This window comes from Lutra lutra, chromosome 6, assembly GCF_902655055.1.
Source record: "Lutra lutra chromosome 6, mLutLut1.2, whole genome shotgun sequence".
In the NCBI taxonomy this organism is placed as follows: domain Eukaryota; kingdom Metazoa; phylum Chordata; class Mammalia; order Carnivora; family Mustelidae; genus Lutra; species Lutra lutra.
The window spans coordinates 31,922,563-31,994,257 of record NC_062283.1 but is presented as its reverse complement, the minus strand read 5'-3'; the positions used below and the strand labels follow the sequence as shown (position 1 = coordinate 31,994,257).

The 71,695-nt window shown below is 40.1% G+C and overlaps 2 protein-coding genes across 4 annotated transcripts; one reads left to right on the top strand and one right to left on the bottom strand.

The window, feature by feature from the left end:
- The first annotated feature begins 21,454 nt into the window (after positions 1-21,454).
- On the top strand, positions 21,455-27,334 carry LOC125101705 (HLA class II histocompatibility antigen, DQ beta 1 chain-like). Of its 2 annotated transcripts, none has more exons than XM_047732040.1 (6): positions 21,455-21,656; positions 23,146-23,415; positions 25,107-25,388; positions 25,868-25,978; positions 26,374-26,459; positions 26,969-27,334. In XM_047732040.1, the coding sequence occupies exons 1-5, from the start codon at positions 21,548-21,550 to the stop codon at positions 26,439-26,441; spliced, it is 840 nt and encodes a 279-aa protein (XP_047587996.1). In that variant the 5' UTR covers positions 21,455-21,547; the 3' UTR covers positions 26,442-26,459; positions 26,969-27,334. The 2 variants fall into 2 exon arrangements, with proteins under 2 accessions (XP_047587996.1, XP_047587997.1); XM_047732041.1 differs by having other exon boundaries at positions 21,456-21,656; positions 26,374-26,397.
- Positions 27,335-44,825: 17,491 nt separating this feature from the next.
- Positions 44,826-51,069, bottom strand: LOC125101704 (HLA class II histocompatibility antigen, DQ alpha 2 chain-like). Of its 2 annotated transcripts, none has more exons than XM_047732038.1 (5): positions 50,896-51,069; positions 46,454-46,702; positions 45,725-46,006; positions 45,306-45,480; positions 44,826-44,929 (listed from the first exon to the last, which is right to left on the bottom strand). In XM_047732038.1, the coding sequence occupies exons 1-4, from the start codon at positions 50,975-50,977 to the stop codon at positions 45,326-45,328; spliced, it is 768 nt and encodes a 255-aa protein (XP_047587994.1). In that variant the 5' UTR covers positions 50,978-51,069; the 3' UTR covers positions 44,826-44,929; positions 45,306-45,325. The 2 variants fall into 2 exon arrangements, with proteins under 2 accessions (XP_047587994.1, XP_047587993.1); XM_047732037.1 differs by lacking the exon at positions 50,896-51,069 and adding an exon at positions 47,170-47,755.
- Between the last annotated feature and the right edge of the window lie 20,626 nt (positions 51,070-71,695).

Below are 71,695 nucleotides of genomic sequence, written 5' to 3'. Positions count from 1 at the left end.
CTTTGGGTATTTACCCCAAAGATACAGATGTAGTGAAATGAAGGGCCATATGCACTCCAATATTCATAGCAGCAATGTCCACAATAGCAATACTGTGGAAAAGAGCCAAGATGCCCTTCAACAGACAAATGGATAAAGAAGATGTGGTCCAATGATTCAATGGAATATTACTCAGCCATCAAAAGCGATGAATACCCAACTTTTGGATCAATGTGGATGGGTCTGGAAGAGATTATGCTAAGTGAAATAAGTGAAGCAGACAAAGTAAATTATTATATGGTTTTACTTACTTGTGGAACATAGGGAATAGCATTGAGGACATTAGGAGAAGGAAGGGAAAAATGAAGGGGGAAAATCTGAGTGGGAGATGAACCATGAGAAGCTGTGGACTCCTAGAAAGAAATTGAGAATTTTAGAGGGGAAGGGGGTGGGGGATGGGTTAGCCCAGTGTTGGGTATTAAGGAGGGCATGTATTGCATGGTGCACTGGGTGTTATACTTAAACAATGATTCTTGGAACTCTACATCAAAAACTAATGATGTACTGTATGGTGACAAACATAACATCATCATCATCATCATCATCATCATCATCATAATAAAATACCCCAAAGGAAAAGAAAAGAATGCTTAGTAGAATTCCCCTGAGAGACATCCAGCCCTCTCTGGGCTCTTGTTTGTTGAAGACTTTTGATTACTGCTTCAATTTTCTTGCTGGTTATGGGTCTGTTCAGGTTTTCTATTTCTTCCTCTTTCAGTTTTGTTAATTTATATATTTCTGGGAATGCATCTATTTCTTCCAGTTTGCCTAATTTGTTGGCATATCTTTGCTTATAATATGTTCTTATAAGTATTTATATTTGCTTGGTTTTTGTTGTTACCTCCCCTCTTTCATTCATAATTTTATTTGCACCCTTTATTCTTTTTGATATGTCTTTCTAGGGTTTATCAATCTTATTAATTCTTTTAAAATAATTCCTTTTAAAAGAAATGTCTTTAAAAGACATTTAAAGAAATGTCTCCTAGTTTCATTGATCTGTGTTAATGTTCTTTTGGTTTCTATTTCATTGCTTTCCACTATAATCTTTATTAATTATCATTTCCTAGTTGGTTTAGGCTTTATTTGCTGGTCTTTCTCCAACTCCTTTAGGTGTATAATCATACATTGTGTATCTGAGACTTTTCTTGTTTCTTGAGAAAGGCTTGTATTGCTATATACTTCTCTCTTAGTACTGCCTTTGCTGCATTCCAAAGGTTCTTTTTTTTTTTTAAAGATTTTTTATTTATTTATTTGACAGAGAGAGAGCACAAGCAGGCAGAGAGGCAGGCAGAGAGAGAGGAGGAAGCAGGCTCCCTGCTGAGCAGAGAGCCCGATGCGGGGCTCGATCCCAGGACCCTGAGATCATGACCTGAGCCGAAGGCAGCGGCTTAACCCACTGAGCCACCCAGGCGCCCCATGCATTCCAAAGGTTCTAAACAATTGTGCTTTCAATTTCATTTGTTTCTATGAATTTTTAAAATTCTTCTTTAATTTCCTGGTTGACTCATTCATTCTGTATTAGGATGCTCTTTAACCTCCAACTGTTTGAATTCTTCCCAAATTTCCTCTTGTGACTGAGTTCAAGCTTCAAAGCACTGGGATCTGAAAATATGTAGGCAAGTATCCCCACCCCCCCCTTTTTTTGTACTGGTTGAGACATTATTTGTGACCTAGTATGTGCTATTCTGGAGAATGTTCCATGTGTACTTGAGAAGAATGTGTATTCTGTTGCTTTAGGATGGAGTTCTCCGTATACATCTTTAGAGTCTATCTTGTCCAGTGTGTCATTCAAAGGCCTTGCTTCCTTGCTCTTCTGCTTAGGTTGATCTGTCCATTTCAGTGAGTTGCATGTTCAAGTCTCCTACTATTATTATATTATTATCAATGTGTTTATTTAATTTTGTTATTAATTGTTTTATAAAATTGGCTGCTCCCAAGTTATGGGCATAAATATAATTGTTAGATGTTGTTGGGTAGTCCATTTTATTCTTATATATTGTCTTTCTTCAACTCTTATTATGGTCTTTGGTAAAATCTAGTTTTTCTGATATAAGGATTGCTACACTAACTTTCTTTTGATGACCATTAGCATGGTAAATTGTTTTCCACCTCCTAACTTTAGATTTGGAGGTTTTTTTGGGTCTAAAATGAATCTCTTGTAAACAGCATATCAATGGGTCTTGCTTTTTTATCCAATCTGATTCCCCATGTCTTTTGTTAGTGCATTCAGCTCATTTACATCAGAGTAACTATTGATAGATATGAATTCAGTGCCATTTGTATTACCTGTGAAGTCACTCTCTGTAGATTGTCTCAGTTCCTTTCTGGTCTATATGACTATTGGGCTCTCTCTTTGCTTAACGGATCCCCTTTCATTTTTGTTGCAGGACTGGTTTAGTGACCACAGATTCTTTTAGTTTCTGTTTGTCCTGGGAGCTCTTTATCTCTCCTTCCATTTTGAATGACAGCCTTGCTGGATAAAATATTCTTGGCTGCATATTTTTCTCATTTAGCACCTGAGTATATCCTGACAGTTCTTTCTGACCTGCCAAGTCTCTGTGGACAGGTCTGCTACCAGCCTTATGTTTTTACCTCTGTGGGTTAAGGGCCTCTTTTCCTGAGCTGCTTTCAAGATTTTTCTTTTTGTCTCTAAAATTTGCAAGCTTCCCTATTATATTTTGAGGCGTTGACCTATTTTTATTGATTTTGAGGTGGGTTCTCTCTGACTCTGGGACTTGAATACCCATTTCTTCCCCAGATTAGAGATGATCTCTGGTATAATTTGCTCAAATATACCTTCTCCCCTCTCTTCCTCTTCCTCTGGGATTCCAATTATTCTAATATTCTTTTACTTTATGGTATTGCTGATATCTTGAATCCTCCTTTCACGATCCAGTAGTTGTTCATCTCCCTTTTCCTTTATTTTTTATTCTCCATCATTTTATCTTCTATGTCACTGACTCTCTCTTCTCATTTATCCTAGGAGTTAGAACTTCCATTATTTATTGCATCTCAGTAATAGAATTTTTTATTTCAACCTTATTAATTTCAGTTTTTTGTATCTCTAGAAAGGGATTTTTCTAGTGTCTTCTGTGCTATTTTCAAGCTCAGCAAGTTCTTCTGAATTCTAGCTCTGACATTTTACTAATATCCATATTTATTAAGTTTCTGGCCATTAGTACTGCCTCTTGTTCTTTCTTCTGGAGTGAATTTTTCCAACTTGTCATTTTGTCCAGAAAAGAATAGATGAAGGATAGAACAAAATACAAAAATATAAACCATGACCCCAGAAAATAAACAGTAAATAAGTCAGAAGATATCAGAAAATAAAAAGGAAAAACATGTAGAAGAAAGAGAATATAACCAATCAGGTTGACAGAACAGGGCAATACACTAGGTCACTGGTGTATTTTGGTCTTTTGTTCAAGAAACCTGATCCCAAAACTGTAAAGAAAGAAAAACTATATATAAAGATAAAATCGAATACAGTGAAAGGAAGCAAAAAATGAAGACTATAAATGGAAATTGTTAATGTAAAAATGAAAATTAAAAAAGACTTAAAAAAAAGAGTTGGTAAATAAGATAGTTGAAAAGTTCAGAAAGAAAAAAGAAAAAAAGAAATTTTAAATGGAAAGGCTAAGGAATCATGACAAAAATCTTCAAATTCTATATACGATTTTCCCCTAGTGCTGGAGTTTTTCAGTTCTGTGTGATCAGTAAACTTGGTATTAGATGGATGCTCCTGCTGGTCTTCTGGGGGAGTGGTCTGTTGCACTGATTATCAGGCATATTTTCCTAGTTGGAGTTGCACTGCCATTGCCAGGGGCCAGGCTCAGTGTAGTGGCTGTTGATTGTTCTGTGTGGCTTTTGCTCCCTGAAGGCTGTCTGTGCCACTTTAAGAGAATGAGAATGAAATGGAGTCCTCCCAATCTCCAGCCCTGGAGCTGAAAGTTCAGGATGCCTTCAGAGTTTGTAGTCAATCATTCCTGTCTCCTTGGTCTCTGAAAGCACTCCATGCTCTCCCAGCCTGTGACCCAGCATTTCTCTCTCAGGCAAACAACACAGCTTCAAGTCTCCAAACTTGGCAGACTCTGTGGTACAAATCTGCACCACTGCTCCCAGAGGAAGGAACAGTGTCTCACTAGGGTTTTGCCACTTTTTGGGCCCCTGGTTGGAGAGTTATTGCCTAGTTGTGCTGTGATTCACGGCTTATGGAAACACCAAGCTGAAAGTCCACTCGTAGGCTTGCTGGTTGTAGCCAGCTTCCTTGCTCTGACAGGAACTGTGCTGAACATAGGCACACCCATTCTTTTTGTGACGCTGGGGATCCTAAAACCACACTGTCCCACCTAGGATTCTGTCCTACATCACCACCTGAACCACTTTCAAGAAGGGATATCCCTCATCACAGCAGAGTTCTGCAAGTTCTGGTTTTGTGCTCTACTGCTGTATCACTTTCTGATAGCTCTCTCCCCCTGAGTTCATCTTCTGATATATTCCCTCATATTCGCTTCTCCGCACTTCCTACCTTGGAGTAAGTGGTCACTTTTCTATTGTAGAATTGCAGCAGTCTTTTCTTAGATTTCAGGTTGAGTTCACAGGTGTTCAGAATGGCTTGATAGCTACCTAGTAGAATTCCAGGGATCAGATGAAGCTAGGGTCCCCTATTCTCTACCATCTTCCTCCAGTCCCCCTCCAGTAAGATATTTTTGTTTAAAGTCTCTTTTGTCTGTTAGTATAACCATTCCAGCTTTCCTATGGTTACTGCTTCCATAATATACATTTTTTTCATTGTCTATCTTTGCTCTATTTGTTTTTGAATACAAAATGTGTCCCTTATAGATAGCACATACTTAGATAATAGTTCTGCCCAGTCAGCTAAACTCTACCTTTTGAGAGATTATTGAATCCCTTCACATTTCATGTTTTTTTTAATATCATTGAATTTACATTTTCCATTTTACCTTTTTGTTTTCTTTGTGATATCTTTTTGTTCCTCTTCTGTACCTCTATTATTCTTTTAAATTGAGTAAACATTTCCTAATGTAGCATTTTAATTTTGTTGATTATATCTATATTATACCTATTCAGTATTATGCTGGCTTAATTTGAATAATATATATATGTAAATGTTCCTCTACAAAGCTCTATTCCCCTTTGCCCTTTATGTGGAATTAGTATATGTATTACATGTATTAATGTTGCAAAAACAACAGTATATTGTTATAATTCTTTATCATCTATTATCATTTCCTTACCCATTAGAGTTTTGCTCATTTCTATCTCCTCTGTGCTGTTATCGACTTCCAATATTTTATAGTATAATGTGTCTGTGGATCACTTTATATTTATTCTACTTGGAGTTCAGAAAACTTCCTTGATGTATAAGATCATTTTTCAACAAATTTGGGAAGTTGTCAGCCATTATTTTGTTGATAAATTTCTTTTCCTTTCTCTCCTCTATTTCAGATATTTCCATTACATATATGCAGATGCATATTATGTTGTCCCACATTTTTCTGAGGCCTTTTTCCTTTTTGTTCTTTCTTTTTCCTTTCTTTTTTGGATTGCATCATTTCTATTGATATCTCCTCCAGTTTAATGCCTATTATTTCTAACTGTTGACCCCTCCAAAGATTTCTTTATTTCAGTTGTACTTTTCAACTCCAGCAAATTTTTCATTTTTTTAAAAATAATTTTCATCTCAGGGGCGCCTGGGTGGCTCAGTGGGTTAAGCCGCTGCCTTCGGCTCAGGTCATGATCCCAGGTCCTGGGTTCGAGTCCCACATCGGGCTTTCTGCTCAGCAGGGAGCCTGCTTCCTCCTCTCTCTCTGCCTGCCTCTCTGCCTACTTGTGATTTCTCTCTGTCAAATAAATAAATAAAATCTTTAAAAAAAATAATTTTCATCTCTAGTGATAGTCTCTCTTTGACACCACATTTACATCATACCTTCCTTTACTTTTCAAATCATACCTTCAGTTATGTGTATGAACCTAGTTTTAATGGTTGCTTCAAAATCTTTTTCTATTGAATCCAGCATCTGGTTATTTTCATAGGCAGTTTCAGTTGCCTTCTTCCTTTTTTTTCTTCTTTTCTTCTAAGATTATATTTTTAAGTAATCTTTACGCTCAATGTGGAACTCAAACTCATAAAGCTGAATCAAGAGTCACATGCTTTAGAATGCTTGGGTGGTTCAGTCAGTTAAGCATCTGCCTTTGGCTCAGATCATGATCCCAGGGTCCTGAGATCAAGTCCTGCCTTCAGGCTCCATGCTCAGCAAGGAATCTGCTTCTCCCTCTGTCTGCTGCTCCCCCTCCTTGTGCTATCTTTCTCTCTCTGACAAACAAATAAATAAAATCTTAAAAAAAAAAGTCACGTTTCACCAACTAAGCCAACCAATTGCTCTTGCATTCTTTTTTTCTGATGCATTGATCATGCTTTCCTATTTCTTTGCATGTTTCATAATTTTTAAAAAACTGTATATATTAGGAAATATATTAAAGGATCTTTAGAAACTACCCCTGCTTCCCTGGAGCTTGTTATTTGCTTCCTCTTTTTTTTTTTTAAGATTTTATTTATTTATATGACGAGAAAGACACAGAGAGAGTGAGAGGGAACAAAAGCAGAGGGAGTGGGAGAGGGAGAAGCAGGCTTCCTGCCAAATGGGGAGCCCAATGTGGGGCTCTATCCCAGGACACTGGGATCATGACCCAAGCTTCAACTTAAGCTGAAGTCAGACGTTCAACGAATGAGCCACCCAGGTGCCCCAGTGCTTCCTTTTGTTTTAATATGATTGGTTGGATTGTTTCTGTGAAGTCTATATTCCTTCTCTCACCCAAAGAACTAAACCTCAAGGAGATGCAGCTTTAGTATGCCTACAGTTACCCTGGAATGACAGTGGTAGTGGTAGGCCTTTCCCACTTCTTCCCTCACCTTATCCAGTCGTTAAACTCCACTAATTACCTTTACTTTCAGTAGTGCTTGGGAGCATACATTTCTCTACAAAGGAATTAAAAGAGATTGTAACTCTTTGTATTGGTCAGTTTCTGAGGTCAGTTGTTGAATTTTGTTCTGACCCTAGGAGGACTCACCTCAGCGGACTCATTCCCCAGTTCTTACCTGCAAACTAGCCAACCTACAGTCTAAACTGTATCTTCATTAGATCCATAAATCCCCTCTCAATTGCCTTTTACCACAATATCTACTGTTTTGGGGAGTGCCTTTGGTTTAAACTTCTCCATGCTCTGTGCAAGTGAAGTCACTTTCTTAAGGACTGTTATAGGAGGTATCTCTTTTACAGCCTCTCACTCCAGGCAAAATACTTGAGCTAGGCAAAATACTTGAGTAGCTAATTGTGGGGACCATGGTAAGCTTCTCTGAGTGACATCTCCTCTCTAAAGGCAGAGCCTGAGTTGTAGGGAGTGGCCAAGAGCTTGAAGCTCTCTTGGTTTGAATTTCCTGGCATGGAATCATCACATTATTAGTCAAGACAAGGGCTAGGAGGGCCCAGTATTCTCTGCATGCCACACTCAAAGTAGTTCCTCCATTCCACAAGCGGTGGTTGGGCAGAAGATGACACCCCATCTCTAGACTGCACTCATTTGGGACTTTGCCTCAGCAACAGATAGCTGAAGACAGGGTGACTTATGCTGAAGCCCTGCTTCTCCTGGGAAGAAAGCCAATGGCTTGGCTCTTGCGGCAGACAAAGCCCTTTGTTCTTGGCTGGAACAATTTGGAGTAGAATCTCTGCTTTAATAAACTGGAAGTGCAGAGGGATAGAGTCTGTTTGAAATACCACAGACTCTTATCTTTCTTACCAAATTTTATAGATTTTCTTGAACAGATATTTCATTATTTGCTGTTTACCCCTAATCTCTGAGCTGAAGACTTTAATTTAATTCTAAGCAGTAATTTTTTCAGTAAATTTTTGGGGGTCCATGTTAGTAGACTTCTTTATATTTCATAGTGCTGTAAGTGATTGCCTTATAAAAGAAATTAGACATGGAAAAAATTATAAAAATGAACAAGTTTGTATTTTTCAGGGTTAAGATGAGGGTTGGGGTGTGGGTATGGGGGATGGAAAGGTAGTAGGTGTGAGGGTAATATGTGGGATCTTTGTGATTATGGTAATGTTCTCTATCTGGGCTGTATCAATGTTAATATTCTGGTTGTGGTATTATACTATAAGTTTTTAATGTAGTTGCCATTTGACTAAATTCTGTAAATGGTACACAAGATGTCTCTGTGTTTCTTGGTACAACTTCATGTGGGTCTACAATTATTCAAAATAACAAGTTCAATTGATAAAATATGCTTCCTATTTCAGCATTAAATTATGACAGATAGAACTATGGCACAGGTCTTCATGAATAATTATTTAGGCCTTAAAATGAACATTTATAGAAAAAGAATAAATGGGGAAATGGAATAAATATTTAAAACATAGTGTTAAGCAATCTGTGCAAGATAAAAAAAAAATCTGTGTTTTAAACTCACTTAAAAATAGAAATGGTAGGGGTGCCTGGGTGGCTCAGTGGGTTAAAGCTTCTGCCTTTGGCTCAGGTCATGATCCCAGAGTCCTGGGATCAAGCCCCGCATTGGGCTCTCTGCTTGGGGGAGTCTGCTTCCCCCCACTCTCTGCCTGCTTCTCTGCCTACTTGTGATCTCTGTCTATCAAATAAATAAATAAAATCTTAAAAAATTAAACATAAGCTTATAAAAAATAGAAACAGTGCATGTTCTTAAAAAAATATTGAAATATACATTAAAGTGGTTGTAGCGGTTATCTAATGATAGAGCAGAGACAGATTATTTGTTTCTATTGATTATATAGACATTCAAGCTTCTTTATCAAGAAAGCGTTGTTATAAAATATGCAATAGTGTATTGATTTTTATTTTTAAAAACAAGAATGTGAACCACTGTCATTTTCATGGACTTGGATTTTGGTAGTCTTGGAATTCCTCCAACATTCAATAATCCCACTGAGAGGTGGCTATGAATTGGTAACAGTAAAGTCAGTGCTATACTCTTTTGCACATGGTAGATCATCAAAGGCAGGGACCAATTCCCTGCTTACACTGCATGTGTAGGGAGGTTTCCTTCTGGGCCAACTTTTAAGTCATAAAGTAGAACTTCATTACAACTACTGTTGTTTTCTTTCCAATACTGAAATGGCAAGATACTTGGGCATTTTTCTCCTTTCTTGACAGTTCAATATCCTATCTGTAGGAAACTTCAACAAATTCTATTTAAGGATATTCCTGTCTCCAAGAAGTATGATCTTGTGGTTCATATATAAAGGAGGTTTTCCTCTTTCTTACCATTGCCTAGAAACTGGAAAACCTAGAATAATAAAACAATATCCACTTGCTGTAGAAACATAAACATCCATGCCTGGCTTTCAGGGAATGGACTGGAAAGTTAGTGAATACATAGTGATGAAAAATAAGCCAGGGAGTTTTTTGTTTAATTTAGGAGTCATGTATTTTCCACCCAAAGGGTAAAGATCCTGTTCCACAATTCTATTAGGAAGCTGAGTGCTAGCTGAGTACAGGGTACCTCCTGAATTATGATGAGCAGAGTTATCCTAAGAATAGCCTCAACAAATAATGTCCTATTCTTGCCATTAAGAGATATTTGAAAAAGAACACCAAAAGGACAAACATTTTTATCAGTTAATATTTTTTGGTCATATTGGGAAATTATTTTCTTCTGGGATAATTAAAAATTTTATCTCTATGCGGGTAAATGACCACTGGTGGAATTCCTGGATCATATGGTAAGTCTAGTTTTAATTTTTTGAGGATTTTCCATACTGTTTCCACAGTGGTTGCACCAGTTTACTTTCCCACCAATAGTGCAGGAGGATTCCTTGTCCTCCACATCTTGTCAACACCTGTTGTTTTTGTATTGTTGATTTCAGCCATTCTGACAGGTGTGAGTTGATATCTCATTGTAGTTTTGATTTGCATTTCTTTGATGATGAGTTGGTGTTGAGAATTGTTTCATGTGTCTCTTGGTCATCTGCATGTCTTCTTTGGAGAAATGTCTGTTCATATCTTCTGTTCAGATCAGCTTTTAATTGACTTTTTGGGGGCTCTTTGTATGTTGAGTTGTATACATTTTTTTCATATATTTTGGATACTAATCCTTTATCAGATATGTTATTTGCAAATATCTTTTCCCATTCAAGGGGTTTTCTTTCTATTCTGTTGATGGCCTCCTTTGCTGTGCAAAAAGCCTTTTATTTTGGTGTAGTCCCAATAGTTTAATTTTGGTTTTGTTTCTCTTGCCAAAGGAGTCCTGACTAGAAAAATGTTCCTGTGACTGATTTCAAGAGTTTATCACCTGTGTTTTCTTCTAAGAAATTTGTGGTTTCATGTCTCACAGTTAGATCTTGAATCATTTTGAAATGAGTCAGTCACAGAAAGACAAATACCAAAGGATTTCACTTACATGTGGAACTTAAAAAACAAACAAACAAACAAACAAACAAAAAAGAAAAGAAAGAAAAAGAAAAAAAGACAAACATAAAAAAACCAGGCTCTTAGGGGTGCCTGGGTGGCTCAGTGGGTTAAGCCTCTGCCTTCGGCTCAGGTCATGATCCCAGGGTCTTGGAATCGAGTCCCGCATCGGGCTCGCTGCTCAGCAGGAAGCCTGCTTCGCTTCCTCTCTCTCTGCCTGCCTCTCTGCCTACTTGTGATCTCTCTCTGTCAAATAAATAAATAAAATCTTTAAAAAACAAACAAACAAACAAACAAACAAACAAAAAAACCCAGGCTCTTAAACATAGAGAACAAACTGGTGGTTGCTAGAGGGCAGGTGGGTGGGGGATAGGTGACATATGTAAGGGGATTAAGGGTACTTTTTCTGCAATGAGCACCTAGGAATATATAGAATTGTTGAATCACTATGTGGTCGACTTGAAACTAATATAACACCTTTGTTAACTATACTGGAATTAAAATAAAATAAAATAATGAATGAATGAATAAATAAATGAAAGATTGAGAAGTGAGTTTAGCAGTTGAGATTGGAAACTGTAATTGTGTTGCCTTGATGGTAGGTGGTACCACAAGCCTGGCTGAGATGAGCAAAGGGACAAACTATTTGGTTACTCAGTTTCAAGAGTTCTAATATTCTCACTATTAGCTCCACATGTAGATTTCATTTAACTGCTGTGTTTTTAAAGCCAACCACAATAGATTTGTAAGTCAATATTTAAAGCAGAAAGAGGAGAAAAAAGATCACATTTATTGTATTCTCGATCCTTGAGTGACATTTTTTCCAGGCTTTGAAGATACAAATGTACATATAGATATAAATAGAAAGATGTTTAGAGGCTTGAGGAAGATGTGTGAAAACACATCTCAGAGAAGAAGTCAAAAGAGAACCACCTGCCAGGCAACAGCCTGGGACTTGCTACACATGCTAGCATGGATTCCAGACATGAGTGAACAGTGAAAGAAGCCACTGAAATCAGGGAGAGAATGAAATGAAAAACATGAGATGGAATAAAAGTCTAGATATCTCATTAATCTCAGTAAGTGCAAATGGACTAAAGCTTTGATTGAAAGACAGAGATTGATAGATTGATCACAAAATATAAATGTAGGTAATATCATTTTTGAGATATGACTAAAAACATAAAGGCCGTTTCAGAGATTGGTTGCAAAAGATGGAAAGGATCTGTCATGCAAATACTAAGTAAATAAAATTGGTATGTATATATTAAGGTCAAAAACTAAATTTTAGGGAAAGGGGCACCTGGCTGGCTCAGTTGATAGAACACGCAACTCTTGATGTCAGGGTAGTAAGTTCAAGTCCCATGTAGGGTGTAGAGCTACTTTAAAAAAAATTTTTTTTTCAGGGAAAACATTGTAAGGCAGAAGGGCTCATGTAATGATAAGCATTCACCCTATCAAGAAATATATTGCATCTAATACAATATTTAATTAATACAATAACTTAAAAGATAAAAATAAAAATACAATATACAGGTAGAAGATGATAAATCAAAGCATTATGGTAGGATATTTAATATATGGCTCTTAATTCCTCATAGGTCATGCAGGAGAGAGAAAGGATATAGATGTTTTAGACAACACAATCAATAAGCTTGACCTAATGGATTTGGATATATTGTAAAGTAATTGTCAAGGTTTTCATACATCTGCTGGGTATTGGATTTACTACAGCTTATTATATTATTGAAAACAAAAAACAGATGAAAAAATAAGCTTAGATGAACAACAGTGAGTCATGAACCAAAAATTATGATCATTCAAAATCCTTACACCTTGTGTGTGCATGCAGGAGAGAGAGAGAGAGAAATAAGATGGGGATGAATTTGACTCCCTGTAAACAGTCATAAATAACATTTTAATATAAATAGTCCTGAAATCCAGTCAGTATAGGACAAGCTTCCCTCACAAATCACCCTTGTTTTTGATCTTCTAAAAATAGAATATAGAAAATATAGAAAATAGAAAATAACCTATTTGAGTTTGCATCACCTCCAGTCTGTGGCTGTCTTTCTCCAAGATTCCATGGTGTCCTCCTTGCCAGTTCTTCTGTTTACCCTGCATATTTATTCTCCCCCTTCTCTGCCTTGCTCTGTGCTCCCAGCAGCTGATCCAAAAGGAATTACCTACTAGCTCCTTGAGTTCTTTGAGTAATGAAGAGTGTAATGAGGGAGTGGAGGAAGAGAGGAAAGTGGGCTGACCAGTCCCTCTCCCCCTCACCCCAAGTCCAACTCTAAGCAGGTCACAGGAGGCTGCCAGTTTCGCTTAACTAGAAGGTCACATATATCTGGTGTCTCTCTACATAGTACTCTCTGCCTCCAGGGCCCCTTTATCCCATCCTTCCTTCATCCCTTCAGGCTAGAGGAGGTAACAATGCTCCTGCTGTCCCTATGCTAGGATACTTCTCTGTCACTATGGTTTGCTACACTCTGATGATCATAGCTTTGTAAATAGATCCTTCATTAAACTTTATTCAAATTAACCAGTTTGAGTTTCCCATCTTATTCCTGCTGGGAACCTGACTGATATACATTTAAACCCAACTTCCACCTGCTTCTTTCCTCCCAGAATGTCCCTCTTGTTCTATGCTAAAATCTGAGTAGTTGTCCCTTGATAGTGCAGGAAATCTTAGTATCTGTCACCAGTCATGGGGTCAGGTCAGGAAATACCCATAATTTCTATCTGTAGTGTCAGTAATGAAACACTAGGACAAAGGATAAAACATTAATTTACATAGTAGGCAATAAATAAGTGGTAAGGATGTAAGAAATCAGGCTATCGGGGTGCCTGGGTGGCTCAGTGGGTTAAAGCCTCTGCCTTCGGCTCCAGTCATGATCTCAGGGTCCTGGGATCGAGCCCCACATCTGGCTCTCTGCTCCGCGGGGAGCCTGCTTCCTCCTCTCTCCCTCTGCCTGCCTCTCTGCCTACTTGTGATCTCTGTCTGTCAAGTAAATAAATAAAACTTAAAAAAAAAATCAGGCCACCTATCAGTGTTGCAACATGAGGTTTCTTGGGAAATACCTCTACCTACACTAAACATATGAAAGTAGTGGAAGATTACTACAAAAATATACAAAAAGGAGCTAAAAATTAAGAAAAATGATCTACAGATATCAGAAACTAAGTGGGAAATCCCAGCTGCAGTTGAGTAGAAGCTGAAACTTAATATTCTGGGCAGATACTGGTAAAGACACTAGCCAAAGAAGCTCAAATTATTTTATGCATATAATCAGTGTTGCTCTGGAACCAGTTCATACAAGTTTACACGAACAAACTGTTTCATGGATCTATAGGTCAGTTGTTAAACACAGCCATTATTAAAAATTAAATTACGGGCTCTATGCTCAGCGGGGAGCCTGCTTCCCCCCTCCCCCTCTCTGCCTGCCTCTCTGCCTACTTGTGATCTCTGTCTGTCAAATAAAAAAAAGTTAAATTATGTAAATTTGTAATTAATATTAAAAATGAAATAAATACTAAACATTCCACACTTCCTATTCAATTTACTGCATCATTACTCTTGGATATGCTCTTATTTACAACTGTTATGTAGATGTTGAAATGCTATACAAGGGTATTCTACTGAACATCTTTTTCCAACTCTTACTTCATGTCACAATGTGATATCATGTTGGTAATGTGAAATCAGCTATGGTGGGAGTATTTGTATTACAGAAATCAGCAAGTGCCAGAAGTCAGGGTTTTATTTATCGTTTGGTTAATTGTTTAGATTGGAGGTTGGCAGTTTTTTTTCAAGGCTGGATAGAAAATATGTCAGGCTCGTAATCCACACAATTTCTGTCACAACTCCTCAATTCTTCTATTGTGGTGCTAAAGGTGGCCTTTACAATATATAAATAAATGAAGTGGTTGTGTTCCAATTAAGCCTTACTTAGGAAGACAAGTGGCAGGCCCACTGCCTTCAGTTTCAGACCTTGGTTTAGACTTAAGAAAGTGGTGGATGCAGAGTAAACTTAGAGGAATATCACATTTGTAGCCAATCCATTGTGAATAGCACAAAGACAGGAGAAAATATCCTTCCAATATTTGAAAACTATTACATGACTGAGCAAAACAGTTGTTCACATCAATGACAAGTAAGTAAAGTTCTAACATGTCTTTTGGTTTCATTTTCCTTATTCATCAATGTAAATGAAAATATCCATGAGGGTTTCAGGGTAGCTCAGTTGGTTAAGGTTCCAACTCTTGGTTTCAGCTCAGGTAATGATCTCAGGGTCCTCGGTTCAAGCCCTGTGTTGGTCTCCACACTCAACTTGGAGTCTTCTTGAGTTTCTCTCATCCTCCCCCTCTCCCTCTCCCCATGCTCTCTCTCTCCCAAAAAATCAATCTTTTTTTAAAAAAAGAAATTATCTGTCTTATTGACAAAAATTAAACTATAAAACCAAGACCTCTTTCTTCTGTAAAAATGCCAAAGTAAAACATTGACCTAAAACTGGTCCAGGATCATGGAATTTGTAGAACTATACTGTAAGAAATAGAGCCACTTGCCAGGGGCATTATATAACCAGCAGCATACAGGACTCTCATAAGAAAAAAAAGCCCTAATAAAAATGAGATCATCACAAAAAGTACAGACAAAAAAGAGAAAACACCTAGAATAATCACAAGGAGATAAATGAAGAGGACTTCTGGTCAAAGTGGAGCCAAGACTTTGAAATTGGATAAATCCACCCACTCAGCTGCACACTGAAAGACAAATGAAAAAGGAAGAACAAACAAAAAGGAGCTGCTGGAGGGCCCATGTTGCCCATAATAGAGCTAACAAACCCTAGGTGTGGCACCCCATCCCCCACACACACCCAGCCACATTAGCAGGCCAGTGTTTATCAGTCACCTAGAGGCAGAAAGTGACTCAGGTCCAACGACTCCTGCCATTCTGCTCTCAGCAGTAGGAGGCAGCCCCAGTTGGTGCTTCTCTCCCTCTATGGCACCAGCAAAGGGCAAGCAAGAAGCCTTTCAGTACTGGGGGAGCTGGGGATCAGACCAAGGGACATTCTCTTCTCTGGCTGATTGACCTCATCTCCTATCTAGAAGCACCAGTTGGTCTATGGGGGTCCATCCCCATGGATGACACGAACTAAAACTGAGTAGGAGGCCCCAGTGGTACAAAGTGAATGAAACAGACCAGGACAGCACTGTAAGGGCTCTGAGAACAAAACTGTCTTTGGAATCACAGACCAAAAGAGTAGGCCAGGATGCATATTAACCCCAAAAAGGGGGACTGCCTGCTAAAATAAATAATTTGAATAGGATCCTGTGTCTCCTAATAAAATAATGAAAGGGTCCAAGATGCAATACAATATTGCTCTTGTTATAGAGAGAATTAGGAAAAGAACAATTTGAATGAGAAAAGAAAATCAACAGGTACCAATACCAAGATGAATGAGATGTTGGAGGTTTCAAATGAGAAATTTAAAGCATTTACTACCAAATGCTTTGACAAGCAATTATAAATTTTCTTAAATGGAAATAATAGAAAATCTAAGTAAAGAAATAGCAGTTGTAAAGAAGAACTAATTGACAATTATAGAGCTCAAAGATAAAATAAATAACATAATTGGCAGGTGGGCTCATTAATAGAGTGGAGGATAGAATCAGCCAACATGAGAATAGAGCAAAGAATTTATTCAATTTGAACAACAGAGAGAAAATAGGCCAAAAATTATGGACAGACACACTGAGATTGTTGGAGTAGGTACAAAAGAACTAGCATTTTTATCTTTGGAAACCTAGAAGAAGAGGGAAAAGAGTGTGGGACTGACAAAGTATTCAAAGAAATAATGGCTGAAAATTTCCCAAATTTGGATAAAGATATAAAATACACACCTAAGAATTTGAGCTAAATCCAAGTAGGATAAACCCCCAAAACCAGGAGTATTGAAATTGTGAAATCTAAACCAAAGGAAAAAGAAATCTTTTTTAAAAAAGATTTTATTTATTTATTTGAGAGAGAGACAGTGAGAGAGAGCATGAGAGGGGAAAAGGTCAGAAGTAGAAACAGACTCCCCGTGGAGCTGGAAGCCTGATGCGGGACTCAATCCCAGGACTCCAGGATCATGACCTGAGCCAAAGGCAGTTGTTTAACCAACTGAGCCACCCAGGCACCCAGAATAAAAATCTTAAAGGCAGTCAGAGAGTAGTGATATTATATTTTTAGGGGAACATTAAATTGAATGGCAGTGGATTTCTCATCTGAAACCACAGAGGCCAGGTAGAAGTGATGCAATGTTTTTCAAGTCCTGAAAAAAAAGAATTGTCAATCATGAATTCTTTATCTGGCAAAAGTATCCTTCAGGAATGAAGGGGAAATAAAGTGACTGAGACAAAGGAAAACTAAGAAAATATTGTCACTAGCAATTCTATCCTTCAAATGGGTAGAATGGATAAGAATGACTTAGGGTAGTTTCTGAAGAGAAAGAAAATGATAGCAGAAGAAGGTTTGAGATTTCAGAAAGGATGGAACGGCTACAGAATGGGTAGAAATCATTCTAAATATAATAAACTATCCTCTCCTCTTTTTTTTTTTTTTAAAGGTTTTTATTTATTTATTTGAGAGAAAGACAGTGAGAGAGAGCATGAGCGAGGAGAAGGTCAGAGGGAGAAGCAGACTCCCCATGGAGCTGGGAGCCCGACGCGGGACTCGATCCCGGGACTCTGGGATCATGACCTGAGCCGAAGGCAGTCATCCAACCAACTGAGCCACCCAGGCATCCCTTATCCTCTCCTCTTAATGAGTCCCTTAACTCATATTTGATGGTTGAAGTAAAATTGATGGCACGATTTGAAGTAGTGCTCAAAATATGTAGAAGAAATACTTGATATAATTATATTTAAAAAGTGAAGTATATGGAGTACTAATGGTACTAAGGGTGAGGAATCTATACTTCACTTGGACTGGGAAAATATCCATAACCATTGAGTGTAATAAATTACACGTGTATATTTCAACACCTAGAGCAACCACAGTAAGGGATAATCAAAGTAATATACCAAAAAAAAAGATTAAAAAACATGCTTATGTTCAAATAAAAAAGAGTACTTCAAAAACACAGAAATACATATAGAGAATGAGGTTAAAGTCTTGACCTCCATGAGTGGAAGCAGGCTTCATTGGCTGGATATTTAGTTACTCAGTGGGGGAAAAAACTAAAAGTGCTCCATGTGGAAAAGAGAGTCAAAGATGGACTTTCTGCTGCTGGTGAGGGGCTGAGGTCTGTCTCCTCCTCATTTTAAGGGAGGTTGAGGAAAATATCTCCAAACACTTGGGTACTATAGATAAGAGAGAGATGAGAAGATAGAGAAGAGCTTCCCCATCAGGAGGTGAAGCAACCCAGCATGACTTCTCTGAGATTAAAGGTATCCCAGATATCACGACAACGTGATAGACCTGAATGGCTATTGGAGAACTGGGATTTCAACTGGGAGCCTACAGAGCCGGGAAGGAGGTGGCTGAAAACTGAAGATAGGAAGAGTAGGGTATGGAGGAAAGAAGGGGGAGGTGGGGCAAGAGAGAGAGTAAAAGAGAGGGACAGCAAAATCATCAAGAGTGTAAATTCATTGGAAATGAAAGTACTTTATAAAGTATTCTGGTACATGCTATGTCCATACATAAAATATAAATAAGTAGAGTGCAGATGACAACTTCATTTTTATTTGGTCAAGAGGGCTCTTGCAGATATGGCTAGTTATGCCCATAGATGGGTCTTCTTGTTGTCCTGCTAGTGAAGTTAGTTGTGGGTTGAAAAAAATGGCACCCAGTCTTTTTAGTTAAATGACTATAAATGTCATCACATCTGGGTGCTTCCCTATCTCTACTCTCAGGCATCTGATGACATGGACACACTTTGTTCCTCAGATCCTAGTTAATAAATCTATCTCATGACTTCTCCAGTGTTGGGTTTGGCCAGCAAACCCCGAGACAACGAATGAAAAGACTACTCCAGACACCTTAGTAGGACAAAGGAGGGACCTGGGGACCAGAAGCTCTAGTGGTGAAAGGCCCCAAGCCAAGCTTTATGTCCACATTTTTAGGGGGTCTTATCAATACACGAAGTGCAAGTGCAAAACAAGTAATATATGGAGCAGTGTGTGATAAGGGAAGTAGTGCTTGCGATGTTCGTGCAAGGCAAGGAGGCAAGGAGTTTGTGACATATGTCACCACCACAGGTGCCTGTTTTTCTTCAAAATTTAAACATTCACTCCCTAGATGAGAACCTTGAGCGGCAGTAAGAATCAGGCTGCTTTCAGCCAAGAAACCTCAAAGGAGGCCCAGTGATCCGGGCATTCCTCTTTTGCCTTTCAGTTAGTCTTATCCAGGGAGATGTATACAAATCAGATTTTTTCATTCTTGGAACTGTGAATTCCTGCACTCAGTCATCACACACTGGATATTTCAGTGAGTTCCTGACTCTCACACCTCTGGGTCCTGTAATTTGATAGGAAGGTGATGAGAACTTGGACTTTAAGCTGACCAGTCTTAAATGAAATATAAAACTTAACCAGAGGCTATCACGGGGTAAGACACTGGGGTCCTTAGGAGGGGCTAATATATTTCCATTTGGGGGGATGTGACTTTTGGGGGACCAGAAAGTAAAATATTGCAAATTGAATTCTAAAATGGGTCCCAGGAATGTTGACCCCCGGTATCCATGCCTTATAAAATCCCCTTCCCTTGAGTGTGGGTGGAATGTGCAAATGTGATGGGAAAATCACTCCTCTGGTTGGGTTATGCGTTGACCACAGTTGACATTAAGAAAGGGAGATGATTTTGGGTGGGTATGATCATCGAGGTGAGCCCTGAAAATGATTGACCTTCATCCCGAGAGACCCAGGAGGGTAATTGAGATAAGCACCTGGAGTCAGGTGTCTGAGTTGCCTTCCTCTCTGGCTAGGCCAGCAGTGGCTTCCCTGAGTAATGCAACAGAGTATGAGGTGCACAGAGAACTCTTGAAAAAGTGGAGAATGCTGACTGGCTCAGAGGGAGACAACTGGCAGAAGCCTGAGCGACAGCCTTGCAGACAAGGTTTTAGCCAATCAGAAAAAGGGTTCTAAGCTGACAATTTTGTTGCTCATTGCAAAGTCTGTGAGAAGAGGCCTATGAGACTGGGCAATGCTCAGGTCTGATTCAGCCTCTACACACAGCCCCACAACAGAGTGGAGAGAATTTCCCCTTAAGACAAGAGGGAAGGGTTGGGCCAGACTTCTTCATTTATTCTGAGGGACACTGAGGTGGGGCTTGAGGGGACTAATGTACCTTCCAGGTCCCCTTCTGACCATGCACCTTGCCCCCCAACCCTATTCCAGCTCTGATGTCCCTCCTTTCTCCTTTCATCCCACCATGGAAACCCTCCTTATTCTGATCTTAAGTACAGCACTGTGAGTGGAAGCCCGGGGACTAAAGTCTCAGGTGCTCTGGAACCATGGACCTAGTACAGAATACTGAGCTGACTCACTGCTTTCATGTGCCGCTAATGGTAACTTCTTGTGTCTCTGCTCTATTTCTTTTTACCTGGTAAACTCCTTACACTCTGCTTTCAGATCCTGACCTCTGTTATAAAAGAACACAAAATATAGGGAAGAGATAGAAGGAGGGAGAGAAGGGTAGGAGATATTTAGTGTTTTGTTTATCAGTGTTTGCTACCACTGTTGTAATTGCTCTATAACCATGTAACACTGACCCTAGTCATGGGCAAGAGGAGCCTAATAATTAATAATTATGCTAAAAAGACACATTGATACTGTTGCCATTCCCAGTTTGATAACTTAGGGCTGGCCCAGTAAGTGCCACATCTGTGCACAATCTATTACTCTAACATCTCCTTCCTGGTCAACATCATTCAGGCCCCAGGAAATGTTTCTCCACATCTTTTGCTCTCTATCCATGAAACTAAAGGTGATTGTGTCTGACTTCTGTGAATGTTTGTGGATTGCACCTTTGCTGACATAGGATGACTGTGCTTAAAAGTGAACTTAACTTTTCAAATACTTTCAGTCAAAAAGCACAAATATAAAAGACTTTTGCATAATGAAGAATCACATGCCCACAGGACTGGGTGTCACCTTTTTTTTTTTCTTTTCAGCTTGTTTTCTAGCTCTCCATATTAACCTGGTATTCCCAACAGTTGCACATGGCAGCTGAGGAACATTTTGCAATATTAAACAAGCCATATTAGGATTAAGTTTGTATATATAATGATCTGGATATAAAATGCATGAAACATGGTCCATGTATTACCAAGAGAAACCTAAGCAAAAGAGGTTCAGTAATTTGCTGACTCTCACAAGGCCTATTAGTGGTAGAACTGCAGCTCAAAACCATTTCCTCATAAGAACTATGCTCTTCCCACCACAATTTAAGGTTCCTCAGAGTGTCTAAGGTAATAGAAGTAGCCATCTCTGAGACAATAATTTTCTCTTTAATGAAAAATGATGCCACTTATTTCCTACTAAAAATCTCATGCATACAAACTAAAAATCCCAAATGTCACAAAGATGTCTCCTCTTGGTCATTTTTCATTCAGTTCTTTAAATCCCTGAGGCATTCAATCTCTAGAATTTCTGTAACTAGGAGAAAATCTTCAGCTCAAAAGTTCTTCTAGTATAATTTGATGGAGATATACTGCCAGGCTGAGAACCTTCATAAATAATTGGACTTAGAACCTTCCTAAAAACTGTCTGCCCAGAGACAGGTGAGGCATTTCAGTTCCAGTGGTGATTGGTTCACTTTCTAGGGACTTTGAACCTAGGACTGAGAACCTTCCTAAAAACTGAGATCCTTACTAAAAAATGTCTGCCCAGAGACAGATGAGGTGCTTCAGCTCTAGTGCTGATTGGTTCCCTTCCTAGGGACTCTTCAATCCTACTGTGGATGGAAGCCTTCACAGGTCTTTATTCTCTGAAGTGAGTACTCAGAGCCACCAGGTAGGAGCTGTGTCGACTACCAATTTTTCCCTTTTTCCTAGTGATGCCTGGGAAGATGGCCCTGTGGATCTCCAGAGGCCTCTGGACATCAGCTGTGATGATGAACTTGGTGGTGCTGAGTGTACCAGTGGCTGAGGGCAGAGACTCTCCACGTAAGTGTGGTGAACCAGCTCCCCAGAGCCACCCCTCTGGGGAGCAGGGTCTGAAGGACTTTGGGGCTAGAGTGTGGAAGGGTCTATGATCTCAGAATATAGTCTTTTATTACAGATTTTCTCTCTTTGGGGTAGACAGCTGTGTTACATTCTCATTGCCACCTCTAAGCATGAGGACAATCCCCATCCCGTGGCTCAGTCCATCCTGAGGATGTTATAATGGGGAGGAGGAAACAAAACATGCATCTGCTACCACTGATGGGACAAAGTGACATTGGAGTTATTTTTGAAAATAGGAATATTTTGAAAGTAAGAAAATAAGAATCACAGCAAGATTTTTCATTTCAGGGTCCCCCAAGACCCTATGATCACACACTATGAGATTCTGTGTTGGAGAAATATAGGACAGGGATGGTCTCTGTAGTCTTTGTATTTGAGAAAAAGCACTCTACATTCCTGATTCTGAGTGGAGTGTGCAAGGATGCAAACTCTTGGTATTTGAGTGAAGCTGGCTGTGTGACCACAGACAGAAATCTTAACATCCACTTTCACTAGTTTAGGTCAGATAGTAACTTGTGTGGGATTCGGAGACTTGAATTGATGGTGGACTGAATTAGACAGAAAGGAGAATGTAAAGAAGAGGAAATAGCACATACTGAGAAACCATTTTAGCCACAAGATTAATGTCTTCATATAAATTCTCTCTGGATTTTCTTAACACCCCTATGTGTAGACATTATGACTTCCAATTTACAAATTATATAGAATATAGGTACTCTGTTTAGTAACCTACTCAAGTTGGTAAGTGGCAGGGTTTAACCGGAAATCTATTTTATCTCATTCAAAAGACTGTGTTCTTTCCATGAATAAATGTCTCTCTCTAGGACTTGGAATGTGTGTGTCCCTTCTAGCCCCGCAGGAGTGAGCAACCTCACAATGCAGCTGGGTGGGTGTGACAGAAACTCAGGGTAAACCCAGGCATTAGAAGGAAGGCCCTCTGCAGGGGATGAAGAGAATATGCTTGTCAGGTGGAAGTCAAGCTTCATTTTCGACATTTCTCCTCATTCCCTTGAACTCTTGTGCTTAGGCAGACATTTGTTTGTCTCTGAGGTTCCCTAAAGTTCTATGGAAAATGGGATTTCATGTGAGAATGTCCTGATCTGAGCACAGGGATGGATGTAAAATCAGCCCGACTGCCCTGTTTTCCTCAGTTCTCAGGCTCAGGCAGGGCTCAGAGGTCGCAGGGTTTGTCCCTAGAGAGGGGCTTTCTTCCCTCCCCTCCCTGTATGAAGGCAGTTCTGGAAGCCCTCAGAGGGGGCAAGCAGGCCTGGGAAGGAGGATGCTCAGGGCAGGGGTGACAGGCATCCAAGGCGGAGGCCTTCAGGTTTATCAGGCCGCCTGCCAGTGCCCCACAAGGCCCGCGCTGTTCGGTGACTTTTGGTCGGGCTGAGGGGCGAGGGCCTGACTGACCCGCGGTGATTCCCCGCAGAGGATTTCGTGTTCCAGTTTAAGGGCGAGTGCTACTTCACCAACGGGACGGAGCGGGTGCGAGGCGTGACCAGATACATCTATAACCGGGAGGAGTATGCGCGCTTCGACAGCGACGTGGGGGAGTACCTGGCGGTGACCGAGCTGGGGCGGCCGGACGCTGAGTACTGGAACAGCCAGAAGGACATCGTGGAGCAGACGCAGGCCGAGGTGGACACGGTGTGCAGACACAACTATAAGTTTGAGGAGAGGACGACCTTGCAGCGGCAAGGTGAGCGCTGCCAATCTCCCTCCACCGTCCCCCAGTCCAGCCAAGTCTCCGCGGGGGGAGGGGCAGGACCGAGCGGGGGCGGTGTCTCTCGGGGGTGGGGAGGGGCTGCCAAACGTTGAGACTGGGAGGCAGGGCGCGTCCTGGGGCGGAGGGGCGGGGACGCGGGGGCAGAGCTCCCGGACTGACCAGGCTTCCCAGCACAGTTCCCAGCTGAGGCGGGTGGGTCCTCCCAATGGGGCAGCACTTTCTCTGCCCTTTTCAACACTGCTGCGTCGCCCGGCTCCCTACCTGAGTGTTTGCTTTCTCTTTCCCCAGCTTTAAGTAAGCAGAGCCCAGGGCGCTGCCCATCCCTGCCCTGGTTCTGCAAGGAATGGTCCCACCCCCATGAGCCTTAGTAGGCTGGGCCAGGTGCGGGGAGGACACCTGGCACACGTGGTAAATATGTTAGTCTTCACAGGCCAAATTTTGACTTTTTTGATTTCAAATTATGATTCATCTTATATGTGTTCTTAAATGGCTGGTACTAGTACTGGACTTCTCTGAGGGGAGGAACTGCTTATCCTTGTCTGCCTAGTATATGACCCAGTGACTGCCAGGTAGTGTGAGTGCAAACTTCCGTGGAATAAACGAATAAATGTACTTGGCTGACCATTCACTAGACTCAAGGGAAAATAGAAAGGTAAATAAGCCTTAAAAATTGACTCTATGAATTAGTCTTTACTATTTTGCTTAATCCTTTAAGGTAAACGTTGTACCTTGGATCTTAATAACTTAGGGTTTGTGAATGCAAAGTTTAAGAAAAAAGTGTTTACTAAAATTATAAACTATATTTGCATGGTGCTATAAGGTAGAATTTTAATTTCTTAGAAAATCTTAACTAATGTCAGGAAGAGCTGAGGATTTGGAGTCAATAAATTGATGCTATTAAATTATTGAGTAAAAATTGCTTCAGGTTCCCTTTGGCCTAAACCCTATTATCCTCCTTCCTTCTGCATCCTCTCCTCAGGACATCACCATTCACATCAAGGGTAGACATTCTGCAAGTTAATTGTAGCCATTTAATAAGCACCTACTTCTAGACAAATACCTTACCACACACTGCCTATATGACACCATTCAATTTCAAAACTAACTACCTTGCATATTAGGGATTAGCAAGCACTTTATATATGAATAGGTGTGGAAGGAAAGAAGTCCAGATTTATTATTTTTATTTTCAAAAATTTTATGAATAGTGTCCTGTGTAATACAGCAATCTAAAATTTAAAAATGTTTCATTTTGGGGCACCTGGGTGGCTCAGTGAGTTAAAGCCTCTGCCTTTGGCTCAGGTCATGATCTCAGGGTCCTGGGATCAAGCCCCTCATTGGGCTCTCTGCTCAGCGGGGAGCCTGCTTCTCCCCCTGTCAAATAAATAACTAAAATCTTTAAAAAATTTTTAAATGTTTCATTTTATCGATTAATATCAACAGAATAACTTTCATAGGATAATTACTATTATTTCTTCAGACTCTGAAAAGTAAGCTGACTCGTGTTTATTTGAACTAATAAAGCGGCCAAGCTCAGATCTTAATCCAAGACTCAGAATCCAGGGACCTTTCCAACCTGGTACCAAGACAGGACTCTTCTCCATGGGAGACTTGCCGTGCAGTCTCACATCTCACTGTCTTTTCTTGTCTGTTACTCCCCTCAGTGGAACCTGCAGTGACCATCTCCCCATCCTGGACGGAGGTTCTGAACCACCACAACATGCTGCTCTGCTCAGTGACAGATTTCTACCCAGGCCAGATCAAAGTTCGGTGGTTTAAGAATGACCAGGAGGAGAAAGCTGGTGTGGTGTCCACTCCACTTATTAGGAATGGGGACTGGACCTTCCAGATCCTTGTGATGCTGGAAATGACTCCCCAGCGAGGAGATGTCTACACCTGCCATGTGGAGCACCCTAGCCTCCAAAGCCCCATCACAGTGGAGTGGCGTAAGGGACAATCTGTTTCCTTTCACCATGGGCCCCACAAGACAGAGAGCACAGCTTCCTCCAGCTGGTCCCATTCCATTCCTCATCCTTGATGTCACTCTGATGCCCATGGCAGGAGCATCAGAACAATCTCAATCTCATTGTCTTTCTAGATACTAGAGAGATTATTCTCCACACCCTGACCCTACAGACCAGCCCTGTAGCTCTGAAGGATTTATACTCTGGCTGGTGACTGGGGTCTTGGAGTCTGAGGTTAGGGACATGTTTGGAGGGGCAGGATTCAGCTTCCCCCTCTCTCTCACATACCCACTGGGTGCGAGGGTCTGTCAGTGGGTCCTTTCCTCCCCTAAGGGTGGCCAGAAGGGAGCACTAGGTTTGCCTGGCCCCTCCAGGTCCTGTACTTCAGACTGGACTTCAGGCTTCCCAAAGGGACGCTGTAGGGTATGGGGACAGCCCTGACACTCAGGCTCTGCTCCCAGGAGCACAGTCGGAATCTGCCCAGAGCAAGACGCTGAGTGGCATCGGAGGCTTTGTGCTGGGGCTGATCTTCCTCGGTCTGGGCCTTATCATCCGTCACAGGAGCCAGAAAGGTAAGGCGCTCTGGGGAAATGGGGGAGAAGGGCTGTGCCTGAGGCCTTCTGTTCAGGGGGGCCTATGCCTCTGCATGTAGCTCTTTCCTTCTGACCCTGAAAGGAAGGAGGCTGGGCTGGTGGTAGGAGGAGATGGAACAACCTAGGGGGTAGCTTTGGAATCTGACATTACTGGGGAAAGGAGCCCCATCACGGAGGTCCCAGGTGGAGTATATTCTAGGGAACAGTTTCATTCATTTGGGGGGATTTAACTTAGGGCAGTTAAGGTCTTGTGGTTGACGGGTAGGGACAAAGTAAAATTCCGCTTAAGTCTCTTATCTCACAGCCCTTTGGGGTGAGTGAGAGACTGGCTGTTTGTGTAATGAGACCTTTTTCTGTATCCCTTCTTTTTGTAGGACCTCGTGGGTCTCCGCCAACAGGTATTAGTTCTGCTCTGATTCAGTGGGGGTGTGGGCACCAGTGAAAGAGGGCAGAGCATGAGGTCAGGTGCTCAGTTCATGGCCTCGTCCCTGCGACAGAGATCAAGAGTTAGGGAGAAGTTTGCCCAGTTTCTGTAGGCAGACCCAGAGTTGTTCCAGAACCAGGCCACAACATTGGTGGCATCTTTCTGTGAAACGTGGAACCAGAGCCACGTCTTGGGTGTTAGACACCAGGATGATGCCCATGTTGTGTTTCATGTTGGCAGCTACTGCCTGTGAGAGTTTATAAATGAAAGGCTATTAGTGGTGGAAAGAACGTGAGTTATTATTACTTTTAGTAAAACTTAATATCCCCTGAAAGGATAACAGCTGCTTCATAGCCTCCCACACATCTGTGTGCAGCTGGAGTGCCCTGTTCTCATGAGTTAATAATACCTTTCTAGAGATATTGGGGGAGGTGATGACAGTATGCCCTGTACCCCAACTTTCTCTGATGCTGCAGTGGACCTGAGAAGTGGGGAGAGGGCATGTCCCTCAGGGTCCCCTGTGCTGATTACCCTCTTTTCTACAGGGCTCCTGCACTGACATCAGAGGATACCTGGGATTCCGCCTTCTGTGTTGTCCGCCTGTCCTTGCCCAGAATTCCCGGCTGCCTGACACCCTGTCCCCCACATGGATCAGAGTCCTACAGTGCCTCTGACAGAGTCACCAGATCACCTCCTGTGACCCCTGCCCCGAGGATCTGACTGTGGTGCTGCTTCCTGCACTGACCACAGAGTCTCTGCCTGTGAGCTCTCTGCCAGCAGCATCTACTCCAGCCCCAATGCTTTTCTGTTTCCATTCTTCCTTCTCAGATGGTGCAAGAGGAGCACATTGAAGCCATTTAGCTGAATGTAGAGATCTTACAGTGATTAAACATGCTTATGAGTTCTCTGTACCCTGAGTCTTCTTAACTGGGTGGAGGCAGGAAACCAGTGCAGAAGGAAAGGATCATAACTGCTCCTTGAAGGGAAACTAGGGGCACCTGTGGGTGCCAAGTGAAAAGCAGGCAGAGGAGAGAGAAGATCAATCCGATAGTTACATCCTTCATAGGTATTTGGTATTGTTCCACGCAATGGCCTAAGGGTGTGCCGGCCTCTCTTTAGGTGTGGTGAGTGTCGTGTATGTAAGCTGACAGTGGGATTATGTGGGCCAGATATAGTGGCCCCTGGTGTCTCAGAGAACCACAGGGGTGTTTCCAGTATATCTTGGAATTCACATTGATCAAGGTCCATTTTTATTTTGAGAAAATATAACTAACAATAAAAGTACTGTTTCTGGTTTCATGTGATAGAAACCCAATTCATGTTTACTTTGTTCATGTTACAAGGAAGTCTCGGGTCAAACTGATTTCAGAAGTTACTAGATCCAGACATTCAATGAGATCTTTATTTCCCTCTTGTCTTTCTGTTATATCTCTATTTATGCACCTTTCTTTCTATGTGTCTCTCTTTGTTCCTCATATTTCTTTCAGCGTGTCCCTCTGCATCTTTTTATTGTATTTCTTTACTGTTGTAGTACTGTTAACGTATAATATTATGTTAGTATCTGGTGTGCAATACAGTGATTTGACAGTTCTGTATATTACCCTGTGCTTGCCACAATACATATAGTCACCATCTGTCACCTTATTACAATATTATTGACTACATTGCCTTTTACTCTTCATGACTTATTTCTTTTATAACTCTAAGTTTGTACCTCTTAATCCTCTTCAGCTATCTTGCCTATCCTCCTATCCATCTCTCCTGTGGCAACCACTAGTTTATTCTCTGTTTTTACAAGTCTGTTTCTGTTTGTTTGTTTGTTTCTTTGTTTCTTTGTTCATTTGTTCTGTTTTTTAGATTCCACGTATAAGTGAAATCACATGGTATTTGTCTTTCTTTGATTTATTTAATCTAATATAATACTCTGTAGCTCCATCCATGTTGTTGTAGATGGTAAGATATAATACTCTATGATAGAGTAATATTGCATTGTATATTTATGTCACATCTTGATCCATTCATCTATCAATGGACTTGGGCTGTTTCCTTATCTTGACTATTGTGAACAATGCTGCAATCAACATAGGGGTGTCCCTGCATCTTTTTATGTCTGTCTCTGCCTCTCTGTCTCTGTTTTGTCTCTCACTCTTTCATTGCATTTCTGCCTCTATTTCTATCTGCACCTTTGGCATTATTTATCTGGATCCTTTTATCTCTGTCTGCATCTCTCTCTTTCTCATTACCTCCCATCTTATCTCGTCTTTATTTCTGTGTGTGCATTTATCTGTCTGGTTCTGTTGTGTGTTTTTAGAGTATCTACCAACATTTGAACAATTTTAGAAGATTCTGATTGGCCAAGCTTGAGTAACGTGCACATCTCTTAAAAGCACCCTCACTTGCATTGGGTGCAGATAACTAGCCTTGTATCCACCCCTTTTTCTGGGGACAGGTATTGGATCTTCCAGGTCTTGGTGAAGCTGCAGATGACCCCCCAATGGAAATATGTCCACACCTGCCATGTGGAGCACCCTCCAGAGCCCACCACAGTGGAGTGGTGCAAGGGGCAGTTTGTTCTTATATCATGGACCCAGGGGATAAGTGGCTGAGTTCCCCTCTGCTTCTAGAGTCCCTTTTTGGGGCACCAACTCACAACCATTTCACTCCTTATCTCCTGGACAGTCTCTTAATGGCCTTAATGAGCTAGGATTCTCAGAGGATAGAGTTCTTCTTGTCTGTGAACATAGTGACTTGTTGATTCCTGACAGGTGGTAAGGAAGTCACTGTACAGAGTGGCTCCTTTGATGTGACCCTGGCAATAAATGGTGGTCTCAATCTCAGTTTCCAGGTTTTGTTAGTAAGACATGTGACTGGGAACTTTACTTGGAGGTTATGAAGGGTAATGCCAATGAGTAATAGGCTTCTCACCTCCCTGCTCTCCCACTCACTCAGTGGACCTCAGTAGCCAATGGCAGGTCCTTTTATCTCCTGGACAAGGTCAGAATGGAGAATAAGGCTTCCTTGATGCCTTTGTCTTTCTTATTCATGTAAGTCGTCAGACATGGGCACTATGAAGGTAGACGAATACTGACATTCAGGATTTTGCTCTCCGAGGTCATGGTCTGAATCTGCCCTAACAAGATGCTGAGTGGTCAGAGTTTTGTACTGATTTTGTCGTCTTCCTCAGGGTAGGCATTGTCATTCCCTATGGGAGTCAAGGGGGAGTGACACTCTTGGGAAAATGGGAAGGGATTGTGCTAGATGTCCAGGGAGCCCTTGGTCTCTGTATGTAGCTCTTTGCTTTTGACCCTGCAAAGTCAAGAGGTAGGGCTAGAGATTAAACCAGATTCAGAGTTTAGGGAAACAATGAGCTCTGATTTTTCTAGTTGAAACCTAAGCTCTATTGTGGTGGTAAGTGGTAGAGTGTATTCTAAGACTTTCTTATAGGTCAGCATTGTCATCTTGGTCCTATGCAAGAAAGTTTCTTCTTCTCATTTTTTTTTTAAGGTTTTATTTTTAAGTAATCTCTACACCTAAGGTGGGGCTCAAACTCAAAACCCCAAGATCAAGAGTTGTATGCTCCACCAAGGAAGCCAAACAGGTATCCTTTTAATAAGAGGATCAGAGTCTTCTTCCTTCTGTCCAGTGACAGTTTCATAGAAACAACTATTCCTTGCTGCCACATTTCATTGGGGGAACATAGTCTTTAACTGTAATTTAGTCAAAATAAGAGCAGCCTGTACAAAGAAGTTTGCTAACAAAAAGAGCTGAGTCTTATTAGGCTTATTCCTTGGAGAAAAATATATGGGTGTCCTAGAATAATCTACTGGTTGTGAGTATTTGGTCTTATTTTCAATCAAATGGCAGTATTCCTTCTTATTCATGGCCAAATGCCATTGTAAATAAATACCACATCTTCTTTATCCATTTATCTGTGGATATACTTAGGATATTTTCTTTTTTTTTAATTTTTTTTTTAAAATTTTCAGCATAACAGTGTTCCTTGTTTTTGTACCACACCCAGTGCTCCATGCAATCCATGCCCTCTCTAATACCCACCACCTGGTTCCCCCAACCTCCCACCCCCCCGCTGCTTCAAACCCTTCAGGTTGTTTTTCAGAGTCCATAGTCTCTCATATCTTAGCTATTGTGCTAAGATGTGAATAATGCTGCAAAAGACATGGTAGTGTAGATATTACTTTGATATCCAGTTTTCATTTTCTTTGAATATATTCCCAGAAGTGAGATTGTTGGATCATACAGTAGTTCTATTTTAAATTTTTCAAGGAACATCCTTACTGCCTTCTATAGTGGCTATCTACCATACCAATTTACACATTCCTCCTGAGAGTGCATAAAGTTCCCTTTTCTCCACATCCTCACCAGAACTTATCTCTTGTCTTTCTGATAACTCAAATAGGTGAGAGTTGCTATTTAATTGTACTTTTGATTTGCATTTCCTTGGTGATTGCCTAAGTTGAATATCTTTATATATATGTACTGCTGGCAATTTGTCTGTCTTCTTTGGAAGAACGTCTACTCAGTTCCTCTCCCCATTTTTTAAATTGCGGTCTTCAAAGCTACATTTTTTTTTTAATTTTAAATTTTAACTCAAGTATATTTAACATACAGTATTATATAGTTTCACGTGTGTAATAGAGTTATTCAACAATTCTATATGTTACTCAGTGTTCATCATGATAAATGTAGTCTTAATCCCCAATGCTGATTTCCCCCATCCGCCCACCCACCTCCCCTCTGGTAACTCTCTGTTCTCTACAGTTAATAGTCCATTTTTTGATTTTTCTCTTTTCTCCTTTGTTCATTTTGTTTCTTAAATTCCACACATGAATGGAATCCTATGGTATTTGTCTTTCTTTGACCAACTTGTTTTGCTTAGCATAATACTCTCTAGCTCCATCCACATCATTGTAAATGGCAAGATTTCTTCTTCTTTTTATTAATGGCTGAGTGATATTCCATTGTGTATATATACTACATTTTCTTTATCCATTCATCAATCAATGGACATTTGGGCTCTTTCTATAATTTGGCTATTGTTGATAATGTTGCTATGAACATTGGGGTGCACGTATCCCTTCGAAGTAGTATTTTTGAATTCTTTGTGTAAATACTTTGTAGTGCAATTGCTGGATTGTAGGATAATTCTACTTTTAACTTTCTGAGGAATCTTCATAAAGTTTTCTAGAGTGGCTGTACCAGTTTGCAGTCCCACCAACAATATGAGAAGGTTCCCCTTTCTCTGAATCCTGAATACCTGTTGTTTCTTGTGTTGTTAATTTTAGCTATTCTGACTGGTGTGATGTGATATCTCATTATAGTTTTAATTTGTTTTTCCTTGATGATGAAAGATGTTGAACATCTTTTTATGAATCTGTTGGCTATCTGTATGTTTTTTTTTTAAGATTTTATTTATTTATTTATTTATTTATTTATTTATTTAAAAGATTTTTTATTTATTTATTTGACAGAGAGAGATCACAAGCAGGCAGAGAGGCAGGCAGAGAGAGAGGAGGAAGCAGGCTCCCTGCTGAGCAGAGAGCCCTATGCGGGGCTCGATCCCAGGACCCTGAGATCATGACCTGAGCCGAAGGCAGCGGCCTAACCCACTGAGCCACCCAGGCGCCCCTAAGATTTTATTTATTTGACACAGAGAGAGAGATCACGAGTAGGCGGAGAGGCAGAGAGAGGGGGAAGCAGGCTCCCTGCTGAGCAAAGAGCCCCATGTGGGGCTTGATCCCAGGACCCTGGGATCATGACCTGAGCTGAAGGCAGAGGCTTTAACCCACTGAGCCACCCAGGCACCCCCTGTATGTCTTCTTTGGAAAAATATCTTTTCATGTTTTCTGCCCTTTAAAAATTGGATTATTTGTTTTTTAGGGGTTGCGTTTATAAGTTCCTTATACATTTTGGATATTAGCCATTTATAAGATATGTCATTTACAAATATCTTCTCCCATTCCATAGGTTACCTTTTATTTTGTGGACTGTTGCTGTCACTCTGCAGAAGCTTTTCATTTTGATGAAGTCCTCATAGTTTATTTTTACTTTTGTTTCTGTTGCTTCAGGAGACATACATAGTAAGGAATTGCTGTGGCCAATATCAAAGAGGTGGCTGCCTGTGTTTCCTCTAGGATTTTAATTGTTTATTTTCACACATTTAGGTCTTTAATCCATTCTGAATTTATATTTGTGTAAGAAGTAGTCCAATTTCATTTTTTTGCATGTTGCTGTTCAGTTTTCCTAACATCATTTGTTGAAGAGACTGTCTTTTTCCCACTGGATATTCTTTCCTGATTTGTCACAGATTGATTGACCATATGGTTGTGGGTTCATTTCTCATTTTTCTACTCTGTTTCATTGATCTTTGTGTCTGTTTTTGTGCCAATACCATGCTGTTTTTATCATTACAGTTTTATAATATACCTTGAAATCCAGAACTGCGATGCCACCTGCTTTGCTTTTGTTTTTCAAGGTTGTTTTGGCCATTCAGGGCCTTTTGTGGTTCCACAAAAATTATAGGATTTTTTGTTTTAGCTTTGTGAAAAAATGCTTTTGGCATTTTGATAGGGACTGCAATGATGGTGTAGATTCCTGTGGGAAGTATGAACATTTTTTTTTAATGATTTTATTTATTTATTTGACAGACAGAGATCACAAGTAGGCAGAGAAGCAGGCAGAGAGAGAGGAGGAAGCAGGCTCCCTGCTGAGCAGAGAGCCCGATGTGGGGCTCAATCCCAGGACCCTGGGATCATGACCTGAGCTGAAGGCAGAGGCTTTAACCTAATGAGCCACCCAGGGGCCCTGGAAGTATGAACATTTTAACAATATTTGCCTTTCCAACCCATGAGCATGGAATATCTTTCCACTTCTTTGTGTCATCTTCAATTTCCTTCATCAATGTTTTATAGTTTTTAGAGAAAAGATCTAACTCTTTAGTTAGGTTTATTCCTAGGCATCTTATTATTTTGGTTGCAATTGTAAATGGGATTGATTTCTTGATTTCGCTTTCTGCTACTTTATTACTGGTATAAGGAAATGCAACAGATCTCTATCTTGATTTTCTATCCTTCTGGTTTACTGAATTTGTGTGTCAGTTCTAGCACTTTTTGGTGGAGTCTTTTGTGTTTTCTACATAGAGTTTCATATCATCTGCAAATAGTGAGGGTTTGATGTCTTCTTAGCCAATTTGGATGCCTTTCTATGTCTGATTGCCATAGCTAAGACTCCCAATACTATGTTAAATAACAGTTCTGAGGGTAGACATTCCTTTCTTCTTCCTGACCGTAGAGGAAAAGTTTTTAATTTTTCCCCATTGAGGATGACATTAGGAGTGTTTTTTTTTCATATATGGCCTTTATGATGCTGAGGTTTATTCCTTGTAATCTTACTTTGTTGAGTATTTTTATCATGAATAGATGTACTTTGTCAAATATTTTTTCAGCATCTACTGGGAGGATCATATGGTTCTTATCCTTTCTTTTATTAATGTGGTGTATCACATTGTTTGACTTGTGAATAGTAAACCACTCTTGCAGCCCAGGAATAAATCCCACTTGATCATGGTGACATGATTCTTTTAATGTACTGTTGGATTTGGTGTGCTAGTATTTTATGGGGAAAATTTTGCATCCATGTTCTTCAGGGATTTTAGCCCGTACTCCTCTTTTTTCGTGTACTTTTTCTTTGGTTTTGGTATCGGGGTTATGCTTGCTTCATAGAATGAATTCGAAAGTGTTCCTTCCATTTGTATTTTTTGGAATAGTTTGAGAATAGGTATTAACTCTCCTTTAAATGTCTGGTAGATGGGCGCCTGGGTGGCTCAGTGAGTTAAAGCCTCTGCCTTTGGCTCAGGTTGTGATCTCAAGTCCTGGGATCGAGCCCCACATCCGGCTCTCTGCTCGGCGGGGAGCCTGCTTCCCCTCTCTCTCTACCTGCTTGTGATCTCTCTCTCTCTCTCTGTTAAATTAAAAAAAATAATGTCTGGTAGAATTTTCCTGGGGAGCCATCTGGGTTTGGACTTCTGGTTTTTTGTTAGTTAGTTAGTTTTTTTTTTTTGGAGATTTTTTGATTACTGATTAAATTCTTTGGTGGTTTTGGGTCTGTTTAAGCTTTCTGTTGCTTTCTGTTTCAGTTTTGGTAGTTTATATGTTTCTAGGAATTTATCCATTTCTTCCAGGTTGTTAATTTTTTGGCATATAGTTTTTCATAATATTCTCCTATAATTGCTAATATTTCTGTTGTTTTGGTTTTTCTCATCTCTCATTTGTGATTTTTTAAATTTGGGTCCCTTCTGTTTTCTTTTTTGATGACTCTGGCTAAGGGTTTATCAATTTTACAATTTTTCCAAAGAACTAGCTCCTGGTTTCATTGATCTGTTCTTTTATTTATTTATTTATTTTTTTTTCCAGTTTCTATATATCTTATTTCTGCTTTAATCTTTATTATTTCCTTTCCTCTGCTTTAGGCCTTAGGCTTTGTGTGTTGGTCTTTTTCCTTTAGATGTAAGCTCCTGTAGGTATAAGTTTAGGTTGTTTATTTGACATTTTTCTTGCTTGTTAAGGTAGGCCTTTATTGTTATATACTTCCCTCTTAGGTCTACTTTTGCTGCATCTGAAAAGTTTTGGATGATTGCATTTTCATTTTCATTTGTTTCCATATATATTTTATTTTTTCTTTGATTTCCTGGTTGAGCCATTCATTGTTTAGTAGCATGGTGTTTAACTTCCATGAATTTTGGGGTTTTCAAATTTTTTCTTATGGTTGACTTCAAGTTCCATAGCATTGTGGCCAGAAAATATGATGATATGATCTGTTTTTTAGTACTTGTTGAGGCCTGAATTGTGACCTCATATATGATCTGTTCTGGAGAATGTCCCATGTGCCCTTGATGAGAATGTGTATTCTGCTGTTTTAGGATAGTGTTCTGAATATATCTCTTAAGTCCATCTGGTCCAGTGTGTCAGTCAAAGCTATTGTGTTTTGGAGTGCCTGGGTGGCTCAGTGTGTTAAGCCAATGCCTTCAGCTCAGGTCATGATCTCAGGGTCCTGGGATCGAGGCCTGCATCAGACTCTGGGCTCAGCAGGGAGCCTGCTTCCCCATCTCTCTCTGCCTTCTGCTCTGTCTACTTGTGATCTCTTTACTCTGTCAAATAAAAAAATAAAATCTTAAAAAAAAGCTATTGTTTCTTCTTGATTTTCCACTTAGATGATCTGTCCATTGATGAAAGTCTCTAACTATTATTGTATTATTATTAGTTGGTTCCTTTATGTTTACTATTGATTTGTATCTTTGGCTACTACTGTTGGAGGCATAAATATTTACATTGTCAGACCTTCTTTATGGATTATCTCCTTTGTTATGATATAGTGTCCTTCTTCATCTCTTGTTACAGTCTTTGGATTAATGTCTACTTTGTTCAATGTAAGCATCGCTACTCTAGGTTTCTTTTGACATTCATTTGCATGACAAATATTTCTCCATCCCTTCATTTTCAATCTGCAGTTGTGTTTAGGTCTAAAATGAGTCTCGTGTAGGCAACATATAGATAGGTCTTGTTTTTTAAATCCATTATGACACCTTATGTCTTTTGATTGGTGCATTTAGTCCATTTATAATCAGAGTAACTATTGATAGATGTGTATTTATTGTCATTTTATTATTTGTTTTTTCTTTGTTTCTGCAGATTTTCTCTGTTCCTTTCTTGTCTTTGTCAATTTTGGTCTTTCCACTTGAAAAGTCCCCTTTCATATTTCTTTCAGGGCTTTCTTTCAGTGGTTATAAACTCCTGTAGTAGTTGTTTGTCTGGGGAACTATTTATCTCTTCTCTGTTCTGAATGATAACATTGCTCAATAGAATATTCTTGGCTGCATATTTTTCCTATTCAGCTGAGCATATCATGCCACTCTTCTGTGGGTGGCTAAATTTCTGTTGCAATATCTGTAACTACCTTTATAGTAAGTTAAGAACTACTTTTGTCTTGCTAGTTTTAAGATTCTTTTATTGCTATATTTTGCAAATTTATTTTATTTTATTTTTTTTAAGATTTTATTTATTTATTTGACAGACAGAGATTACAAGTAGGCAGAGAGGCAGTCAGAGAGAGGAAGAAGCAGGCTCCCTGCTGAGCAGAGAGCCTGACGTGGGGCTCGATCCCAGGACCCTGGGATCATGACCTGAGCTGAAGGCAGAGGCTTTAACCCACTAAGCCACCCAGGCGCCCCTATTTTGCAAATTTAATTCCAATATGTCTTGGTGTTGACCTGCTTTTGTTGATTTTGATGGGAGTTCTCTGTGCTTCCTGGATGTAGATGTCTATTTCCTTCCACAGATTAGGTAAGTTTTCAGCTAATATGTTCTCAAAAAAATTTTTGCCCCCCTCTTCTCTCTTCTTTTGGGACTTATGTTAATATTAGTGTTATTGCATTTTATAGAGTCATGAAGTTCCTTAAGTTCTTTAAGTCTGTTCTTGTGTTCCATAATCTTTTTTTCTCTCTTTTGTCCAGCTTCATTATATTCCATTTATTTGTGTTCTATATCTTGTATTTGTTCCTCTACTTCTTTCAGTCTTGTGTTCATTGCATCCATCCTGTTCCCAATCTCAGTTACTGCATTTTTCATTCTTGACTGATTCCTTTTTAACTCTTTTATCTCTGTGGTAAGGGCCTCCCTGAAGTCTTCCATTCTTTTCTCAAGTCCAGCGAGTATCCTTAGGATTGTTGCTTTAAATTCTCCATCAGGCATATTAAATATTCCTGTTTCACTTAGATCTCTGGCCATGACCTTATCTTGGTATTTCATTTAGGATGAATTACTCTGTCTTGGAACTTTGTCTAGGCCTCTGCCTTCTTCTTCTTCTCTGTGTTAGAATAGTCTAATATATTTCTTGCTTCTGAGGATAATGGCTTCATGAAAAGGTCATATTGTGTTCAGGGCCTGCCAATTCAGAGAGTGTTTCTGGTGTGTGCTGTCTGTTATCTGTTGTTGTGTTTTGGCTACTCTATCCTTCAGGTCAGTCATCTACAGAGGTTGGTTCACAGGAGAAGGAGGGACAGGATGTGAGGTGTTATCCAGGTTTGTATGTCTGATGTGGAGGAATTCTAATCCTGAGGTCTGGTTGAAGGGTTGTATCCATAAGAGATTGTGGAGGTGGGGCACACACTTAGCAAGTTAGGTAGCAAGTTTGTTGTTACATTGGTTCTAACGGGTGTCTGTGTGTCTAGTGTGAAGGGTCAGAGATGGAAATCGGACCCACTAGCTCTTTTGTTCTTGAAGAAGTCTTCCCGACATTTCTGCCACTCCAGCACATGGTCTGTGATTAGTAAACAAAAATCCCTCCTGTATACCCCAGGCTGTTTTCAAACTGCTGCTTGCATGCTGTATCTTCACAGGGTTGTGTGCTGTATTGTCTCTTTAAAGACAAGGACCCAGTTTCCTATTGCCCTCTGGCTCCCCGGGAGCCATGCCTGCTGGTTTTTAAAGTTGTTTATTTGGTTTTTAAAGGTGTTAAGCTTTACTGATTATAAGAACTCGCAAAATTGTGTCATTCTGGTTTTTAAAGTCAAATGTTATGGGGATTTGTCTTCCCTGTGTGGGTTCCATGTGCCTAGAGTGCCTGGTGTGAAGGGTCTGCTTCTCTCCCTTCTTGGGGCCCACAGCAGCCCTCCTCCTGTGGATAGTCCTGTGATTCCATTTAGCTCCGAACAGCATCTCTACCCTTCCTTCTTTCGTGGATATGCTATCTTTTCATTTTTCTGTGGAGATTCTTTTCTGCCAGGCTTCAGGTGATTTTCTGGGTTATTTACAATGATGTGGATGTTATCTAGTTGTATCCAGGGGACTCATAGTTTTAGGTGAGCCTAAGATCCTCCTACTCTGCCCTCTTCCCTGGAAGTTCTCCTCTCCTCACATTTTTTTTTTTAAATTTTCAGCATAACAGTATTCACTGTTTTTGCACCACACCCAGTGATCCATGCAATCTGTGCCCTCTCTAATACCCACCACCTGGTTCCCCCAACCTCCCACCCCCTGCCCCTTCAAACCCCTCAGATTGTTTTTCAGAGTCCATAGTCTCTCATGGTTTACCTCCCCTTCCTTTTAAATCAGTTTGTTTTCCTTGTTCTTGACTTGTATGGGTACATTTATATCAACCGCTTGTCAGATAGATGGTTTACTAATATTTTTTTCACATTCCATGGGTTTCCTTTGCATTTGGCTGTTTGGCTGTGCAGAAGTTTTAAAATTTTATGTAGTCCCACTTGTTTATTTTTGCTTTTTTTGTTTGTGCATTTGGTTTTATATCCAAAAAATTGTTGCCAAGACATTTTCTTCAAAGTTAAAACAGTCATTCTTTTTTCTTGAGGTATAATTGACATAGCATTATATTATTTTCAGGTGTACAACATGATTTAATATTTGTATTTTTTGTGAAATGGTCACTACAATGAGACTAGTTAACATTTGTCACCATACAAAATTAATTCAGATATAACTGGCATATGATATTATATGAGTTTCAGGTGTACAATATAGTAATTCATTTACATGCATTATGAAATGATCAGTGTAATAAGTCTAGTTACCACATGTCACCATACAAAGAATACAGTATTACTGTCTATATTCCCTATGCTGGACACTACATTCTCATGATTTATTTATTTTATAACTGGAAATTTATTCCTCTTGATACTTTTGCCCATTTTGCCCACCAACCAACCCCCCTCTCCTCTGGCAACCATCAGTCTGTTCTCTGTATCTAGGAGTCTGGTTTTGTTTTTTCATTTGTTTTATTTTTTAGATTTCATATATAAGTGAAAATGTACAGTATTTGTCTTTCTTTCTCTGCCTTATTTCATTTAGCATAATACATTTAAGGCCTATCCATGTTGTCACAAATGGCAAGATTTCATTCTTCCTTATGGCTGAGAGGTATTCAGTTTGTGTGGTGTGTATATGTGTGTGTGTGTAGCATTTGATTTATCCCTTCATCATCGGTGGACACTTAAATTTTTTCCACATCTTGGGTATGGTAAATAAAGTTGCAATGGATATGAAGCTGCAGATACCTCAGTTTTTTGAGGAACCTCCATATTACAGGGTTGAGCCAATTTACATTCCCACCAACAGTATATAATGGTTCCTTTATCTCCATATCCTTATCAACACTTGTTATTTCTTATTTTCTTACTGATAGCCATTCTGATGAGTGTGAGGTCATATTTCATTGTGGGTTTGATTTGCATTTCTTTAATTATTAATGATGTTGAACTCTTTTTCATGTACCAGTTGGACATTTGAATGCCTTTCTTGGAAAAATGTTATTTAGATCACTAAAATGTTTATTGGGTCCATTTGGTCCAAAGTATAGTTCAAGTCCATTATTTCTATTTAATTGGATTATTATTAGTTTTTTGCTTTACATACTATACAATATCTATTTCATCCCAGGTATTTATTCAAACCTTCTCTTACTTCCACCAAATTATGCTTGTTTTTTGTTCATTAGTCTCATATCACCTTGTTCTTTTCCTTTATGAATTCTTAGAGTTTATAATTATATACTAATGGAATTTTATATATGTATGTTTCTTCCCACTGAAATGTAAATTCTGTGAAAACAATGAGTGTATATGCTTTTATATTATTTTAATATACACAGAACATAGCATGGTATGTATCACAGCACTGGTATTCAATGACCATTTTTATTTTTACATTATTAATTAAATTAGTGTATATATTAACAAATTTGGGACTTAGGTCAGCCAATAACATAGTGAACATTACTTTCCTTTCCTTAACTCTTATTTCTTGTAACGTACATATTCTTTTGTGTTACATTTCTGGGAGTTCTGTGGTCTGGAGGTGGATTTGGATACTCACATTTTCCTAACTGGGAAAAAATGAGGGAAAACTTAAAAACCAAAGTAAATTCAAAAGAAAGCCTCCCTGTGTTTTTTGTTGCTGTTGTTGTTGTTGTTTGTTTGTTTGTTTTTGTCTTTCTTGGAATACTTTTGAAACATTTTGTATTATGGAAAATTTCAACTATGTATAGTAGTGGAGAAAATAGTGTCATGCAATAGGACTTTAATATTTATTAATTCATGGATAATTTTGTAAACCCACATACTTAATCTTACACATATCCTGGGTTATTTTGAAGTTATCTTATACATCATATTATGTTCTTTTTTTTTTTTTAAGATTTTATTTATTTATTTGACAGAGAGAGAGAGATCACAAGTAGGCAGAGAGACAGGCAGAGAAAGGGGGGAAGCGGGCTCCCCACTTAGCAGAGAGCCTGATGCAGGGCTCCGATCCTAGGATCCTGAGACCATGACCTGAGCTGAAGGCAGAGGCTTAACCCACTGAGCCGCCCAGGTGCCCCTCATATCATGTTCCTGATGAATATTTTATTATAAAAATCTAAAATATAATGACTTTTTAGAAACATAACATTGCCATTACCACCCGTAAATTAGAAAAAATAATTCTTAATACAGTCAGTGTACTATAAGGTTTTACAGGCGAGATAAATGGGACACCAGGCAAGATAGGCACAAGGCAAGATTTATTAAAAGCGTCCTTGGGCAAGGTTCCGCAACTCCAGAGAGGGGCGTCAGGGAAGTCGAGCATGGGATGTGTCCAGTGGGTCTTTTATCTGGGTAAGACATGGCATAGGTTCACAGCCATATAAGGTAAGGTATTTGGTGATTGGAGGGTTGGGGGAGTCCTGATGTTTCCAGTTTCATGCATAGGTATCGGGTTACTTATGGTGGCGGAAGAGTCTTGGCAGCCATTTTTTATTGTTCCTCCTGCATTCCTGGCGCCACCGACCTAACATGTACAATTTTTGTGATTGTCTCAAAAGAATTTTTCAATAGCTGTTTTGTTCGAATATGCATCCAAACAAAGCCTAACATTTGGTTGATATGTACTCAGTATTTTTTAATGTGAAGTTTTTCTGTTTTCTATTTTTCTTGCAAATTATTTGCTGAAAAAATGTGATTTTCTAATTATGTATCTTAAAATGGTATGATATTAATAATAAATATTAATAAAGTCACACTTTATGTACACAACCAGAAATAGTTCAAATAACTCAAATAATTTTTTCAGAATCATAATTTAATATCATGAGGATTGATATCTAACTTTGTTTATAGTAATGTCATGTGGTGATCCATTTTAACTTTTAGTTGAAAAAATGAAATTATTGTTCTTTTCTTAAGAAACAATTTTAATTCTGTTTTAAAATTATTTGAAGACTCGGGGCGCCTGGGTGGCTCAGTTGGTTAGGCAACTGCCTTCGGCTCAGGTCATGATTCTGGAGTCCCTGGATCAAGTCCTACATCTGGCTCCCTGCTCAGCAGGGAGTCTGCTTCTCTGGCTGACCTCTCTCTTCTCATGCTCTCTCTCATTCTCTCTCTCTAACAAATAAATAAAATCTTAAAAAAAAATTAAAAAACTTATTTGAAGACTTTATGAATGAATCCCCTTAATAAAAGGCAACTTCCATTAAATTTGTTTTTGTCAGTATTTCTTGGGAAAGAGTCTGAGTAGGTCAACATTTGTCTATTCCTGGAACACTAGTCATGAGATTTAATATAACTCTTAGAATAACACACAGATGAGCACACACACACAAACACACACCCACAATGTCTAAATTCCTGGGTTATCACCTCGTGAGTCATTTCAATTTATATAACATTAATTTGAAAGCCTAGTGCCAAAAACTCTTCCTGAGTATGTTTGTGCATTTTCAGGTGATCTACTTTTTTTATACTAAAATTTTTATTTTATACATTTGGTATCTTAATTGCTAACATTTTCTGTTTTATTTTTTAAAAGATTGTTTATTTATTTATTTGTCAGAGAAAGGGAGCACACAAGCAGGGAGAGTGGCAGGCAGAAGAAGAAGGATCCCCACCGAGCAAGAGGCTGGGTGAGGGAACTGATCCCAGGATCCTGGGATCATGACCTGAGCCAAAGGCAGATGCTTAACCGTTTACCTGAATGAGCCACCCAGGCATCCTGCTGCTTTTTGTTTGTTTTGTTTTGTTTTAATACACTTTATTTTGTAGTAGTTTTATGTTCATAGCAAAACTGAGTGGAAAGTACACAGATTTCCCATATATCCTTGTCCCCACTAAGCACAGCTTCCCCTACTATCAATATCCCCTACCAGAGTGGTACATTTATTACAATTGATGACACTACATTGACAGATTATTATCACCCAAAGTTCGTAGTTTACATTAGGGTTCATTTTGGTGTAGATTCTGTGTTTTTGAATAAATGTGTAATGGCTTGTGTCTGCCATTATAGTATCATACAGAGTAGTTTCACTGGCCTAAAATCCTGTGTTCTATTACTTATATTTTCATGATAACCTCTGAGTCAAATTTATCAATTCCTAGCCTGAATTTTTAATTATTGTCTTATTTCTACCACACAGGTAGCTTTTTCTCCTTGAATCTTTCCCACTTCCCCCCAGAGTAAACAGACATAAGATTGCTTACATATAACATATCTTGCCTAAAATTTATGTGCCATAATGGGGAAAATAAATCTCTTACTAGAGATTGAAAACCAAAAGTCAAATATTTCAACTTTTTGTTCTAATAATTCTTTTAACAACCTTCCACCAGTGATATGTCACTGAATGCAATACTCCATCTGTTCTCTTAGCTTAACCCAATCTCAGGATCTGTTTCTGAAAAAAAATCCTCTCATTAACTTATGAAAAGAAATTAATTCATAGCTGCATGTTTGAATCTCCTACATCATTAACAGACTCAGAAAAACAGAAATCCTTTCTATATGATATGATCCATCCTTTTAAAAAATTAATTATGAATAGAACTAGAAATGTTTTCTTATGTATTTGTATACTATGTGTAAAGCACAGCCTAAATATCAAAATTTTTAAAATTCTGTTGAAACTGTAAGAAAGTCTTATCACTTCCCTATTATGGATGAGAAATATATAACTCAGAATATATTTATTCTGGTTATCATGTTTAAAATACTAGCTATAAAGTGCTAAATCCTGAATTGAATTTAGGTTTCTTTCCATCAAACTATGAAGTATCAACTATTGTACTAAAATTATCTTTCCCCCCCCAATTATATTTTAAGCTCATTCAGGCAGGGGAGCATGGACAGGGACAGCTTCATACATTTCACAGCAATTCCCTAATAGTGTCTTAGATACAATGTATGGACACAGCAGGTGCAGAATGAAAAGACTGGGGCAAAATTATGCCTAAAACATTTTCAAAGGGCAAAATGACCCAAGTCAAGTCACATACATGTTCAAGAGTAAAGTCTTGGACACACTCAGGAAAGCCAGAGAATTCCATCTGTAGATCCATTTCCTCTGCCAGAGTTTCCACTAGGAGACAATGAATCTAGAAGAAGATGCAGCATCCATAGCTACCAGTACATTATCCCCACCATGTTGTCCCTCCTGGGATTTCTCTCTTATAGGCTCATTCTTTCCTTGACCAGGAAGGGTGAGGGGTGAGAGGCAGGGGGCTGGAGTTATTGGAGTGTTTTTCTGTTTCCCAGGGTGCACAGGGCTACACAGGGATTCACTGATCTAAACTGATCTGCCTAGAAACATCCTGCAGCTATATTCACTCTAGTGTCCCTGTCATGCCATGGTGGTACAGGAAAGTCTCTGTGCTTATCTAGCAGGGATTCATGTAGGAGGTGAGGCAAACTGCACCTGTGTTCTCAGAAACTTAAATACTCCTGTGGTTTCTACTCCCATTCCTCTTCCTGTTGTTACTATCCCTAAGTAAGAACAAAGTATTTGGTTCTTCTTAGATATGGACTTTATGGTCTTATTCTAACCTCTCCTGACTGACTTCCATTTTTTTCCCAATTCTCATCTTCTCCTGGATGAGTAAGGGAGAGGAATGCTGGTCCTACTATCAATCATTCTTCACAAATTGAAATTTTCAAGTTTTGGAAAACAATTGTGACTTTTGGTATTTTGAAATTCAAAATTCCATTATTCCAACTTATTTCTCTGTCATAACTTTTAAAAACCATATTAAATGAGTATGAACTTGTTTCTTCATTTTTGTATTTCTTCTATAAAGAATCTATACAGAGGACACAGTTCTAATATTACTTTCATTAATGTCTGAAGTGGGAGGAGAGTGGTAGTGCCCTAGTGTGGGAATAATAGGAAGAGCGAATATTAACATCAGCTATAATATCAAAATATTATCAGTCTATATTTGCTTGATTCCATGTAACTGGCCATGAAAATAATCTGGAAAGTGAGATTAAGTGGACCTGAGGCATAAGGGGCCACAGTCATAGTCAGCCCTGAGATGAAAGACAGACAAGTTTTACTAAAAGATCTCATAAAAGGAAATTTATTATTTCCATGGGAATAATGGATCAGGGTTACAAAGAATCAGGGAACTGGATGGAATATCCCAGACAGCTCACTGTAGGTAACAACTGAGAAAAGAAAAAGAAAAAAAAAGTCAGGCATTCAAGGGGCAAAAGGGGTATGGGAGCTTTCAGAGGTATAGGAGGATCTTAAGTTCCAGAAAATAGGTGAGAGGAGGAGCGTTGGAGAGAGAAGGAGTATGATGAGCTCCGCCAGGCAATTGTGTTAGATCACCTATCACGTCTACTCTTCTACTCTGGTTGGTGGGCATGCAGTGCTCCTTCAATATGGGGTGGTTTATCCTAGGGGGCTCCTGTGCTGTCATCATGCCCTCCCCCAGACTCCTACACCTTTCAACCGTATCTGTGTCCACAAATTCCTCCCAGTTTCCTTCCTCCTGTGCTTTGTCTCCAGCTCTCAGCGCTGACAAATCTGAATGCTTACCTTCCTTCCTAGGGTGTGGCTCATAAGGGTCCTTGATGTCTGGAAGTACCACTTGAGCGCAGGCCTTGGACAATGAAGACAGTGCCCACCACAATGCCCACAAGGCCCACAGCCAACCCCAGGGCACAGACCACGGTCTCTGTCAGCTCTGACATAGGGGCTGGAATTTCAGGTTCTGTGAAAATGAGGTTGTAGAAGTCAGAACACAGAGTGCTGGTTCATGCACACGCGTGTGGGATGGAGCGGGAGGGATGGTTTTGGTTCTATGAGGACTCAGGGCACCATGGATAAGGAAGAGGGTAAAGTCTATTATTTGAAACTTTGGAAGTGTGGAAAACATGAGATTCGTAGGCTCAAAGGCAGGATATCCTGGACTTGATAGAGAAAGAAGGTGCCAAGGGGGTGGAACTCATACGTACCCCAGTGTTTCAGAAGTGGTTCATCCAGGCCCCAGTGCTCCACCTTGCAGTCATAAATATCATCAGCAGAAGGGAGGAAGGTGAGGTAACTGAACTTTAGGAAGGAATGATCCTTCTTGGCAAGGAATCTGGTTTCAGAAACACCTTCTGTGACTGAGTGCCTGTTCTTCAACCACGTGACATTGATCACAGGAGGAAAGATGTTGTCCACAAGACAGATGAGGGTGTTGGGCTGACCCAGCATCACAGGAGACTTTAGAAACAGGGTCACCTCAGGAACCTCTGTGGTGAGGAAGCAGCACTGATATGAATTGCAAAGAGCTCTGCCCTGAGGTTCTGCACGGTGTCCTGCAGAGCCCGTCCACCAACAGTTCCCCATCTGATGGTAGAAGAATTCTTACTTACCTTCTGCTTGGGAAATGCTATCTACACACTGCCTGTATTTTGTCCTTGTGCCCTTCCCCCGTGGGCATGCTGTTGAAGTAGCAGATCTATAGGACTTATCCTTGAGAGGTTCAAGGAACATGGTATGGGAATAAGGATCCTTGTATTATGTGACAATATTTCAGTTTTGAGATGGCGGAGAATGAGTGTTCAGTAATTACTATTAGAAGATCTGGGAAAGATCCTTGGAAAGCAGTCAAGGGTATGTTTCACAGGGACAAAGGGAATGAGACCTGATATGTAGGGATAGATTCAGTAAAGAGAGGCAGAGTGGTGGACACATACCATTGGTAGCAGCGGTATAGTTGGAGCGTTTAATTAGGATGTTCAAGGTTTGCTTTCCTATTGCCAAGTTTCTCAGTGCACCTTGTGGGTCAAAACTTCCAAATGTACTAAACACAGGCAGCTGCCAGACAGTTTCCTTCTTCTCCAAGTCCACGTAGAATTCCTCATCACCATCAAATTCATGGGTGTACTGGCCAGAGGGACCATAAGACTGGTAGACATTTACGCCATAGGAAGCAACATGATCAGCTGGTCAGTAAGGTTGAGGAATAGGAAGTAGAAAACAGAGGGAGAAAAGAGCCTTATTAAACCAAGTGACAGAAGAAACTGGCTTTCAAATATTGTGGGCTTCATCTTTGGCAGTCTTCTTTTTTTTCTTTTTTTAAGATATTTGTTTGAGGGGCACCTGGGTGGCTCAGTGGGTTAAAGCCTCTGCCTTCGGCTCAGGTCATGATCCCAGGGTTCTGGGATCTAGTCCCGCATCGGGCTCTCCTCTCAGCAGGGAGCCTGCTTCCTCCTCTCTCTCTGCCTGCCTCTCTGACTACTTGTGACCTCTCTCTCTGTCAAATAAATAAAAAATATCTTTAAGAAAAAAAAGATATTTGTTTGAGAGTGAGTGTTTAAGTGGGGTGAGTGGCAGAGTCAAACACTCAACTGACTGAGCCACCCAGGTGATCCCTTTGGCACAGTCTTTAGATATATTTCCCAGCACCTACCCTCTGCTCCTTCTCTCTGTGTTAGTAGCTGTCCAGTTAGAATACAGTCTGCTTTTCCACCATCATGTAGGCTCCATGAGAGCTGAATTTCAGTTACCTTGTTTACTCCCATTTTCTGTGTGCTTAGCTCAGCACCTGGCATACTCAGGAGGCTTGTGATAAATGTTATTATAATGAAATGAAATGAACAAACTATCATGGTTTGAATTTCCTTTCTCAGAAATTCACTTTACTTTCCTCTGTTGCATAAGTTTTATCCTTACTTAACTCTTTCATCAATTAATAACACATTTTGATTCCTCTTCCCCCAGGACTGGCTAGGAGCAGAACATTTTCTACAGTGGTATTCCTTCCTTCCTCCACTTACATCTCCCTCTTCTCCTTCAGCTTATTAATAGTTTTCCAAGGAAAAGCACTCAGGACCATATTGTTCTAAAAGAGTTTCTTAACCATTATTGGGTAAAAAAGAAGGAGTATGACAAGGACAGTGAGAATATTACAAAGTTTATACAATATAAACAATGCTCCTAAGGTGATTGTTTTGTTAACGACTGCAATTCTCAGAGGAGAGAACTTGATTTCATTAGAAATATAAAATGAAAGTTTTATCAGATTTTAGATTTCTGAAACTCCCTACCCCTCCCCACCCTTTTTTTTCCCTTCAAGGAGTTTACTAAACCTCTCTCCTTATTCTGACTAAACATATCTATATATTTAGGACTCAGGGTAAACTATGGCTCTTTTCCTCAAATGGACAATATGCTTGTGTAAGGACACCAAATTAGAATGGCAGCAGTAGGACTTCACTCAGTGAGCCTAACTGGACAATTTTTTGAAGACGTATATTAGTTTCATTTCATTTCCTCTTTATGTTCCTCCTCATTTATAGAACATCAGCGAGATGTCAGACACCGTGAGGAGCAGGGAGTAAAACACCAGTCAGTATGGTTTCTGTCATCAAGGAGCTTATTGCTGACAGTAGAGCCAAGTGAGTACAGGAACAAAGACAGGAAGCTGTGGTGAGACCTGGAAGGGAACAGCAGCAGTCTTATTGTCCCACTTCCTCCACAAATACCTCAGCTGCCCAGTCAAACCAGAGTATGTTATTCATTCATGTTCCTTGGTCTTTGCAGGGGTCTTTCTCCTTGAAACAAAGTTCTCTACAGATTTCCTGGACACCTCCAATTCCTTATCCAAGTTCCTGCTTAGTTACCAGGTTTTAACTAAGTTCTCTCATTGAACATGTTTTTGACCACATTATACCCTCCAGCACCTTCATCCCAGTGTCTTGCTCTCCACATTTATACCTCATCCAATTCACTCTCTTCTCTGCCCAGTATGACCCCCTTGGTTGATTACTTAAAAGGTCCTCCAACAAAGCCTCTTTATCCATTATACCTTATCCTTGACTCCTTTTTCAAACATGAATATATGCAATTATTGTTTTCATCTGGTACCTGTCCTGTTGCCAAACATCACACTGCTGGGCCAAATGGAACCAGTTTACTTTTATAGTTTCGGTCTCAGCTGGGCCCAGGGTCCTGCTCAGCAATGCTTCTGCTTTCCTGCACCAGGGTGCAGCAGTATGTCTTTTCACCTTTGAATCCCCCAAATTTATCTCCTATATGCTCTAAAGTGCACATTGAATGTCAATTGTTTTTCTTGAGGATCACAGAAATCTGGGGGAGTAGAGACTAGTAGACACAGAAGTAGCAGAACCATATGAAGTTCAGAATCAGCAGTCACCAAGGCTCTCTTATGACGTGTGAGCCTAAGCACTTTTGGATCCTCTTTTTTCATAAAATATTAAAAATCATATTTTGTGACTGCACTGGTATAAAGACAAATATAATCCAGGCTGTATTAAAAATTAAAACATTTGCTTCTACTCTACAAGCTCATTGTTTCTTCTAATTTTAAAGGAAATTAAAATATTTTCTTTTTTATTCTTTTCATTCTTTTTTTTTTTTTAAATTAAAACATTTTCATGGTGGCACTGTGCTTACTATACATAATGGATAAATTGAGCCTGAGCAGGGTGCTCTGGTGTGACACTGAAGAAAGGAAATTGGAATTTCTCTGGAGAAGCAAGTGAAACTTCCATCAGCAAATGAAATTAGAATGGGAGCAGTCATGGTTAACAAAGTTGGTAAAAATTACAATACACTCCATTTTATGTTCCTTCTTAACTTTTTGTTTTTTCTACTTTGGTTTTTATATAATTAGTGTGTACTTGCCCCGTTTTCCTTTTAAGGGTCTCCATTACATAGGATGGAAGACAGGTCATTTGAGTTGACAGTTTGAGAATAATGTAATTTAATTAACCAAGTTTTTGATCATAAAGTTCTCAATTTTAAAATAAAGGAAAGATACTCTCTACTCTGTTAAAAAAATTATGAAAGCAGTCCATATCCATTGTCAGATAAATGGATAAAGAAGAACACACACACACACACACACACACACACACACACACACACTGGAATATTACCCAGTGATAAAAAGAATGCAATCTTGCCATTTCAACAACCTGGATGGAACTAGATACTGTAATGCTAAGCGAAATATGCAGTCAAAGACAATGACCATGTGATTTCACTCATTTGTGGAGTTTAAGAAACAAAACTAATGAACAAATAAAAGAGACAAATCAAAAAACAGAATCTTAACAGTAAGGAACAAACTGATGGTTACCAGAGGGAGGTGGCTGGGAGGGAGATGATTAAAACAGGTGAAGGGGATTTAGAGTAAACTTATCTTGATGAGCACTTAGTAATGCATAGAATTGTTGAATCACTATATTGTACACTTGAAACTAATGTTAACACTGTATGTTAACCATTCTGAAATAAAATTTAAAAAATTATTGGGGCGCCTGTGTAGCTCAGTGGGTTAAGCCACTGCCTTCAGCTCAGGTCATGATCTCAGGGTCCTGGGATCGAGTCCCGCATCGGGCTCTCTGCTCAGCAGGGAGCCTGCTTCCCTCTCTCTCTCTCTGCCTGCTTCTCTGTCTACTTGTGATCTCTCTCTGTCAAATAAATAAATAAAATCTTTAAAAAAAATTATTAAGTCACACCTGTAATAGTAACAATTAAGAAAGAGGAATGATCATTGACATTTCTATGTCTTCATTATTGGAAAAGTATTTCTAAATTCATATTTTACTTGATTATTTGTGAAGTGACACATATGAGGTCATGTGGTACTTGTCTAAATGTATTCAGGTGGGCTTGTTTAATCACTCCCCCCCATGCCATTTTGAAGCATGAAAATGTGTATAAATCTGAGGTCTTACTCTCTTCATCAAAAGCACACCCTTCTTGATATCTACATAGTATACATAATTTATGGAACTATTTACCCAAAGTAAGACTACAGAAAAAACATATAAAAAGCTTCACAATGTTGTTTAGAGATATTTGAGAGCAATAGTTCTTGAATTTTTAGTAACAAAACATCCACTCGTCGAAACATCTTTAATCTTGGAAGCCACCATAAATAAATGCGATTGAGACCTGCAGGCTATATTCACTGGATCTGATATTAGAAAGGATGAACTCTGCAACAGCACAGGTAGCAGAGAGGAGTGACCATAATTTTTAGATTTGCTTAATATTGAGAATACCTTTGAGGGGTCTCTGCTATTTCTATGCCAATCTCTATTTTTTCCCCCGTCCAACTCTTTTTCCCAAGTCTAGTCCCCACATCCCTCAGCTGTGCACTCACCCACAATGTCTTCACTGCCACCAGGGCTCAGCATGGTGGTCAGGGCAAGAGTCCCCAGAATCAGAACTCTGTTCATGGTCATCCTTTTTTCAATGTGGTTTCCACAGTTGTCCTTCTGAGTTGCAAAGCAGTGGTAAGAACCCAACTGGGAAGGGAATCTAAAGACAACAAGCCAAACCCGGCCAGGTTAGGTTCTGGCCAATCAGAAAAATCCCCTCTAATGACACTTCTGTTGCCAGTTGAAGAGCTTGTACCAAGAAGCCAGGAAAGGGTTAGGGAAATTCCCTTGTTTTGATGTAGCCTCCTGGGGGAATTCTCTAGGAAAGGAGGGAGGGTATTAAATCAGAATCTTCTTATGGGTGTGTATACTTGCTGGTGGCAAGAGGGGTGGGAATTTCTGATCATCATTAATATGGTCTTCTTCAGGTTTTTCTGGGTTATAATCTCTAAAAATTCTCCCATAAATTGATTCCTTCCATGACAATCCCTAACTCTTATCCTTTTCCTGGCCTCTGAATGTGGATTAATTGTCTTTCTTTTTGCTTCCATAGTGCATGTAAAATTTTCCAAATTTTGATTTACCTGCCTAGGGTATTTCTGCTGGTGGTGGTAAAGGAATACCTTTGCCTCAAGATTTTGACAAATGGATAAAACCTTTCTTGATGATGCTCTGAATGTTACTCATTAATGTCATTCTTAAAGTAAATTCAACTCAAATTGGGAAGTTAGGGTGTCAGCACTATGGATCAGAATTGCAACTTGGATGGGAAGTTGAAGGTCCAGTCTCAGATCTCAAATCCTGGGGGATGCTGAAGTCCAAGCAAGCCCATTTCATTAACTAAAAGAAGATGAGCTTTGTCTTTAACTTAACTCTGTCTCACTTCCTCCTGCTGTCACCCAAGGAACCTGTTCTAGTCACTTCAGTCTTCAGGTCATAATTTTAACATAAGGTAAAATTAGTAGTGAATTAGATTCAGAGGAATGGTGTGCCATTTTTGAAAAAAATGAATTTCCTAACACTGTCTAAAGGAAAATGAAAGGCCCATTTTAAATAAATTAATGGCAGAAATAAAATTTGGAGTTTAAAATATTTCCTTGTCTAATAATTTTCTCAAAAAACACTAATTTCCTCCATTGATTTAACTGAACATTATTAATATAAATAGAATATGTCCAACTAAGTGACATCATTGGAAGCCGTCTAAGAAATTATTTAGACAGAGTGTAGATTAGTTCTAATTAACATTTATAACATTTTCTAGGGACTTGTGCATTTTCAAATTCTTTAGTTCTGACTTTCAATTCTTTTGCCCTGTCCTAACCCTGGTTATTATTCATTGGTGAAGTTTTACTAAAAAGGCCAAAGCCTCTCCCATCTTGCAGACATTAAAGATGCCTCACAGCAATAACTGAGTCCAGAGCAGCAGAAGAAAGAAGAGGACAGACTTTGTAATCAAATAAGTAACTGCATCACCTTGGGCAAGTCACTCAAAATATATCAGCCTGAGTGAACTTTTCTATAAAAGGGGATGAAAACAATTATGTGATAGTATATGATGAAATGAAATTATAAATAAGTACAAATTTAAGGTTTAAATACAGTCCGGTGCCTGGCACATGGCAATACTCACAAACGATAGCAACTCTATACTGACTAATATTAATGGCACTAGGCCAGGGATGGCCCATAGCTTTTCCCTCATTCATCCAACCTTGTCCCTGTGGCAGGTTGGGTTTGGAGAGCCTATGAGCCACAGGAGTGCCAAGATATCACTAGGAAATAGAATGTTTTTTTGTGAAGGATGTTGTCTCATCAGCTTTTTCTGTATACAAACTGCTGTAAAATGGAATGCTTTCAGATAACTTTTTTTTTTTTAAATTTATTTTCAGCATAACAGTTTTCATTGTTTTTGTACCACACCCAGTGCTCCATGCAGTCCGTGCCCTCTCTAATACCCACCACCTGGTTCCCCCAACCTCCCACCCCCACACCTCTTCAAACCCTTCAGATTGTTTTTCAGAGTCCATAGTCTCTCATTGTTCACCTCCCCTTCCAATTTCCCCCAACTGCCTTCTCCTAACTCCCCATGTCCTCCATGCTATTTGTTATGCTCCACAAATAAATGAAATCATATGATAATTGACTCTCTCTGCTTGACTTATTTCACTCAGCATAATCTCTTCCAGTCCCGTCCATGTTGCTACAAAAGTTGGGTATTCATCCTTTCTGATGGAGGCATAATACTCCATAGTGTATATGGACCACATCTTCCTTATCAGATAACGTTTTAATATTTTCTCATGATTCTGGAAGGCAGCAAATGGTGCCAAGCCCATGTGGGCACTCTGTTCTGGGGCAGCTTCTCTATTTTCAGGTGCTCCCAAGTCTGTGGCAGCCACTGTGTCAGCCCAGACTGCCGGGCCTCTCCATTTGGGCTCACCATCTATCAGGTGGGCTCAGACTTATTCACAAGGTGCTGAAAGTCCCCTTAGTGCAAGAGAGAAGCAGCAGGGCTTCCTCAGCCCAAATTTAGACTCACACCAGAAGTTCCACTACATTCTATTAGTAAAAGCAAGTCACAGTACTAATTCAATTTAAGAGGTGAGTTAACACTGCAGTTCTTAATACTATGAGCTGCAAAGAACTTATGACTATTTTGCAATGTACCACAATATTCTCTGGCTTCTGGGTATAATAGAGCAATGAGTTTTGCATGTGAGAGTTGGAGTGCTTCCTTATATGGCATGAATTCCACCCATTCACCTATTAAGTTTTACTTTCTCTCCATAACTTTCTCAAAGGAGATGTGAACTAAGAACGGTTGAATTCCAACATGCACAAGATGTTTTGATTTGTTCTCTCAAGAAACATTTTAGGGTTTCCCAATGAGAGTACAGAAAGTGGGAGAATTGCTTATCAAGCACATTCTGATGCAAAGGCCTGTGTAGTGATAGCCAGTCACGCGGCCTCTCAAATGACAAAGGCAATTGTAGAGGCTGCTTTTTGGCAAACAGGTTTGAGGGATGGAATACAGACAGGTCCATCAGGTGGCCGGACTCAAAATATCCACAGGCCCTCACTGACCAATGGGCTAGTTACAATTTGGCACAATTAGCAAAAGAGAGATGTCCACAGGTTGCCATACCTCGTCATCTTCCCCTTTTAAACACAGCCCCCACCCACTGCCTCCTTGCAGCAGCCTCTCTTCTGTGGTCTTACCCTCCCTTCTCTATCTCCATTGATCTGCCTCAGGTGAATTCTTTCCCCTCCAGTGCCACTGGCTTTGACCTGATCAACGTCCCACATTTGGGGGCCCCCATCTAATCAAGAGAGACCCTCATCTAGGCACCACATTAATGAAGCATTGGGCATTGCAAAGACAATTATTCTGTTTTTCATTTAATATCACTCCCACCTAATCTTTGCCACCAACAATTCCTTCGTATGAACTAGTTACTTTCTCTCTTAAACCTGCTGAAATCCCTCAAAAAATTGCCTCCATGTCTAGATCTTTCACTAGAGCTCAAGGGAACTCTTCAGCTAAACTGAATAGGTTCTTTGATGAGGACTGCATGCTAGGACTATAGCATATAGTCAACAAATGCTTGTTCATTGAACTGAAGTTCTTAATTTATCAGGTTACAGAACCGACTGCCTGGCTGGAGACAGATGATGATCTTCATGTCCAGGGGTGATTGGTTCTCTTTCCAGGAACTCTCAAATCCTACTTTGATGTAGTTTGAAGAGGTGGGGTTTGAATAAGATGGCCAAAAAAGAATTCTTGAGATGTCTTCAGTGCAAAAAGTGATTTTATTGAAGGATGGGAGACAGGACCCATGGGCAGAAAGAGCTGCCCTGGAGTCTTGAAGAGTCATCAGTTATATACTTTCAAGCTAGGAGGGGATTAGGGACAGCAAAAGCCTCCAAGATATTTTGAAGACAAGGTTTCCAGGGCCTTGAAGGCATTAGCTATTTTTAGGAAATGGCCATTCACTACTGTTTAGTGAATCCTCAGTCATGAGACCCTTCAGATGTATATCAGTGAGGCATATGCTTGGAGGATGTTTCTTAACATTTATCTGGGAGGCTGGGAAGGGGGATGGGGTATGTGGTGGGGGGGTGGAGATAAAGGGAACTTCCAAAAGAATAGAAATTTATTTAAAGTAGAATACAGGGGCGCCTGGGTGGCTCAGTGGGTTAAAGCCTCTGCCTTCGGCTCAGGTCATGATCCCAGGGTCCTGGGATCGAGCCCCACATTGGGCTCTCTGCTCAGCGGGGAGCCTGCTTCCTCCTCTCTCTCTGCCTACCTCTCTGCCTACTTGTGATCTCTGTCTGTCAAATAAATAAATAAAATCTTTAAAAAAAAATAAAGTAGAATACATTTAACAGACTCACAGGACCCTGGAGGGTCAGGCTAAGATTGCCTTTTGCCCTTAGCAAAGTGTCAACATTTAGGCAACTCAGTTCCCACAGGGTGGTCCCTCTACCTGTTTTGAGGACTTGTCAACGGGCTGTAGGAAGAAAGGAAATTTAATTTTTTCTTTTGTCTTTGTTTAGCACATCACTTCTCATGATCATCCATTATATAGGAATATTTACTTATTGATAGACAATAAAGTAAATGAAAAAGACAAGAGAATTTTTAAATGTAATTGTTTATTTTAAATTACATTTTTTTAACCCAATGTCGACACATATAGTTAAAGCATTTTGCCTAGAAATTTTTAAATTGTGAGTTCACCAGAATTTAAAAATACAAGTGATAACACAAGTAACATTCTAATGTTCTAATAACTGACAATAATAGGGAAAAGTAATCCATATGTGTGTAAGTTTGGGAATTTTCAAAAAATATTTCTGACAAAAGAAGTATCTTATAAAATCGTGTTTACAATAATAAAATTGATGACAAATTATTCTTCCTGGAGTATTTCTCTAAAACTATCTGTAATATAAACCCTGGCAGTTGGTTTTCCTTTTTTGTAATGTGATTGCCCTAGTGAAGACTGATTGCTGAGGCATCCAGTTCAAAGGCTACCTTGAATAAACACATTACCAGCCAAAGGACTAGATAAAGAGCCAGGGTTCCCCACCCTGATTTTTCTGTTTGTTTTAGAGATCTAGTAGATTTATTTATTTATTTCCCAGCTTTTATTAATTTGGGAGAGAGAGAGAGCATGAGCAGTGTGAAGGGCAGAGGTAGAAGCAGATTCTTCGCTGAGCAGGGAGGCAGCTGTGGAACACAATCCCAGCCCTTTGGTATCATGACCCGATCCAAAGGCAGATGTCCAACCAACTGAACCACCAAGGTGCTTGAGATCTAGTTGATTTAGATTACTGACTCCCTCCATGGTCCTTTTTTCTCTTCCTGTGCCTTAATTTCCCCTCATGTTTTAAAGTTACCAACAAAGAGTGAAACTGCAAAACTCTGGGCCCCCACTCTCAGCTTTGTACTGGTAGGTACAAGGTAGGTAGGTACTCCTCCCCACTCCACCTGTGACCTCACTCTAGGGTCCCAGACTGCTGTGTAATTTCCAGGATTTGTAAGTAATAAACCCTATCTCAAAGTTTCAAAGTTTCCTGGTTATTGCCAAGGGATCTTGCCATCTTATTAAGAATCACAGGGGTTGGTCCTGCAACAACAGTGTTTATGGATAGCGTGAGGCAGGCACAAAACACTACCTCATGAAAAAGAAAGATTTGTCTTGCACCTGAGAGATGGTAGAGCTTGAGAGGGCTTAGACTGTGCTCTGAGGAGAGAGGATAAGGGGGAGGGGAAGGACCCACAAGCCCTTAGGCCTCTTTTCTCAGCCTGTGCCCTTGAGAGTCATGCATTCATTCTTACCTTTGAGATGCAGAAATGTTGAAGTCCACAGAAATTTTGCAATCCTTTGTAAAAAGGTCTCTCCATTTTAGAAATATGATGTTATCACAGAGAAACCTGGATTTACACAAAGAAATGAAAAAAACTGGAAATGGCATAAATGAAGATTAAATAGAAAAATCATTTTTTCTTTTTGCTTTTTTAAAAAAAGTTTCTCAACCACATTGGTATTTTGTTTTTTAAAGACTTTGTAAACAGAGAGAGAGAGAGAGAGAGGAGGAAGCAGGCTCCCCAGGAAGCAGAGATCAGGACACAGGACTCAATCCCAGGACCCAGAGATCATGACCTGAGGTGAAGGCAGAGGCTTAACCCACTGAGCCATCCAGGATTTTTTTTTCTTTACTTAGGTATATTTGACATATAACACTGAATTACTTTCAGGTATACAACACAATGAGTTGATATTTGTATGTATTGTGGAATGATCACCACAGTGTCTAGTTAGCAACCATCACCATATATAGTTATACTTCTTTTCTTTTTCTTTTTCTTCTTCTTCTTTTTTTTTTTTTTTTTTAAAGATTTTATTTATTTATTTGAGAAAGAGAGAGAGAGAGATCACAAGTAGGGAGAGAAGCAGGCAGAGGGGAGGGGGAAGCAGGCCCCCTGCTGAGCAGAGAGCCTGATGTGGGACTCCATCCCAGGACCCTGGGATCATGACATGAACGAAGGCAGAGGCTTGACCCACTGAGCCACCCAGGTGCCCCACTTCTTTTCTTCTTCTGATGAGAACATTTAAGATTCATTCTCTTAGCCATGTTCAAATATAAAATACATATATTTGTTAACTATTAATAGTTACCTATTGATAATATCAACACATTGATAATAGTGATGTAGTTTGAAATAGGTTGGGTTTAGGTGATGATATCTTAGAATATAAATAAGGTTCGGTAGGGTGACGTCTGGAGCCGATAACCAAGAAAGAATTCTTGAGATATCTTTGGTTCAAAATGGTGGTTTATTAAAGCATGCTGCCCCAGGGTTGTGAGGGGTTACAGGTTATGTAGGATGCCATTGAGGGAGGTAAGGAAGAAAGAAGGTTTCAATAGAACTTTCATATGCTAAAGAGGACCTATAAGACATCAGATGGCTTGAGGCCTTGTCATCCTCAAGGTTTTTTTCCTCTAGCAAGGTATTAACATTGAGATAGTTGGGAAATTCCTAAAGAATATCACCTTTGTCCCACCCAGGAGTGGGGTTGGGAGAATGTTGCAGGGTGTCAGCCTTTTGCTTTGTCTTCAGCCAGCCTTCTGTTCCCTCATCATTCCCCCCTGAATAATTGTGACTCTTAAATCTTCAAGGTTCTTGAGGGTGGAAGGTCTCATCTACTGTAACATCTTCCTGCTCACTTGTCCCTACCTACTCAGGTCAACACTGGTCAGTTGGGAAATGTGTAAGGGAGTTACAAAAGACAGAGGCACCTGAGTGCAGGGGAGACTGCTCAGGTGATCTTCCCAAGTGGAAAGGATCATCTGTGGAAGTTATGGCAGCAAAGAATTAGATGCCAGGTGAGGAGACATGAGATAAAACAGCAAAACATGATTAGTGTTAACAAAAAGAAAATGAAGCTCAGATAACTTTTTTGCTAGTTGACAAAAAACCCTTTTCCAGCCAAGGAGTTTGATAGATCATTAAAGGAGATAGGGACTGTTTAAAGTGCTAACTTGAGTATGTCAGAACCCAAGAAATATTTTGTAATAATCTGGAACATAAACATAGTATTTTGTTTCTGTGATAGCACAAGTCTACCTTGTGTAGCAGTTAAAACATCCAATGCCATTCTATTTTGTAAAGCTGCATTACACATTTGTATTACCATAGCATTTTAATAGAGAAATGTTACTTTGAGTGTCATTTAGGACTGACCATGTACTTTTCAAGAGCTTCTATGTGCCACCAATGAGACAGAACAAGTCCACCACTGTTTTAAGTTTTGGAAGATTGGCCAGGTTGGTAATGGTTTTAATAATGCATCTGTGATTCCAGGCAAAACCCAGAGTAGAGTGGCCTATCCTGCCTGGGGGAAGCCATGAGCACAAGCCAGAGCCATATAACCATTGGGTCCTGCTGGGAGACGTCCTCCAATTTTGGGTTCCTGTAACTGCAGTCAAGATATCAAGGGCTATTCAGTTTTGGAGGGCCATCTTTTAATGTGTAATAAAAGGCAGTCCATTGTTTTGTTGGGACCAAGGGAGTGCAAACCTAGGGACAGTTTTCCTTCACGAAGTTTTTGTCGCCTCCATGACTTTTTTGTCCAAATCAGCAACCTGGTGTAACCCTATATTACTTTCATTGGTTCCTAAGATCATATCCTTTGATGTTCTTTGAAGTGAATTATAGCTATCTCCTTAGGTAGGTGTATAGCCTTAACAGTAATAATTTTAGGCTTGTGTTTGATTGTGGAGTTATGGCTTGATAATAATTCCCTTTTCTTCCAAATTGCTCCATGGACATGTAGGACTAGGTAAGCATATTTGGAGTCAGTATTACTATTAATTTTTAAGGCTTTGGAAATTGCAAAGTGCTAGTGAGCACTATGGCATACTAAGCTTTTCTTATTCTTTTTATGAAAACTTTTGTTATCAGTAAACCAGCTGTTACTTATATTTATAATAGAGGCATCTTAGATCTGGTCAACTAGAGTTAGCAAGATGAATAACCTCTGAACAGTTTTTGATCTATAGAGAAAAAAGCACAAAGGTCAGATTCAGGCATACGGGTAACTATGTTTAAAGTTTGTCAAGTTTTAAGTATTATTTCTGGCATATCTGTAAGTGTAGCACAGTATTTAGTAAGTAAGCCTCCATCACCCATTGGTGGTCTTTGGTTTCTAAGACAAATCTGGACCTGATGTGAAGTCATTACAGTTAGGGACTGTCCCATATTAAGCTTTGAGGCTCCTTTTATGAGGAGAGCTGTTCTGTGCTTAACTAAAGCCTTTGTCTGCAATTGTACCTCAGTAAAGATGGCTTCTAGGATAAATATGACTAAGGGGTAAAACCATTAGGAAACCCTTTGAGTGGTCCAGCCCTAACAATATCCTAATTAGAAAAGATCACTGGTAAGTGGGAGAAAACTTGACAAGAGATAAAGGGAGTCCCACATGCATCATCCAATCCAATCATAAAGAAAGTGGGGTCATCCATTATCTCCACAAGACCATAGTTAATCTTATGGAGTTGGGTATGCTTCTGGCTTTTAGGCAATTTCATTATCCCAGCCACACAGAATTGGTCAAGGTGATAGTTAAGTTATACAGTTGTTGGGGAATCAATCTCATTTTCCAGTTGTTTAATCATGTGACATGGGGTCCTATTATTATCCCCACAGTACAAAAAGCAAGAAAATTGTCTAAATGAGCTACTGTGCAATTTTTCCGAAGTTTACCTCCAGTTGTCTAGGTTAGGTAACAGCAAACATTTAAAGACAATCAAATCTAGAACTTAACACCCAGAAGGCTGTGTTATTGAAACATATTTTTTCTCTCTAAAATAACCCTCATTTCCAGAGATAGCCAAAATAGGACTAATTTATTTGAAAAACAAGTCCAGTTTAAACAGACCTGGCCTAATTATGTACATTAGCTCAGCAAGAACAGTGAGTGATCATATAGATCTTTTAGAATCTACTTTGCTGGAACTTCTTATGAGGAATCTCTAGGTTGAACTTTTAGTAGCCTCTCCAGGCCAGAAGCCAAGCCACATAGTTGCCATCAGACATGCCTGCAATACCTGTTGATTTGGGCAGATTCCTCTTCATGAGGTCCCCAAAGTATCCTGAGGTTACTGCACCTGCCAGGAAGTGACATTCTTTACTCACCTGGTGAGGCTGCTGGGAACTCTGTAAGCAAGGTACCAGGCCAATGGTTCCAAGGGGCTTTATGGCTCCAGGTTTTATAAAGTCAACCTTAGTTCCTTAAAGCTGTCTGGTCATATCTGAGTCTATGCATGTCTTTCTCAAATAGGACATTGTAGTCAAAGCTTTGGTAAAATAACCCATGTTTCCAATGGTGTCCTGTTAGAAGGAGAACAGATTCTTATTGAATTTATGCAAATGATGATTGCCATGGAACAAAGAATATTTATTGAGAACTTTTGAGTTTTAGAGGGTTGAGAGAGAGAGAAAAGTTGAATGCTTTGATTTGTTTACAAATGAAAATTTTTACATTTCTGTAAGTCACAGATAACTTAAGTAAAATTTTCCTTAGTGTGGAAGAATAAACATTAGAGAACCAGCAATGTCTCAAAGAAGAATCACAACATTATAATCTTTTGGTTCATTTAGTCCCTTGTTACTAATTCTGGTTTAGTTTGAATGCAGTTTTAGTTAGTTCTGGAAATTTTTACTCATTTCAATTCTTATCTTAAAGATATTGAATACCTGTGTTGTCCTGAAAGTCCTTTTGATGAATCTCCTTGAAGATAAAACTCATTTTACAAGAGAATTAGAACAATTATAAATGACCAAAAAACCTCATAAATGGACATTGTAAATGTTATGATTAGAGAGTTCACTATGATACTGTAGACAAGAAAACTCAGTTATCCTGTGACCCACTGATACATAACACTTCAATAATTACAATATCAAGTGATGACCTCATCAAAACATTAAAACTTTAGGAAATGCGTAGAACCTCTAGAATCGTTATAGCATCTACCCAAATGTAACCCAAGGTTTATCATTTGTTTAGCAGTACTTCCTGAGTAAGTTAGCATACCAAGGAAAAGCATAATGAGTTAAAGAGATTTCATTCACAATTTAAATCTTGTCAACACTTGTTAAAATCTTAGAAAGTTTTAAAGCACATGCCTAAATATAACGAGGGGTGTTAAAGACCTGATATAGGCAAAATGAGGAAAATGGTTTTTCTGGACTGGCAAAGAGGAAATAACAATTTACATTTTCTTCTTAACAGCAGATTAATTTAAGAAAACTGTCTTTTTGAATGAAGAAAATTTTAATCTTATACCAATGTACCTTTAAAACCCATTCATTTTAACCTTAGTCTGTTCTGACCACACTTAAAACTCTTTTTCTGAAGATTTACCTTCACTTTTAGATTTAGATTTTGTCCCAAGCCATTTCTTTCCAAATAGCCATCTTATTAAGAACAAAATGACCTTTTACCTTCAACAAAAATGCATTTCCATACCTTGTATCTTTCTTATGTATCTGCTACTTTTCCACATACAGAGTTGTTTCCCTTATTTCCATCAGTCTTAGTTACAGTTAGTGGAATTTTGTACTCTTAGAAACAGCTTAGTCTCTAGTCTGTTAAGTATTAACCAAATGTGAACTGTTACAACAGAATTCTTTAGATGGCAAATTTGTGAATCAGTTAAGCACAATGTTTACCAACAGATTTAAATATCCTTAGTTTCTTTGCAGTAAGAAGTCAAAAGCACAAAACTATGTCCAGTAATTAATGACTTAGCATTTTATCCTATTTGAAAGACCTAGATGTCCAACAAATTTAATTCCATTTATCATCCAAACAAAACATTAGGTTCAGGTTACCAAAGACTTTGAAAGCTATATTAACAATTTCCCATGAAAACTTTGAGACAATTAAGCACCAGTTAAGTCATCTTTTTGCTAACAAATTGCAACAGAGATAATAGGAGCTTGTTTGACCTTCAGTAAACCTTGAGAGAAGTTTTACGTTTACTGCTGATAACTTAAAAAACATGTTTACCTTAATTAAACCAACAAACTTAGTGTAAATACCGATTTATGTTCCACATGGGCCCACCCCATTTTCAGTGTTTACCTGAGACACGGGTGGGGAAATCTGGAGTGGGGGTTGTTAGGTCCAGGGGGTGCTCTTCTTGCTCCTTGACAGTGAAGATAGAAGGAGCCATGGTGCAGGAGGCACCAGGGATGGTCTAGAGGCCAGTCATGCAGGTTGCACCCACGTTGGTGGAGAAACAGGAGAGGGGGAGACAGAAGAAACAAAATGCTGCCAGAAGGCAAAGAAAGGATTCTCAGTTTTAGAGCTCATCAGCTCCAACAGAGAAGCAGATGTTGTTTTCCTGACAACAGGGGGGTTAGGGGGTTAGGCAGTCCATGTCTGGCCAGAGAAGACAGGGAATTTCCTCAAAACAAAAGGAGTTTTGGCAGCTGCTTGGAAGTATTCCTTAAAGTCTCTGTCTCAAGTCAGACTAACCCCAGTTGGCTCCAGTTATAGTCATTAACATGGGAAATGAGGGAGGGAGAAGCCCCCACATCTATTAGGAGGAACAGAGAGAGATAAAGTCAGAGTTCCCTTTGCTAGGGGAATGGCTTGTGTATCCCCCAGCAACTTGGGTTTACTAGGAGAAGGCCTATTTAGATAATTATCATCCAATGTCAGGAGGGAGTTTACTAGCTGATCCATTCGGGCAAACACATTCTGCAAAAGGCCCTTAAAATGGGACCCTGGTGCAATGAAGGTATCCTAGGTTCATTTGCCCTATTTACTGCAGAGGAGATGTAATTCATAGATCCACTGAGGTCATGCAGTGTTGCAGGAGCTCAGTCCTTTCCTATGTTTTGCAATCTGAATTATTTCCAGTGAGTTAAAAGGCACCCCAAGGTAGAGTCCTTGGGAACTGAAGAAGCCTACTGAGGCCATGCTCCCAGAAAAGTAAAGAAGGTCCATTACCAAATTCCCCTTGACTCCTGCATGGCATCCCATGCAGGTTATGCCAGAAGTTCCTGTGTCAAAAGCGACCGGAGGCATCCCTCAACAAGATGTTGTGATTGATAACAATCCTGCCTTCCTGTGAAGGCATTCCTGCCGTAAAAGGCCCTGGAGGGGTGCCGGCACCCCTCCCATACCCCATTGCATCCTAGGCTGCTGATGGCTGCCAGGTGAATGGACTATAATGCCATGCCATGCCATCGTCTGTCCTGAAGGTTGTGTACTGTTTTGCCATTTTAACCCATGGAAAATACTAGAAAAGTTTTTGCAGGGGGATATTACCCAATTTCATAGCTTTAAGTAGTTAGTAGAGGACACTGCCAAGAAAAAGTAAAGACTGAAATCCATCATGGTCTAAGAGACATTCCAACACATGTGGTCCTTACAGTCAACTTCCCCAGGAAACGGTCCCCGGTTGGGTTTTAATTCAATTGGGTAGTTTTTAATTCAATTAGGTCAATCAGGAGGAACCCTCACATGGGAGTCTTGAGATCAGCAGCTGTCTGATGACATAGGTGACTGTCCTGTGCCCAAGGCAGACAACTTCATATAAGAACATGAATAGAGAGAGGGCATGAAGTTTCTGGGTCTTATTACCATTCTGGGCAGGGTACTAACTTCCAGCCAAAAGGCAGACATTCTCCTCCCCATAGAGTAGCCATGGGCTAGAGGATTACAGCCTGAGCAATCGACATGCAAGTGTTCCAAAAGATCACACTCCTTGAAAAGCCCCTGAAGTGAGACAAAAGGAAGAGGAGAGAAAGTACTCACAAATTTTGCACCGAAGCTCAGAGTCCAAAAGTAAACACTCACAGCCTCACATTGGGTGCCAAATGATGAAGTCTTAGTATTTAAGTGAGGTTCGATGAGACCATGACCAAGAAAGAATCCTTGAGACATCTTGGTGCAAAATAGTGGTTTATTAAAGCACAGGGACAGGACCCATGGGAAGAAAGAGCTGCTGCCCCAGGGTTGTGAGGGGTGGCAGGTTATGTACCATGGATTTGGGGGAGGTAAGGAAAAGGGAGGTTTCAGTAGAACTTTCATATGCTAAGGAGGACCTATAAGACACCAGATGCCTTGAGGCCTTGTCATCCTCAAGGTTTTTTCCTCTAGCAAGGTATTAATATTAAGATAGTTGGGAAATTCCCAACAAATGTCACATTATGTCCACCCAGGAGTGGGGTTGGAGGAAGGTTGCAGGGTGTTAGCTTTTGCTTTGTCCTCAGCCAGCCTTGTGTTCCCTCATGATAGGAACCAATGGACAAGAAAGAATAATTGAGATGTTTTCCATTCAAAAAACGTACTTTTATTATAGCATTTGTTATGACCCCTGGGTAGAAAGAGCTGCATTACTAAGGGTGAGGGGTGACTGATTATATACTTTGGAGTTGGGGAGTTAAATACAAGGGAAGTTTTCAAAAGGATTTTCATATGTTAAAGAAGATTACAGGATCCTGGAGGCTTGACTATTGTCAAATTAGGTTTGATCTTCCTCTAGCAAGGCATTAACATTAAGATTGGGAATTCCTGGAGGAATGTTTTATACTGTCTGCCTCCAGTGTTTGTCAATGTGCTGCAAGTTATAAGAAGATTTAAGTTTAGCTACATTTATTTTGTTTTTGTTCTCCACATCAATAATGCATAATTAACTAATGCATAGTTGGCAATAATACATAGTTAACATATAAGTAATAAGTTCACTGTTCACAGTTAATCAGTAAGTGATTAACTATAGTCACCACGTTATACATCATATCCGATTATTTATTTATTTTGTAACTATAAGTTTGAGCAATTTGTTACTGATGTGGGAAACAGAGGCAGAAGAAAATCATTAAAATTCCTTACCTACTGACAAGCCCTTGAAACAGGAAGAGTGGCTCTCCCCTGGGGACTTAACTGCCCTCACCTTGAGGTTTTGCTAAGGACAATCCTAGCCTGACTGACACCCTACCCCGATGGGTCCGACCAGGGTCCTGTAAGTCTACTCTAACAATTCTTTCAAGAAACTTTATCTCTACACCTCCAAGATAGTGTCGAGAATCATTCCCAAGTATGTGGCCCACTGATGTACATCTAAAAGGTCTTATGAGAAGATTTTTACTATTGATAATAAATAACCTTTCTCCCAACAATAGGTAGCCCCTCAAGGTCCTGGAGACCTTGCTTCTAAAACTCCTTAGAGACTTATGCCATCCCTAATCCCCTTTGTCCTCACCTACCGCCAAGTCCACCACTACTCTGCCTTTAAAAACTCTGACTGTAATCTGGTTCGGGGTCCAAGTCCATACTCCGCTGTGCTGGGTATACTGGGGACCAAGCTTAAGCTTGTCAAATAAACCCTCGTGTGATTGCATCAGTGCTTGGCTCCTTGGTGGTCTCTTGGACACGAAAACTCCAGCATAACAGTTACAGTTACTCGGATAATTCTTCTAGGGTATTTCATGTGCATTGTAGGATGTTTGGCAGCATCCCTGCCTTTTACGTGGTAGATGTCAGTAGCATACTTCCTAGTTGTGACAACAAAAAGTATCACCAGACATTGCCAAATGTCACTTGGGGGAATCATTGCTCTAGAAAGTAACAGACTCTTTAAAGCAAAAGTGGTAACAATGCAGTGTGTCTTTATGGTGTAAGGACATATTTTATATTTTTATATTTTAGCCAGAGGCTTCCATTGAGGTTAAACAATAATCTTGTTTTTTAACCCTTAAACTGTCCCTGCTCCTCTTCCCCCAGGGGACTTACTTAAAAACAAGTCCCGGAAACCAGCCTCAGGTAACAAAGCTCAAATACAAGGGTGGGTCAGGCCAGGTGGAGACATCCTATCAGTGGGGGCGCATACTGTCTCCTAGCTACCAAGGTGATGGGCTAGGTATATCAATTAGCCACCTGTGTGTGGCCAGGCCCAACCACGTGACCTTTGCTCTATAAAAGTTAGTCTGGACAGCAGGGAGGGGTCGTCCTCTCTGTAAGGGGCGGCCCCGAGCAGTCTGTTTGACAGTCGGTCTGATTCTTGATGCTTGGCACAAAATAAAGCTTTGCTTGACCTTTGCTTTGTATCAGTCTCGCTCCTTTAATCACGGACCCACTATTGGGGAAGAACATATGGGGGCTTGTCCGGGATTAAACGAGGAGAACTGAGCCAGCATCAGAATTTCTGGGAACCCTCCGGAAGTAAGAGGTAAGATCTGGGGATCCTTTCTGTAGCTTGGCTCGGTGAGCATCTGTAGGGGGCCGGGAAACCCCCGCCAGCGACAGCCTCTAGGTAAGGGCCGCTGGGTCTGGTTCTGTCTGTCTGGTTGCGGAGCTCCGGGTATAGCCCACCAGGGAGAAACTGGATGCAACCATGCTCCTCGGGGCTGGAGAGGATGTGGGGATGCTCCTTCCCTCCTCTGGTAGATCACCAGGGGGTTCGAGTCCCCCTAAGTAGTTGGGGGGCTCGAGTCCCCCAAGTGGTCACCTCTGGTTTTGAACCATTGGGCCTGTGGTTGTCTTTGTTTTGTCTTTTTGTTGTCTGTTCTGTTGTTCATTCTGTTTGCAGGGGACGGAGAAAATTCCCACCAGCTGCAGGTTCTGGGTAAGAACCGCTGGGCCCGCGGTTGTCTTCGTCTTGTCTTTTTGTTGTCTGCTGTGCTGTTTGTTGTGTTTGAAGGAATGGGGCAAGCAGAGAGTAAGGGGACTCTGACTTTCATCTCTCCGTTCCTCCTAATAGATGTGGGGCTTCTCCCTCACTCATTTCGTGTGTTAAGGGCTATAATTGGAGCCAACTGGGGTTAGTCTAACTCAAGACAGAGACTTTAAGTAATATTCCCAAGCAGCTGCTGAAACAAACTTTGTTTCGGGGACATTACTTGTCCTCTCTGGCCGGATGTGGACTGCCTAGCCCCTCCCCCTTGCTGGCAGGAAAACATGGCTTGTGCTCCTCTCTTGGAGCTGATGAGCCTTAGAACTGGGAACCCTTTCTCTGCATTCTGGTGGCACTTTGTTCTGTTCGTCACTGTCAGGAAACAAAAGGAGTGCCCCCAGACCTAACACCCCCCACTCCGGATCTTCCCACCCGGGTCTCAGATAAACATTCAAAACGGAGTGGGCCCAGGTGGAACGTAAATCAGTATTTGAACTAAGTTAAGTTTGTTGGGTTAATTAGGATAAACATGTCTTTTGAGTTAACAGTAGTAAATGTGAAACTTCAGAATTTTTACTTCAGGTCAAATAAGTTAGTGTTATTTGTCAAAACCTGTGTTAAATCTATTAGCAAAGAGGTGACTAAACTGATGGTTAATTGTCTGTCTCAAAGTTTTAATGGGTAATTGTTAAAGTAGCTTTCAAAGTCTTTGCTAACCTAAAAATCTAAACCAAATGAGATAAAATGCTAGAGCGCTGGTTGCTGGAACTAGGTTTGTGCTTTTGAAATCTGTTGATAAACATGTTTTGTGCTTAACTGATTGATAAATGTGCCATCTAAAGAATTCTGTTTTAACAGTTCACAATTGGTTTATATTTAATCTTCAGTAGAGGTTAAGGTATTTCTAAGAGTACAAAATTCTGCTAAGTGTAATTAAGACGGATGGAAATAAGAGAAGCAACTCTGTATGTAAAAAGTAGGAGATATGTAAAAAGAGAGTAAAGACCTGATGCCTGATCCTGTTTGAATAAGAAAGAAAGAAAAACAGCCCAGAGGCCACTGTTGGAGCTAGATCCATTCGTAAAGAATGGAAAGGGAGACTTACCTCCCATTAGCCAGGGATACCCAGGGGGAGGGTGTCCAACCTGTTTGAATCTGAAGAGTGCCTGACTGTGTGAATGTGTCTGTATGGCTCCACCGCTTCGGCTATGGAGTCTGAGTGGGCTGCACCCTGAGTCTCACGGGGCGTCATATGGTATAACGGTCATCTACTCCATGGAGTAGCTTGGTCTGGGGTTTATATGGGCAGACCTTAGCTAAGACGCTCCTAAGTTCCCACGAGGAACACAAGCAGGACAGCATCTGAAAGATCCCCCTCCCTTTGTTTGCGATGTCATTCATGATGGGAAGGAAACCCAGAAAACTCTCAAGACTGCATGCTTAAGGGAAAAAAAAAAAAAAGGAAAGACACTGGTATAGAAAAGCTGGTTTTCTCTCTGTTTAAAAGGACAAAGTTTTCTTAGGTTAATTGAAATGTAAATGGTTTTCTCTTTGCCTGCCCAGAGTTGTAAATAAGATCTCTTTGACTCATAAGGTTTTTTCTTGATATGCTAAATTACCCAGGGAGTACTGCTAAACCAATGATAAACCTCGGGTTACATTTTGTAGCTACTCTAGAGGTTCTATGCAGTTCCTAGAGTTTAATGTTTTGATAAGGGTCATCACTTGATATTTAACTATATCTGTTCTGAGTTTTTTCATTTGTAATTGTTTTAGTTCTCTTGTAAGATGAATTCTGCCTTAAAGGAAATTTCATATGGGAAGACTTTCAGGACAAATACAGGTCTTTGATATGTTAAAATCCTGGAAACTGAAATGGATAAAGATTAACAGAAGTAAGGGCTACATTCGGACTAAACCAGAACTAGTAACATGGGACTAGATGAACTGAAAGGTTGTAATACTGTGTCTCTTAATGTTTTGTCTTATTTTAAACATTACTGGTTCTGTAATGTTTGCTCCTCTAGACTAGGGAAACTTTTTCTTAAGTTACCTGTAACTTACGGAGATGTAAAAGCACTCATTTGTAAACGAATCAAGGCATTCAACTTTTCTCTCTATCTGAACCCTCTGAAGCCAAAAGGTCTCAGTAAATTTTCTTTCTTCCTTGGCAATCAGTCATTTGCATAAGTTCAATAAGAATCTGTTCTCTTTGTATCAGGACACCATTGGGAACTGGTTATTTTACCAAGGTTTTGACTGGAATGTCATAGTTGAAAAGACTCAGATATGACCAGACAGCTTAAAGGAACTGAGGTTGACTTTATAAAACCTGGAGCCATAAAGCCCTTTGAAACTGTTGGCCTGATACCTTGCTTACAGAGTTCCAAGCAGCCTCACCAGGTGAGTAAAGAATGTCACTCCCTGATAGGAGGAGGAGCCTCAGGATACTTTGGGTACCTCAGGGAGAGGAATTTGCCCAAGTCAACAGGTATTGCAGGCATGTCTGATGACAACTACGTGGCTTGACTTCTGGCCTGGAGAGGCTACTAAAAGTTCAACCTAGAGATTCCTTATAAGAAGTCCCAGCAAAGCAGATTTTAAAAGATCTATATGATTACTTACTGTTCTTGCTGAGCTTTATGTAAATAATTAGGCCAAGTTTGTTAAAACTGGACTTGTTTTTCAATGAATTAGTCCTGATTTGGATATCTCTGGAAATGGTTATTTTAGAGAGAAAAATTGTTTTAATAACATGTCTTTATGGGTGTTAAATTCTAGATTAGATTGTTACTAAATGTTTGTTTACCTAAACTAGGCAGCTTAAGGTAAACTTCAGAGAAGTTGCACGATAACTCGTGTAGACGATCTTGCCTTTGCCAGTCAGTCAGCCCTAGACAAAGCCTTACTGAGTGCCCCAGCATTGGCCATCTCAGACATTACCAAGCCCTTCCACTTGTATGTAGGTGAAAAGGCAGGGGTGACTGAAAGCGTTTTGACTCAGACTCTGAGGCCTTGGCAAAGGCCAATAATCTATCTTAGCAAGAAACTAGATCTAGCAGTGGCTGGGTTCCCCCTTGCCTCCTCATAATTGCTGCCACAGCCCTCCTGCTCAAAGATGCAGGTATATTTACAGAAATGAACTAAATTAGACTATAAAGGAGATTGGGCTAAGACTAGAACAGGAAATTTAATTCCTCCTTGAAGACTAGGAAGAAAATTAGTAAGCCAAATACATCAGGACACTCATTTGGGGACACGCAAACTTAAAGAGCTTATGGACAAGCAGTTCCAGGTTTCTAAATTAGGGCATATGGCTCAAGATATGGTTGATAGATGTACTCAATGTCAGGCGGTAAATGCAGGAGGAACCAGAATGGGAAGAGGAAAAAGAAATAGAGGTTTGGGTTACCTCTTGCGATTGGGTCAGACAATAACCCTGCATTTGTGAGTTCAGTCTCACAGGTATTGTCCAAAGCTGTAGGCACTAATTGGAAACTACATTATGCCTACTGGCCCCGGAGCTCGGGGCAAGTAGAAAAAAAATGAATCAGACTCTTAAAGAGACCTTGACAAAGTTAATTCTGGAGACTGGGGTGGGTAGGTGGATCTCCTTCCCTTTGCCCTCCTCAGGGCGCAATGTACACCCTACTTAAATAAGGTGACCCCATTTAAAATAATGTTCAGGAGACCGCCCCCCCACCCCCGGCTCTGCCCTCGATTACAAGAGGTTACTATAGAAGAAATGACTGATCAGTCTGTACTCCAGTCACTGCAGGCATTACAGTCTGCATTAAAAGAGCCCATGCAGGGATCTGGACTGCCCACACTGGACAGAGACGAAGGTGGAGCCACATCCTCACCAACCCAGGGACTTAGTTTGGATGCGCTGCCGCCAAGTGGGAGGTTTGGAGCCTCACTGGAAGGGACCGTTTACTGTCATCCTGACCACTCCCACAGCAATAAAAGTAGATGGCATCAGGGTCTGGATTCCTGCAGGTCACTCAAATGAGCCAAGGATGAGAACGCCCCCCAGAGGTGGATGCCACTGCCGATGGACACTGCCAATCGTGGACTAAAACTGAAACTCAAAAAAACACAATGAATTCATTAAATTCATTGTTGCCCCTGTTGTTAAGATATAGGTGGGAGGTATAAGCAATTGCAAAAATAACAAAGGAGGGGGGGCTCTGCATAATCCTAGGAGAGAGATACTGTTTCTGGGTAAATCACACTGGAGTCATTAAAACCGTCTAGCAGCCGTTAGAAGGGGGATATAAAACTGGCTGAAAAGTCAAAGATTTCACTAATCTCCAAAGAAAAGGGGGGAATGTCAGGACCTATTTTATATTTTTATATTTTAGCCAGAGGCTTCCATTGAGGTTAAACAACAACCTTGTTGTTTAACCCTTAAACTGTCCCTGCTCCCCTTCCCCCAGGGGACTTACTTAAAAACAAGTCCCGGAAGGTAAGGAAGGTAACAAAGCCTCAGGTAACAAAGCTCAAATACAAGGGTGGGTCAGGCCAGGTGGAGACATCGGATCAGTGGGGGCACATACTGTTTCCTAGCTACCAAGGTGATGGGCTAGTTTCCAT

Bases quoted from the DNA above. Each gene is read 5' to 3' on its own strand.
- LOC125101705 (XM_047732040.1), top strand. From the start codon at position 21,548: ATGCCTGGGAAGATGGCCCTGTGGATCTCCAGAGGCCTCTGGACATCA. The intron at 25,389-25,867 runs GTAAGGGACAAT...CTCTGCTCCCAG, and splicing joins CCCCATCACAGTGGAGTGGC to GAGCACAGTCGGAATCTGCC. The intron at 25,979-26,373 runs GTAAGGCGCTCT...TTCTTTTTGTAG, and splicing joins CCGTCACAGGAGCCAGAAAG to GACCTCGTGGGTCTCCGCCA.
- LOC125101704 (XM_047732037.1), bottom strand. From the start codon at position 47,368: ATGATAGTTTGTTCATTTCATTTCATTATAATAACATTTATCACAAGC. The intron at 46,703-47,169 runs GTAGGTGCTGGG...CTTACTGACCAG, and splicing joins ACAGAGAGAAGGAGCAGAGG to CTGATCATGTTGCTTCCTAT. The intron at 46,007-46,453 runs GTATGTGTCCAC...TCCTCACCACAG, and splicing joins CTATACCGCTGCTACCAATG to AGGTTCCTGAGGTGACCCTG.